This window comes from Pseudophryne corroboree, chromosome 8, assembly GCF_028390025.1.
Source record: "Pseudophryne corroboree isolate aPseCor3 chromosome 8, aPseCor3.hap2, whole genome shotgun sequence".
Lineage (NCBI taxonomy): Eukaryota > Metazoa > Chordata > Amphibia > Anura > Myobatrachidae > Pseudophryne > Pseudophryne corroboree.
In genome coordinates this window covers 250,216,825-250,288,913 of record NC_086451.1, presented here as the reverse complement: position 1 = coordinate 250,288,913, position 72,089 = coordinate 250,216,825, and the positions used below count along the sequence as shown (strand labels likewise).

General features: G+C 41.5%; 2 protein-coding genes across 2 annotated transcripts; one reads left to right on the top strand and one right to left on the bottom strand.

Annotated features, from left to right (window-relative positions):
* The first annotated feature begins 18,120 nt into the window (after nt 1–18,120).
* On the top strand, nt 18,121–66,791 carry FGF16 (fibroblast growth factor 16). The gene is made up of 3 exons (XM_063937175.1): nt 18,121–18,724; nt 57,299–57,402; nt 64,194–66,791. Exons 1-3 carry the CDS (start codon nt 18,451–18,453, stop codon nt 64,419–64,421), a joined length of 606 nt encoding a protein of 201 aa, XP_063793245.1. The 5' UTR covers nt 18,121–18,450; the 3' UTR covers nt 64,422–66,791.
* On the bottom strand, nt 29,179–30,690 carry LOC134947684 (uncharacterized). Its single transcript, XM_063935652.1, has 4 exons — nt 30,505–30,690; nt 30,201–30,359; nt 29,505–29,758; nt 29,179–29,375 (listed from the first exon to the last, which is right to left on the bottom strand). Exons 1-4 carry the CDS (start codon nt 30,687–30,689, stop codon nt 29,197–29,199), a joined length of 777 nt encoding a protein of 258 aa, XP_063791722.1. The 5' UTR covers nt 30,690; the 3' UTR covers nt 29,179–29,196.
* Nucleotides 66,792–72,089: the final 5,298 nt, after the last annotated feature.

The following is a 72,089-nucleotide window of genomic DNA, read 5'->3' as shown; positions in this document are numbered from 1 at the left end:
TGGGTGCTGGTAGGTGATTATTGAAGGGGTGAAGTGCTAGGAGAGGTATACCCATTTTCAAGGACTCCACCCCATTCGCCACCATTTGGGGTCCTTGCAAGGGCAGCAAGGCTCTTTGGACCTAATTGGATGTTGCTCTTTTGTTGCTGGTTGCGAAGGAACCCCCACAACAGTTCAAGCTTCAGGGTCCCAAAATGTAGGTCCGCCACTGCTAATAGCTACCCAATTGAAGTAACCATAGCATTGACATAAAGACTTCAGAGATATCTCCTGCATTGGGCATACTAATGTTGCAGACTGCAGTTCCCACATTTTTCAATGGATAATGCATACTGGTCCATTACCTAAAATCATCTTCTGGTAACATTAGCCTTTGTAGCCTATAGGTTAAAGAATCACTGTAGAGGGATCTCTGGATAATACTCACCTCCCACAATTATATAGCACACAGGTGATGAGGTGGCCCGGTGGCATAATGCTGTGCTCTCTCCCTGTCCTGATGTGTTGCATGACGCAGATCCGCATTCTGCTGCTGTAGGCAAGGGGGAAGTGCTATACCACTGGTGAATACACCGGACAGTTTTTTTTCCCCATACCAGTGGTGGTATATTAATTAGCATTTTTTTTTAAATGGTAATAATGTTTTAGCAGTAAGGGGCATATGTATCACAAATTCACATTATAAGGGAGCTTGCATTTTAAAGTGTAGCTTGGATTTTTAAGTGTATGTGAGTTGGAATCAGCAGGTGAGTTCTGATTATTCTCTGTCTATCCATATAGGGATAGTAATATTGTGGGAAATCTGATTGTTTGTATCTGTACTGTGTTTTGTTTTGGGTTTTTTTAAAGGTGTGAGGAGAAAGCCAGGGGGAGGGGGTTGTATCAGGTGTGAGTAATCAGGAGGAGGAGGGGCTGATTAAAGCAGCTGGCTGAGAGCCTATATAATCAGTGATCAGACTCATTTGAGCTTGCTCATTGTAAGGGAACTTGCATTTTAAAGTATAGCTTGGATTTTTAAGTGTATGTGAGTTGGAATCAGCAGAAGGTGAGTTCTGATTATTCTCTGTCTATCCATATAGGGATAGTAATATTGTGGGAAATCTGATTGTTTGTATCTGTACTGTGTTTGTTTGTTTGTTTGTTTGTTTGTTTGTTTTTAAAAAGGTGTGAGGAGAAAGCCAGGGGGAGGGGGTTGTATCAGGTGTGAGTAATCAGGAGGAGGAGGGGCTGATTAAAGCAGCTGGCTGAGAGCCTATATAATCAGTGATCAGACTCATTTGAGCTTGCTCATTGTAAGGGAGCTTGCATTTTAAAGTGTAGCTTGGATTTTTAAGTGTATGTGAGTTGGAATCAGCAGAAGGTGAGTTAGAATACAGAAAAAGGTGAGTTTTATAATACGCAGTCAGGAACACACATATTTGCAATACCATTAAACTTCTGGTGAGGCTGCAAGGGGCTGACCTTGTGAGTGAGTGAGAGGGTCTCTTACGTGGAGTAGCAGAGGGGCTGTGATTGTGCGTGTGTGAGGGGCATTTTTTTTTTTTAAGCAGGAGCCGGAAGCCGAGTGAAAAGGAGATGCAGTGAGCTGGAACAACTGCAACTGCTAGGTGGAGTATCAGTGCCGCAGGAGAGGTCCCACTCAGATAAGTATTGATTACTTACTTATTGTGTATTGATTGTATTGGTTAGTTGTTTTTTATTCTCTCACTCAGTGCGTGTCGTGCAAGATGTATGCGCACCTGGAGCAGCCGACCCAGGGCGAATACATATGCAGAAGATGTGAGCTAACGGTTGCCCTGGAAGCCCAGGTAACTGATCTAGAGCAGACCGTTACGCAACTGAGGGATATTTACAATCTCGATCGAAGTTTAGATAGAATGGTGGAGGAGTTGCATCAGGACTCACTGGCAGATGAGGAAAATCAGGTAGGCAGTTGGATCACTGTTAGAAGGGAGAAAAAGAGGGGGAGGCACGACATCTCGGATCTATCAAACCCGAACAAATTTGCCCGATTGGGCGAAGATTCAGTGGATGATAGCGACGAAATGACGGAGCTGGAGGAGACTGCTCACTCTAGCAACTGGAGGAGTGGTCCCTCTGGCTCAGATGGGATGAAAGCTAGAGAGGCGCCCAGGCAGATGGTGGTGGTAGGGGACTCTATCATTAGGAAGGCAGATAGGGCAATCTGCTACCGGGACCGTGATCGCCGTACGGTCTGTTGTCTCCCGGGTGCTCGGGTACGGCACATCACGGACCGGGTAGATAGATTGTTGGGAGGGGCTGGGAAAGACCCGGCTGTCTTGGTGCACGTTGGCACCAATGACAAAGTTAGTGGTAGGTGGGATGTCCTTAAGAAAGATTATAGGGACTTAGGCCAGAAACTAAAAAAAAAAGGACATATAAGGTAATTTTCTCCGAAATATTACCAGGGCCACGCGCTAGCCCAGGAAGACAGAGGGACATTAGGGAGATAAATGTGTGGCTCAGAGACTGGTGTAGGAAAGAGGGGTTTGTGTTCTTGGAACACTGTGCGGACTTCTCAGTCAGGCGCCATCTTTTTTCTCGTGATGGATTGCCCCTGAACGAGGAAGGGGCTGCGGTGCTGGGGGGTAGGATGCTTAGTAGGTTGGAGGAGCTTTTAAACTAGGAGCCTGGGGGGAGGGTTTAGCTAGAAACTATGGGTCATGCAGCGAGTATAGTAGGGATGGTGGTAGTGAGATAAATGGGGGTGGAGAAGGGGGGAGGGAAAGTGCAGCCGGTATGGGTATTTACATGGGTTCTATTAAGGGTGTTAAGAAAGGTATTGCTAAAGCATTAAATAATAACAATTATGTGTCATCATTACAGACTATAGAAAATGTTGTACGGGACTTAAGGGAAAATACTTATGTCAGGGCGATGCATTTAGACGGGAACATTGGGTTGACCAAAGAGAAAAGTAAGGTGGGCAAAACTAAGTACGGTGGGGTTGGAGAGGGAGTGAGAAGGACAGTCTGTATCAGTAACTCTATGGGTGCACTAGTTAACCAGGATGGGAAATCTTTAGGAAAACAAACAAATAAAGGAACCGATAAACTAAAATGTATGCTTGCAAACGCAAGAAGTCTAGCAGGTAAAATAGGGGAATTGGAATTGTTAGCATCAAAGGCTGAGTATGACATTATGGGTATTACGGAAACATGGTGGGACGACGCTCACGACTGGGTTGCTAACTTGGAGGGGTATTCTCTTTTTAGGAGGGACAGGGCTAACAAAAGAGGAGGAGGTGTATGTCTCTATGTTAAACCATCACTTAAACCATACCTAAAGTAGGTTATCTATGAGGAGACTGGCGATAATGTGGAGTCACTATGGGTAGAAATCTCAAGTGGGGGAATTGATGCAAAAAAACTGGTCATAGGCATGTGCAACAAACAGCCGGATATTAGCATACATGAGGAAGAACAACTATTGCAGCAAATCAAAACGGCTGCGGGATTGGGGGATATCCTTGTCATTGGGGATTTTAATTACCCGAATATAAACTGGAGTAACAATTCATGTGCTAAAGCGAGGGGCAGCAGGTTCTTAAATATGTTTAGGGATCACTACTTGTCTCAATTAGTCGAGGACCCAACTAGGGGTAAAACTACCCTGGATCAAGGAATTACTAATAATGTGGACATTATATCAAACACTAAAGTTGGAGAGACTTTGGGTAACAGTGATCACTATATGATCACATTCGACATTAGTTTCAGGAAACATAGCTACAGGGGTTCCACCAAAACTTCTAACTTTAGGAAGGCTAATTTGAGTATGCTTAGATGTGCACTTAACGACATAGAGTGGGAGGTTCTGCTTAATAACAAGAACACTTCGGAAATGTGGGATGTTTTAAAAGGGTTGCAGGAGTATTAAACTCAAACCGATGTGGCTTAACAAGAAGTTTAAGGCAGAAATGGATTAAAAAAGCGAGCTTTGAAAGCATTTAAATCTAATGGAAAGGAGGAGTCTTTCAAGTATTACAAGAAGTGTAATAAGAAATGCAAAAAAGCAATAAGAGCAGCTAAAATGGAAAATTAAAAGCAAATCGCTATAAAGAGTAAAACCAATCCTAAAAAGTTTTTTAAATACATAAACGGTAAAAGGTTATAAAAGGAGAATATAGGTCCATTAAAAGATGAATTAAGAGAATTGATAAATGATGACGAAATAAAAGCGGAAATACTGAACAAATTCTTTTCATCAGTATTCACCAGTAAAGAACTGATGGTGGGAGTAGAGCATAACAATTGTGACAGTAATGATTCATGGTTAGATACTTGTTTAAGCGAAGAAGTAGTCCGGGAGAGACTAAGCAAAATTAAGATTAATAAATCACCTGGTCCTGATGGACTTCACCCGAGGGTTCTTATGGAGCTTAGTTCACAACTAGCATGACCCATATACTTGATTTTCAATAGTTCAATTAGATCAGGCATGGTACCGAAGGATTGGCGTATAGCTGAGGTAGTGCCATTATTTAAAAAGGATCCAAAAATCTTCCGGGAAACTACAGACCAGTTAGTTTAACATCTATAGTGGGGAAAATATTGGAAGGAATTCTAAGGGACGTCATACAGGAGTATCTAAAGTCCACTAGGATTATTAGCAAGAACCAGCATGGGTTTGTGAGGGACAGGTCATGTCAGACTAACTTAATTAGCTTCTACGAGGAAGTGAGCCATAATCTTGATCAAGGAAAAGCAGTGGATGTGGTCTTCCTAGATTTTGCAAAAGCCTTTGATACAGTTCCTCACAGGAGACTGATGATCAAATTAAGGAGATTGGCCTAGGAAAAACTATTTGCACTTAGATAAGCAGCTGGTTAGATAGCAGGGTACAGCGAGTAGTGGTCAACGGGAAGTCCTCAACCTGGTCCCCAGTAATCAGTGGAATACCACAAGGGACTGTACTTGGACCACTACTGTTCAACATATTTACCAATGACCTAGAAATAGGCCTGGAAAGCACAGTGTCAATATTTGCAGATGATACTAAACTGTGTAAGGTAATTAATTCAGAATTGGATGTGGAGTACTTGCAGAATGATCTATCTAAACTTGAACTCTGGGCGTCTAAATGGAAAATGAGGTTCAATATAGACAAATGCAAGGTTATGCATTTTGGGACTAAAAACAAACTTCCATCCTACATATTAAATGGGAAATGCCTAGGGGAAACAGAGTTGGAAAAAGATTTGGGGGTATTCATTGATAATAGGCTTAATAACCGTACACAATGTCAAAACGCAGTAAAGAAGGCAAGTAAGGTGCTAGCGTGCATAAAAAGTGGAATTGAGACAAGGGACTCGGATGTAATCATGCCGCTGTATAAGGCATTGGTGCGTCCGCACCTGGAATATTGTGTTCAGTTTTGGGCACCACTGTATAAAAAAGATATCAGTGAACTCGAAAGTGTTCAAAGGCGAGCTACTAAATTGATTAATGGCCTAGAAGGACTGGACTATAAGGAAAGACTTACTAGGCTGAATATGTATACACTAGTGATGAGCGGGTTCGGTTCCTCGGAATCCGAACCCCCCCGAACTTCACCCTTTTTACACGGGTCCGAGGCAGACTCGGATCCTCCCGCCTTGCTCGGTTAACCCGAGTGCGCCCGAACGTCATCATCCCGCTGTCGGATTCTCGCGAGATTCGGATTCTATATAAGGAGCAGCGCGTCGCCGCCATTTTTCACTCGTGCATTGGAAATGATAGTGAGAGGACGTGGCTGGCGTCCTCTCACTTTGTTTCAGGGGGCTGCAGTGCAAATATCTTTATTCTGGGGACCAGCAGTATTATAGGAGGAGTACAGTGCAGAGTTTTGCTGACCAGTGACCACCAGTATTATACGTTGTCTGCCTGAAAAACGCTCCATATCTGTGCTCAGTGTGCTGCATATATCTGTGCTCACACTGCTTTATTGTGGGGACTGGGGACCAGCAGTATTATATAGGAGGAGTACAGTGCAGAGTTTTGCTGACCAGTGACCACCAGTATACGTTGTCTGCCTGAAAAAAGCTCCATATCTGTGCTCAGTGTGCTGCATATATCTGTGCTCACACTGCTTTATTGTGGGGACTGGGGACCAGCAGTATTATATAGGAGGAGTACAGTGCAGAGTTTTGCTGACCAGTCACCACCAGTATACATTGTCTGCCTGAAAAACACTCCATATCTGTGCTCAGTGTGCTGCATATATCTGTGCTCACACTGCTTTATTGTGGGGACTGGGGACCAGCAGTATTATATAGGATGAGTACAGTGCAGAGTTTTGCTGACCAGTGACCACCAGTATTATACGTTCTCTGCCTGAAAAACGCTCCATACCTGTGCTCAGTGTGCTGCATATATCTGTGCTCACACTGCTTTATTGTGGGGACTGGGGACCAGCAGTATTATATAGGAGGAGTACAGTGCAGAGTTTTGCTGACCAGTGACCACCAATATTATACGTTCTCTGCCTGAAAAACGCTCCATATCTGTGTTCAGTGTGCTGCATATATCTGTGCTCACACTGCTTTATTGTGGGGACTGGGGACCAGCAGTATTATATAGGAGGAGTACAGTGCAGAGTTTTGCTGACCAGTGACCACCAGTATTATACGTTCTCTGCCTGAAAAACGCTCCATATCTGTGCTGCATTGTAGTATATAGTAGGAGTACAGTACATAATTTTGCTGACCACCAGTATATAATATATAGGAGTACGGTACAGAAGGCCACTGCTCTACCTACCTCTGTGTCGTCAAGTATACTATCCATCCATACCTGTGGTGCATTTCAGTTTTGCACAGTTTGCTGACCACCAGTATATAATATTTAGCAGTACGGTACAGTAGGCCACTGCTCTACCTACCTCTGTGTCGTCAAGTATACTATCCATCCATACCTGTGGTGCATTTCAGTTGTGCACAGTTTGCTGACCCCCAGTATATAATATATAGCAGTACGGTACAGAAGGCCACTGCTCTACCTACCTCTGTGTCGTCAAGTATACTATCCATCCATACCTGTGGTGCATTTCAGTTTTGCACAGTTTGCTGACCACCAGTATATAATATATAGCAGTACAGTACAGAAGGCCACTGCTCTACCTACCTCTGTGTCGTCAAGTATACTATCCATCCATACCTGTGGTGCATTTCAGTTTTGCACAGTTTGCTGACCACCAGTATATAATATATAGCAGTACGGTACAGTAGGCCACTGCTCTACCTACCTCTGTGTCGTCAAGTATACTATCCATCCATACCTGTGGTGCATTTCAGTTTTGCACAGTTTGCTGACCACCAGTATATAATATATAGCAGTACGGTACAGTAGGCCATTGCTCTACCTACCTCTGTGTCGTCAAGTATACTATCCATCCATACCTGTAGTGCATTTCAGTTGTGCGCAGTATATATAGTAGTAGGCCATTGCTATTGATACTGGCATATAATTCCACACATTAAAAAATGGAGAACAAAAATGTGGAAGGTAAAATAGGGAAAGATCAAGATCCACTTCCACCTCGTGCTGAAGCTGCTGCCACTAGTCATGGCCGAGACGATGAAATGCCATCAACGTCGTCTGCCAAGGCCGATGCCCAATGTCATAGTAGAGAGCATGTAAGATCCAAAACACAAAAGTTCAGTAAAATGACCCAAAAATCAAAATTAAAAGCGTCTGAGGAGAAGTGTAAACTTGCCAATATGCCATTTACGACACGGAGTGGCAAGGAACGGCTGAGGCCCTGGCCTATGTTCATGGCTAGTGGTTCAGCTTCACATGAGGATGGAAGCACTCATCGTCTCGCTAGAAAAATGAAAAGACTTAAGCTGGCAAAAGCACAGCAAAGAACTGTGCGTTCTTCGAAATCACAAATCCCCAAGGAGAGTCCAATTGTGTCGGGTGCGATGCCTGACCTTCCCAACACTGGACGGGAAGAGGTGGCGCCTTCCACCATTTGTACGCCCCCTGCAAGTGCTGGAAGGAGCACCCGCAGTCCAGTTCCTGATAGTCAAATTGAAGATGTCACTGTTGAAGTACACCAGGATGAGGATATGGGTGTTGCTGGCGCTGAGGAGGAAATTGACAAGGAGGATTCTGATGGTGAGGTGGTTTGTTTAAGTCAGGCACCCGGGGAGACACCTGTTGTCCGTGGGACGAATATGGCCATTGACATGCCTGGTCAAATTACAAAAAAAAATCACCTCTTCGGTGAGGAATTATTTTGACACAAATGCGGACAACAGGTGTCAAGCCGTGTGTTGCCTTTGTCAAGCTGTAATAAGTAGGGGTAAGGACGTTAACCACCTTGGAACATCTTCCCTTATACGTCACCTGCAGCGCATTCATCATAAGTCAGTGACAAGTTCAAAAACTTTGGATGACAGCGGAAGCAGTCCACTGACCACTAAATCCCTTCCTCTTGTAACCAAGCTCCTGCAAACCACACCACCAACTCCCTCAGTGTCAATTTCCTCCTTACACAGGAAAGCCAATAGTCCTGCAGGCCATGTCACTGTCAAGTCTGACGAGTCCTCTCCTGCCTGGGATTCCTCCGATGCATCCTTGAGTGTAACGCCTCCTGCTGCTGGCGCTGCTGTTGTTGCTGCTGGGAGTCGATCGTCATCCCAGAGGGGAAGTCGGAAGACCACTTGTACTACTTCCAGTAAGCAATTGACTGTCCAACAGTCCTTTGCGAGGAAGATGAAATATCACAGCAGTCATCCTGCTGCAAAGCGGATAACTCAGGCCTTGGCAGCCTGGGCGGTGAGAAACGTGTTTCCGTTATCCACCGTTAATTCACAGGCAACTACAGACGTGATTGAGGTACTGTGTCCCCGGTACCAAATACCATCTAGGTTCCATTTCTCTAGGCAGGCGATACCGAAAATGTACACAGACCTCAGAAAAAGAGTCACCAGTGTCCTAAAAAATGCAGTTGTACCCAATGTCCACTTAACCACGGACATGTGGACAAGTGGAGCAGGGCAGACTCAGGACTATATGACTGTGACAGCCCACTGGGTAGATGTATTGCCTCCCGCAGCAAGAACAGCAGCGGCGGCATCTCGCAAACGCCAACTCGTTCCTAGGCAGGCTACGCTTTGTATCACCGCTTTCCAGAAGAGGCACACAGCTGACAACCTCTTACGGAAACTGAGGAACATCATCGCAGAATGGCTTACCCCAAATGGACTCTCCAGGGGATTTGTGACATCGGACAACGCCAGCAATATTGTGCGTGCATTACATCTGGGCAAATTCCAGCACGTCCCATGTTTTGCACATACATTGAATTTGGTGGTGCAGAATTATTTAAAAAACGACAGGGGTGTGCAAGAGATGCTGTCGGTGGCCCGAAGAATTGCGGGCCACTTTCGGCATTCAGCCACCGCGTGCCGAAGACTGGAGCACCAGCAAACAGTCCCGAACCTGCCCTGTCATCATCTGAAACAAGAGGTGGTAACGAGGTGGAATTCAACCCTCTATATGCTTCAGAGGATGGAGGAGCAGCAAAAGGCCATTCCAGCCTATACATCTGCCTACGATATAGGCAAAGGAGGGGGAATGCACCTGACTCAAGCGCAGTGGAGAATGATTTCAACGTTGTGCAAGGTTCTGCAACCCTTTGAACTTGCCAAACGTGAAGTCAGTTCAGACACTGCCAGCCTGAGTCAGGTCATTCCCCTCATCAGGCTTTTGCAGAAGAAGCTGGAGACATTGAAGGAGGAGCTAAAACAGAGCAATTCCACTAGGCATGTGGGACTTGTGGATGGAGCCCTTAATTCGCTTAACCAGGATTCACGGGTGGTCAATCTGTTGAAATCAGAGCACTACATTTTGGCCACCGTGCTCGATCCTAGATTTAAAACCTACGTTGGATCTCTCTTTCCGGCAGACACAAGTCTGCAGAGGTTCAAAGACCTGCTGGTGAGAAAATTGTCAAGTCAAGCGGAACGTGACCCGTCAATAGCTCCTCCTTCACATTCTCCCGCAACTGGGGGAGCGAGGAAAAGGCTAAGAATTCCGAGCCCACCCGCTGGCGGTGATGCAGGGCAGTCTGGAGTGAGTTCTGACATCTGGTCCGGACTGAAGGACCTGCCAACGATTACTGACATGTCGTCTACTGTCACTGCATATGATTCTCTCACCATTGAAAGAATGGTGGAGGATTATATGAGTGACCGCATCCAAGTAGGCACGTCAGACAGTCCGTACGTATACTGGCAGGAAAAAGAAGCAATTTGGAGGCCCTTGCAGAAACTGGCTTTATTTTACCTAAGTTGCCCACCCTCCAGTGTGTACTCCGAAAGAGTGTTTAGTGCAGCCGCTCACCTTGTCAGCAATCAGCGTACAAGGTAACTTCCAGATAATGTGGAGAATATGATGTTCATCAAAATGAATTATAATCAATTCCTCCGTGGAGACATTCACCAGCAATTGCCTCCAGAAAGTACACAGGGACCTAAGATGGTGGATTCCAGTGGGGACGAATTAATAATCTGTGAGGAGGGGGATGTACACAGTGAAAGGGGTGAGGAATCGGACGATGAGGAGGAGGTGGACATCTTGCCTCTGTAGAGCCAGTTTGTGCAAGGAGAGATTGATTGCTTCTTTTTTGGTGGGGGCCCAAACAAACCAGTCATTTCAGTCACAGTTGTGTGGCAGACCCTGTCGCTGAAATGATGGGTTTGTTAAAGTGTGCATGTCCTGTTTATACAACATAAGGGTGGGTGGGAGTGCCCAAGGACAATTCCATCTTGCACCTCTTTTTTCTTTCATTTTTCTTTGCATCATGTGCTGTTTGGGGACTATTTTTTTGAAGTGCCATCCTGCCTGACACTGCAGTGCCACTCCTAGATGGGCCAGGTGTTTGTGTCGGCCACTTGTGTCGCTTAGCTTAGCCATAGAGCGACCTTGTTGCACCTCTTTTTTTCTTTGCATTATGTGCTGTTTGGGGACTATTTTTTTGAAGTGCCATCCTGTCTGACACTGCAGTGCCACTCCTAGATGGGCCAGGTGTTTGTGTCTGCCACTTGGGTCGCTTAGCTTAGTCATCCAGCGACCTCGGTGCAAATTTTAGGACTAAAAATAATATTGTGAGGTGTGAGGTGTTCAGAATAGACTGAAAATGAGTGGAAATTATGGTTATTGAGGTTAATAATACTATGGGATCAAAATGACCCCCAAATTCTATGATTTAAGCTGTTTTTGAGGGTTTTTTGTAAAAAAAACACCTGAATCCAAAACACACCCAAATCCGACAAAAAATTTTCAGGGAGGTTTTGCCAAAACGCGTCCGAATCCAAAACACGGGCGCGGAACCGAATCCAAAACCAAAACACAAAACCCGAAAAATGTCCGGTGCACATCACTAGTATACACTAGAAAAGAGGTGCCTAAGAGGAGATATTATTAATATCTTCAAATATGTAAAGGGACATCACAAAGAGTTATCAGAGGAATTATTTATTAAAAGAACACAGTTTAGGACACGTGGGCACTCGCTGCGACTGGAGGAGAGAAAGTTCCGAACGCAACGGAGGAAAGGGTTCTTCACTGTTAGGGCAATCAGGATGTGGAATTCCCTGCCAGGGAAGGTGGTAATGGCGGACTCTGTAATTGGATTTAAAAAAGGAATGGATAAATTTCTGAATGAAAAAGCTATCCAAGGTTATAATACTTAAAATATCAACGTGGTTAATCCGGGGGTAACATGAGTTATAGTAGCTAACTAGTCATAAAACATTATTTAGCAAGTATGTAGAATCATCACAACTTAAAACAGGTTGAACACTATGGGCAATTTGCCTCTATTCAACCTCAAATACTATGTTACTATGAATGCGGATGTGATAACTATTATTCATGTAATTTGCAAAGTATAAATAAATATTTTCTTGCAAATTTACCAATGTTCTCTTGCAAGGAGACTGGGTCCAATAAGAGGCTGTCCTGGAGAAGAGCTGGAAGCTGCTCCCTGGTTCAGGTGTGTACCCACCAATAGCATGCACAGCTGCTGTCGGAAATGGTGGTAACGCAGCAGATTACTCTGATATCATATGCTGATATCATATGCTGATATCATATTTACATGCGCCCGCACAGGTGAGCCGTCAATTACCGGCAGCCTCTGCAGTATGTGTACAGACGGTCAGCTGACCGCCCATACACACACTGCGATGCACCAATATATCTAAAGATATATTGGCCATCATGTGTGCAGCTGGGCGGACGTGTAAACTATCTGGAACTTGAGTAAGACCCAGTGAGGCCCCAGGCAGCGTTCTGGTTTGGGCTCCTACTCTGTCAGAGAAAACTCACATGCAATAGGTTTTGGTAATCTAGGCCATTCAGTGCCCATGGGGACCTAGGTTACATGATGGGTAATTTGGCACTGAAGTTATCTGTTTCCGGTATTTTATTCACATTCATACATTTGCTATTGTGTCAGTAGCATTATTATACAGGTTGAATATCCCTTATCCAAAATGCTTGGGACCAGAGGTATTTTGGATATGGGATTTTTCCGTATTTTGGAATGATTGCATACCATAATGAGATATCATGGTGATGGGACCCAAGTCTAAGCACAGAATGCATTTATGTTACATATACACCTTATACACACAGCTTAAAGGTAATTTTAGCCAATATTTTTTATAACTTTGTGCATTAGACAAAGTGTGTCTACATTCACACAATTCATTTATGTTTCATATACACCTTATACACACAGCCTGAAGGTCATTTAATACAATATTTTTAATAACTTTGTGTGTTAAACAAAGTTTGTGTACATTGAGCCATCAAAAAACAAAGGTTTCACTATCTCACTCTCACTCAAAAAAGTCTGTATTTCGGAATATTCCGTATTTCGGAATATTTGGATATGGGATACTCAACCTGTACAATTTATCCACACCAGCCTGTTGCTGTGGATACAGAGGTTAAAATAATATTTAATAACTCCTCATTGTCTTTATAAACAAATTACTAATTTATAACAAAAAGGTTATCAATTTGCTTAGTTCTTGTCTTTTTACCATTTTTGTGTGTGAAAAATCTTTTTTTTATTGTTTTCATAATAATATTAATACAAATAAATAATAATAATAATAATTAAAAAAAAACAGAAATATGAGATACATAACAAGTATAATCATAGTAGCAGAAAGTAGCAGTAGGTAATTAGCGTATATGGTCACATTGCCCACAGAGTAAAGGGGGGTACACAGGGAGCGATTTTTGCTTACTTTCTAAGCAAGCTGACTAGACTCCTTAGAAAAGAAGCACACATTTCTCCATGTGTATAGGGCCCCATACACTACAACGATATGTCTGAGGCTGAAGTCGAATGCAGTTCCCCTTGAACTCTCCCGGGACCTTCCCGGGAGTGATTCCATACGATTTTGTACTTTTGTGCTATTTTTGCATATTGCATGCGATTGATGAAGCCGCTATACATCGCACGCAATATATCGTACGGCATAGAATTGTACCATAAGATATATCTGATAGGCTGGATAGAGGGACACGGGGGCTGGGAGTGTCCTGAGAATGCCAGTCAAACTTCCCTGTGATACATCGCATGCGATACATCACATGCACAAAAAACACACTTTTTTCATCTGATTCCATCCAATTCAGATATATCATTAGTGCAGCACCAACGACCTAGGGGATCCTATCCGACAGCCACGGGCACACGCATCAGATTGGATACGATTCAAAACACATACGATTGTACACAATTTCATACAATATATCAGACGGATATATCGGGATTGTATGAAATCGTGTAAAATCGTCCTAGTGTATGGGGCCCTTATGCCCCATAGAGATAGCGATACGCGGCCCCACGCGTCACTATAGCTGACACTAGATTGGCCTGCAAGCTTTTCTTGCCACAGGTTATATTCCCACACGGATGGTGGTGTGGCCCAACCACCCAAGTGGGAATACCGGGCGGCGGCGGCATGATCACCAGGATCCTGACAGGCAGTATATTAACCACATCCCCTCTATTATGATCTATATCATTAAATGCCCTTTCCTTTGCATTAAATTCTTATTACATTTATGGTTTTCTGTATTTTTTATTTTTTTTTGTTATATCCAAACCTTTGTACTATATTCATGATCTCTTTAAAGTGACTTCAGTCCTTTGGAGAAAAGCGCAATATAAATAAAATTCTTCTTATTTTTTATCTCACGTGGAAGTGAAACAAAGCTCAGTATAGGAAACTTGGTTTCTCTTTCCTATAATAAGAATTGAATGCATTTTTAATTCAACAGTCCACTGCTATAAATCGTGTAACGGATAGGTTCTTGAACAGATCTGAAGGCAGCGCAGAACTTTGATATGCATGGCGTGTGATATTTCCTATTTGCTACTTTGCAACCATATCGGCTTATTGAGGTTTTTCTGTCTGCAGACACATTCTCACAGACCCTGCCTTCTAGACTGACAGATTATTATATTTGTTTCTACTTGCAGGGGGAGGGGGCCCAGACAGTTGCTTTCCCAAACTGAGATGCGTTTACAGCTGTTACATTACTGCTGATGGATCCAGGCTAAAACTGTATACATTTTATGTACTCCTTGACTTTCAAAGCAAGTTCTCCAGAAGTATGAAATACTGTGTTATATTGACTTTACATTAAAAGCTGAGCCTTTGAGGGGCTTTATTACAACAAAAAACTCCAATGTGAACAATGCTACACAATCTGGCAGATTATACAAAGTTAGTTTTACACTGCACTAATATACTAATACGCGTCTAAATGTATTTATATATCCACATTATGGGGCTGATGCAGAATTGAGCACAAAGAGGGCACAGCTATGATATAATAAAAATGTGCATATTTTAAGCACAAACGTGCTCTGTGGCAATAATTATTAGAGGTGAACACAACAAAATACAAACCACTGTCAGCTGCTCTGCTTTTGGTCTCGTAGGTGTATACCATCCCCAGATGGCGCAAAACTCTTTAAATAATGAAAGGTTAGTGGCTGGCACTTAATGTGATGGAGGACTTTGGGCTAAATTTATTAGCCTGCGAGTTGCTGGAGGTGCATGACCAATCTGGTTTTGCCTTGTAAATTATTTTCCACGTTAAAAATTTGGGCAGACTCTGCACCTCCGGCAGCTCCCAGGCTATTACATAAAGCTCTTTACCTTAGTTTGCAGCCAAGGAGAAAAATAGGGACTATCCAACAACCCCATTGAATTTATGTAGTAATAGGTTATTTCTCCGGTGCTAACTTGGGTGTTTTAAAACCACTAATATAGCATTACAGTATTGTGGGGCAACAGAAGTACTCTAAATCTAAATTAGTATATTTAAAATGGGATGTAATCATGTTACCGGTGGTCGGGATCCCGTCGGTCAGTATACCTACGCCAGAATCCAGGCTGCTGACATGCTGACTAACAGGGACTATTCCCTCTCGTGGGTGTCCACGACACCCATTGAGTGGGAATATAATCCGTGGAAAGCACAGCGAGCCACTGAGCCCACTGCGTGGCATGCAGCAAGCCCGCAAAGGTCTTCATTGCGCTCACCCCCCATGGCAATCTGGCGGCCGGGATCCCAGTGTCAGCATGCTAACCGGTTACCCGATCCTAACCCTTTGAAACACCCTAGTTAGCATCAGAGAAATAACTTATAGTATTACCACTGTACCACAAACTGCGTTAAGCATATGGAGGCTTACTTGCAGGAGAGAGATCTTAAAATTCCTGTCCCACAACCTCCGACTGGCTCCTGAATCTGATACAGTGCGCATGTGCAGTGTCAGTTTCCTGGGAGGAGTTTTTCACAAATGTGAAAGATTTCACCAATATGCTGGGGAAGTAACTCGTACAGACAGCAGTTATCACTACCGCTGTTCCTGCAAGTTAACTTTAGTACATGGGGGGTAATTCAGACCTGATCGTAGCAGCAAATTTGTTAGCTGTTGGGCAAAACCATGTGCACTACAGGTGTGGCAGAGAAAGTTAGATTTGGGTGGGTTATGTTGTTTCTGTGCAGGGTAAATACTGGCTGCTTTATTTTTACACTGCAGTTTGGATTTCAGTTTGAACACACCCCACCCAAATCTAACTCTCTCTGCACGTGTTATATCTGCCCTCCACCCCATCCCTGCAGTGAACATGGTTTTGCCCAGCTGCTAACAAATTTGCTGACACGATCAGGTATGAATTACCCCCATAGTCGGGATATTTTCACTCAAAGTGAAAATTATCCATTTGTATACAGACTGTTAATCATTGAAACAGAGATACAATTATTAATAATACATAGACCCCTTGTATTTACTCCATTAATATAGTCTAGACCTAAATGATAGATTTTCAGCATTGCTTTGCCTGAAATGTGTACTTTCATCAGTCACTAGTGTAATACACAAATAATGCAAATTCTTTATTTGACGTATTTATCAAAGCTTGGAGAGTGATAAAATTGAGAGAGATGAAGTACAAACCAATCAACTCCTTTCATTTTTCAAACAGCCTGTAAAATGTATAGCAGAAGCTGATTGGCTGGTACTGTATCTCACACTTTGACCTCTCTCGGAGCTTTGATAAATACCAACATTAAATTTAGTACAATATGACAGTGGAGATCATGCAAGAGATTGCTATGTGTAGGCCCTAGGCAGAACTGATACACCATATTATTTAGCTTAGCATGGTTATAGAGCTATGAACTGTCTCTTGAAAAGACTTTTAATGAAAGCATAAGCTGAATAGAAGTTTTCCTATGTATGAAGTGTTCTATAACTCCTCCCCAGAGATCATAGTGCCAGCCCTACACTCTTGAGTTTTGCATATGGGCTGACACCCGATTGCAACAAGACCCTAGGAGTTCCCAAAATCTGTAATGAGGGTGAGAGCTATCCTCCTCCGCCGGAGCTCAGCAGCAGCACGTCTGCGAACGGCATATCTTACAGGATAACTGCAGGTGGAGAGAGCAGACAAGTTGGTCCAACAAATGGTCCAACAGGGCCTTCTAGTGGACACATCTGGATCTCGCCATTAGAAGCTATCACTGGTAAGGTTAAACTACTACAGCATTTCAATGTTACATTCTTGGACAATACAAAGCCAGACTGACGGACCGTCATTGCAGTTGCTGAGCGCACGTTTAAGTACAAGGCGAGATGGCTGCATGCTGAATGCATTATATTTGTACAGCGCAACGGAATATTCCGGCGCTATACAAGTAATAATGATGATGTACCCTATACTGCACATCTTTAGCTCGCCCCCACCCATCCCACAGAAACACATAACAAACACGTTGGATGGAGCAGATGAAAGAGTTGGTAGGGGACACGCACTGTTGTACAGAGGTTGAACTATAAACGACCTGTTTTCATTTATTTCTTATACTGTCATTTAACTGGATTTTTTTTAAACCAGCTCAGACTTATCAGTCTGTCTCTGGTGATACTGGGGATCCGTCGCTCACATTGTCTGTCTCGGTTTCCCCCAAACAGCTGCTGTTCCAGCCGCGGAATCACAGGGCACAAATGATCTGGGGGAAACACCTGTTCTCAACATGAAAAAGGTGGACATATAATATAACCCCCTCTCCAGTGGCTTGTAAAATCAAGCCATAAACTATGCAGTATCATTTTCCCAAAGATCACTTTCCCTGGCATGCAGTGAGCTGCTCCCTGCCCTGTTCAGCTTCTTTCTCCCGTACTTTGCGAACTCCAGTTGCTCATCCGCTCCCAGCAGTGCACAATTGCGCAGCCCTAAGCTGGTCTGTCTCCCGTGCGCAGTAACTTGGGAGTGTTTGGTCAGACACCTTAGACAGCCAGAGATGTGGAGTATCTGAGTGCAGCCGTGCAGCGTGATTTGTGTACATCAGTAAGGTCACACACATGATTTCATCAGTGCTTTTTACAGGGACTTTGCCAAAAACTGTTCTGCCTCACTGCCATGTGCAGATTTTTCCTTTTTTATAATAAAAGAGGGAGTGCAACATTTTTTTTTTCTCCAAAAAAAGAACTAAATGGATCAGAGGGGGGGGGAAAGCTTTAGCCAGAGGGAATAATAATGAGGTGTGGCTTGTATTTAAATATCCAGTAACTCAATGTTAAGGGGAGTGTGTTATGTATATAAAGTGGAGTTTTCATCTCTTAGCTAGACAGACCCAGCTATGAAAAGCAAGAGGAGATTAATGAAGAGGGACAAGTTTGCAATTCCCTACTGGAACAAGGTCACTCGTGGACACGGACGACACAGAGGGACTACTGGAACCAAGAGGCACTGACAAGTTGATAGATATCAACAGCAAACGTATTATTATCTAATTGCTTCACACAGTTGACAAACTCCAGTTTTTCTTTTTCCTGTAAGATCCGAGGTTCCTGCCACTACCACACTGTGCTCATCCCTGCTAGTCTCTTGCCATGGCTGAAGTTGGTGGGTTTCTAGCCTCTCTGGATATAGATTTGCATGGATTTTCTTCATCTCTTGGGAATGTGCCTTTAGCTGACTCTCCTGGCTTTTTGAATGAGAGACTGGGTCAAATAGAAGGAAGATTACAGCGAGGCTCTCCCACTGACTTTGCCCACCTGAAGGGCATCCTGAGGAGGAGGCAACTCTATTGCAGGACAGGATTTCATCTAGAAATCTTACCCAATGGCACTGTTCATGGCACAAGACAGGACCACAGCAGATTTGGTAATGATACATCATGCTTTCTATAACATAACAGTATTATATTTTCTGTGCTACTGTGTACCTTATATAGAAAGTTATGTTGCCACTGATAATCCAGGTTTATTGCATTTTGTAATTATTTGATTGGTTATCAAACATTTGACTGTGTTCTGTATTGCAGTTGAATTTACTCAAAAATGTATTTCTTTTAGAAAGGTGCATTTTGCTAATAGAGTTTATAAGATTTTTCATTGTGTTCTGTTTTATTTTTTTCATGAGAATTTTTGATTTTAGCGCAGATTTTTGGTTTCTTTTAAAACCCTAAACACAACCAGTGTCATCACTTTACAGAGAAGCTGTGATGTTAATCTTCTCAAATAATGGTGTAGTGTACAGTAAATCCGTACAATATACATTACTTGTAGCTGGTGTGTAAGGACACCCTCCAGATTACCATTAAAGTTGTGTTTGTCATTATACTACCTATAAGTAAAGAGTAATATCAGTTGTATAGGTCAATCCAGTTAGTCAGAGAATGTTCTCAAATTCTTGTATTATAAACCACTGAAAAAGGTTTTTATATATGTTAACAGGGACAAAACCACTTCCTGTAATAAACAAAGCAACACAAGTAAAAATATTTGTTACATCTAAAAATGCATTGATGTGTCAAAGTAATTGTGTGTAGTAGCAATTACCTTTGTTTGCTCTGTTAGATTGTTAGCTCTTGGGATTATGCCTCCTGTTTATACAGTTAAAGTTACTCTCTTTGCATTTTAAACTTAACTGCATATTTTACTAAAGAAAATGAGCTTGGCAGTGGAGGGATGCATTCATCATGGACTATATACATTTTGTAGTTACACAATTAATATAAAGTGAAATGCAGGTGCAAACTAAACACCAGCATCCTAAACTGCAAGGTACTATGAGCCCAGGTTCTAGATTAAAAGCATGGTGTGTTGTTGAAGTTCTCATCCTTAACCTCAGTTTACATAAAATACATAAACTACCACCTTCTGACTGTTTATAATGTGTACCAAAGTTAAATAAGCAATTACTTAGCAACTAGTGATAATTTTGTTTTGTGGGCATCATGGCTTGGTTCACACACAGGGCATGGTATTCTTAAACATTCCATTAATGAAATAAAAAGCCTGTAAGACAGAAATATCTGCACTAATACTGGTGGGGACACCTGGTGTATTCCAGGAAGCTGTTAATTCATGTCTGTTTCTTTTGTTGTACTTAATTAGCTGTCATAAAACGGATGGGGCAAATAAGGATGGAAAAGAGGTTCTATCCATTGCTCCTGCAGTATTGTCATGTCTGATTATTCTCTAGCATGCACCTGCAACGTTTATTTTTCCCACTGGTAAATGATACAAAAGAGTCACCATATTTTTGCATGTTTATTTCATATGCCTTTCTATGAGGATTTAAGCTCTACTCTACCAAATATTGTAGGACTAAGAAGTGTTCGGTGTCACAGTTTTTAGAAGGATGTAGACAGAATAGCTGGTAAATGGGCTTAATGTCCGAAAATTGTGTACTGTATGTTACCGGTGGACTAGGAATAAAAATGCGCTTCTAAACCAGAAAACTTACATTTTGAACAAAAAGCAACTTATTTGCTATCAAAATATCTTACGTTTCTATCATAAGTAGGGCTTCTGATGCAGATTGCCCAGGCTGAGAAATTGTATCTAAATTTTCATGACAGTTATTCCACATAAGACCTGTGGTTTGACATGAATCTGGTGCTTTCTCAGTAATGAAAGAGTTAATCCTAAATGTAAGGTGTGCCCCTATTTCAGAGAATGTGCAGTGACCCTCTCCCATGCTCCCTTGGTCTGAGACCCACCCTAGAGGAAACAGGTGTCCTTCCTCTAGATGTCTGTTCTCCCCTCATCACCGTCCTGCGATGCCTTGCGGGCCCGGTCTGGCAGCTGAAGGGTTAACCCCTTCCCTGCCAACCTGCATACCGACCCAGAAACACCGCCCGCCAGTGCCACATACAAAACTAATTACACGATTAATATAAATCATCTCTCCTTTCCAGTTTCCGCTTGGGTAGAATTGAAATGCTAAACAAATGTGCTCAGTTTCAAGAAATGTAAGCTACTTTTTTTTTTCAGACTTCCTTTTTTGTGCAGGTGCACAAAAAGTATTTTTCAGGAATGTCTGGGATCAGTCAGCTCATCCCGGATCCTGCCCTCCCTAGATTCTTTTTCCAGAATCACAGTGCAGGGTCCAACCATTTACTCATAGTCCATGCAGTTATATGTGTTCCTCTCATACATTGATTTATTGATTCGTTAAATGTTTGACACTTGTTAGCAGATAGCCTCATCTGCTCTGTGGCTTTGATGAATGAGAAATGTAACTGAACAATTCATTCTGCTGGAGTACTGTGCAGAGAACTGTAATCCTTTACAACCCAGAGTCTTTTCTCAGCATCATTTCCATTCATATGATGAGTCTCAAATTCCCATAGGCTTCACATATTCAGGACTATTTAGCTTGATAAATAAAATAGTAAATTAGTACATTGCTGCAAACTGTCATTAATTTCCAGTGACGAGCTTTCAAATTTCCAGTGACAAGCTTTCTACCTTGAAATACCCTTTAGATTACTATTATCTGCACAGTACAACTTCTGTTATATAACAATTGTGACCATTTATTCTTGTGCTGTATGCTTAATAGAATTAGATTAAAATCTAGTCCATTTGGAAGGTATATGACCAGATGTGTGAAGCCTTGAGAGAAAGTACCAACCATTAAGCTTCTAATTGTCATTTTTCAAATACAACCTTTAACATAGCAGTTACTTTATCTCTCACCAAGACTTATTACTTTTCCCCCATAGTGAGCAATAGCTGTATAAAGTGTGCTGGGACTGTTTCATGTTATTGTCCAGTGGTGATGAGATTTGTGTAGATGTACAGTAGGGGTATATTTGCTAAAGTGCAGGTTTACAGAATTGTAGATGTTGCTGTCAGCAACCAATAAGATTCTACTTATCATTTATGTAGCACCTTCCCGAAGATAATAGCTAAATTCTGATTGGTTGGTATGGTCAACATTTCCATTTCTATAAACCCACACTTTAGTAAATATACCCTGTAGTGTCCAATGTCTGTCTGGAGAACATTATAATTGTCTTGTGGTCATACCATGTTTATATGGTGCTGTGGCTTATGTTTGTGTGGACTGTAATGAAGCCATGTCCAGCAGTCATGTCATATTCTGTAGGTGTTGCATGCTATGTCTGAATACAGTGTATTAGAATTGTATTATGAAGTCTAGTGGTCGCGCCATGTATATAGAGTGTAGTGTGCTGTGTTTGTATAGAGTGCAATGGAACTTTGTTTTGTTAATGTTCTATTGTCCTTTTATGCTGCATACATATATGTGTTCTATGCATATTTTGAATTAACATTATGAACAAGTCAAGTGGTTATTTAGGGTCTGTAGTCCTCCTATATATGACTAGACAGCATCACATATGATGCACTTAGATACATATAAACAGCAGCATGTCCTTATTATCTCTAAATATTAAAAATGCCTATGTATTATGCCGTAATTATTAACGATCAGTATCGCAATTAATATTTTAATTTTTAATGAAAATACCCCCCAAAAGTACTAAGTGTAATAGGGACAGTGGTAGCGATAACCGATGTCCCTGCGAGTTACATCTCCGGCTTATTTGTGAAAGACACCTCCAGGGATGCGCACAGTCTCAGTTTGCAGTGCTGATGGAAGGCTGTGGGAGAAGGATCATAAAATCCCTCTGAGGATGGCGTAAACCAGTGGTTCCCAAACTCGGTCCTCAAGGACACCCAACAGTTCACATTTTCCAGGTAACAGAATCACAAGTGAAATAATTAGCTCCACCTGTGGACGTTTTAAACATTTTCAGTGAGTAATGACTATACCTGTGCACCTCTGTGTGACCTGGAAAAGTGAACTGTTGGGGGTCCTTGAGGACTGATTTTGGGAAGCACTGTTTTGATATACAGTATAAGGGTCAGATTGTAGTCCAAATTGATAATAATGGGGACTGTGATTTGCAATGCTAGTAAGATTTTTGCAGTCGATTTCTGTGAAGTGTCATGTTTTAGGCTATTAGTACATACCTCTGATACATACAATTATGCAGATATTGTAGTTTCTGCATAATTTTATGAAAACTGCCTTGGCAAAAAGACCTATAAGGGGGTTATTTAGAGATAGAATTGTGAGAGACAAAGTACCAACCAGTCAGCTTCTGTAGTTTTTCAAATACAGCCTGTAAAATCTCTAGAAAGTGTATCTCTCTCCGAGCTTTGATCATTTCCCCACTGATTTTTGTGCTCATGACGGCAGCCACCACCTACAATAAGTCCTTTCAGCAGCAATGAATTTAAGTTGGACACATTCATCTCTGAGATTTGCAGTCTGATTTCTGCAGTGTTCCATGTGTCTCAGCTGTGACGCCATATCACAATGTCACCACCTCTCACAGCCAGTGCTTCTATTCAGTACTCTCTGGAAATTCTAGAGTTAAAAAAGGGGTTTGGTATAGATATTTTGCAGAACCCTCTTTTAATGTTCCCGTGGACATTGTAGCATGATACTCGTCGCCGCATGGCCGTTAGCATCATTCCCTTTTTCTCCTTTTTTTGGACATGACCGTCAGGCCTCCAAACTCCCTTTTGCTCTGGGAGAGAAATCGTCTCTGTTAAGGCTCTACTTCGCATGTCCTCCAGGTGGCCTCATTTCAAAAGGTCCTTGCTACATACAGACTCCTGAGGACACATGTATTCACATTTACACCTGGCTCCACTTTATTCTAGTTGTTCCGAGGCTCCTTTCACCCTCTGCTTGGTCTAATGCCCTGGGTGCTATTCTCTCTCATCCTCCGCTGGGTGGAAAGGCCATTTTGTTATTCTACAAACTACTCCACACTCCTGTACCCCATATGTCTATTAAGATAGGGTTGTCTGTTCAACTATAATGTTTTACTTACATTTCTTGGATACCGTCTTAAAGTCATTTGTCACACCGTATTTCTGTCATGCCTTCTAGAATTTATCAAGAGCTGTTTTACAATATTTTTCAAAGGACTATTTTTTCTTAACTATGGTAAATTTTATTGACACTTCATCATCCAATCTTAAATTATAGATACATACTTGTTTCAGGTGTACTAATTGGTATGAGACGTGGCTTCTCATTGAAGATCCTCCAGCTGTGATATTGGTCTTGGACTGGAAATTATTTGCTTCTTCTATTCAGTTTGTTTTTTGTAACATTTTACATGGATCGACTATGCCTGGCTATATGGGAACATTGTTATTATGTTGTATTGTTTTGTTTTGCATCTTTGATTTGCTCCATAATTTTTGGGCAAATCTGTTTTTCCTTACTCTACTATCATTGTTGCACTGTCTTCTTTGATGGTTGTAATATGTAAAAAAAAAAATCCAACAACAGGGCTTTGGTGTATTATGTCGATGGTGACCGTTATGTAATAATGTCAATAGACATGATGACATGTTCATCATGGCAGCAACCAGCATGTCGACATTAAGCATGTCAATATGGTCATAATGCCGTTAATAGATTTCTCAAGTATCACTAACCCTTAATCCTAAACTACTGTAAACCCTTTTGCTAATAACCACATTTTCTACGTTGACATGTAATATGTCTATATTTTGTCCATGACGGCATTTCCCACCTGTTGACATGTTAGATGTCAACATTTTAACCATGTCAACATCATAACTGCCAACATTCTGTCTACATTAAGGGGTATATTTGCTAAGGTGTGAGTTTTTAAGAAGGGGAGATGTTGCCTATAGCAACCAATCAGATTCCACTTAACGTTTTTGATTAGCTGCTTCTAGAAGATAATAGCTAGAATCTGTTTGGTTGCTATGGGCAACATCACTTCTAAAAAAAACCTCACACCCCTATGAATGTGACATAGTGAACGTCAGTAATGTGACTGCATACCAAAAACAGAACTTAATACTGATAATCCATGTCATTGCATAACTATCAGGAGAAGGGTTTATTCTGACAAGCATATTTGGAGAATTTGCCCAGTCAATCTTTAAACAGAATGCAATGGAGCCAATACAGAAGTGGTTCTCAAACTTTGTACCGTGGCTCCCTGGGATGCCTTAGTACTCTTGCAGGGGTGCCTTGGTTTGGTGGTCCAGGACCAATTCAAATTATGTATTGTCAATGTAATAGGCAAAACCAGTGCTGGTGGCTGCCAATCATAACAAATGTGGACAAACAGAGGCAAACCTTGTCCCTCACCACATATTTGACCCAAAGGGTGACATATAAACACAATTTACTTCATTTAATATTTCTTTTTAAATTTATCAGTAAGAAACTTTTAGCCTAGGGATGCCGTGAAAAAAATTCTGATACGCTAGGATGCCGGGATTCAAAAAAGTTTGAGAACCACTGCAATACAGTGTTGAATGCAAGTCAGTTTTGCAGGTACAGATGTAGCCACCTTTATCTTGAGTGGCCGCGGCGGTTGTCCCGTTCGACCATACGCAGCGTACTGTGGCGTAGCGAGGCGCGCCTAGCCACAGAGAGGCTATCTAATCGCACGGAGACAGACATTTGACGTTTGGCGTTACCTTTACGTGTAATACCTGCGATCAGCCACCAGATGTCGCTTTTTACAATCACCACTGCGCATGCGTGTGGTCTCCCGTAAAATACAATACTGACATACATAATAAGGACTACTTTACTAAGGCGTCTCATTACGCTGCATACAGCAAATACTGTACTCATTACGCTGCATTATTTAATACAGTACTGTACAGTATATACAGTACGACACCGACGCAAATACAGTAGTACAGCATACAGTATATGATCCATCTACAATACTTTATGAATACTGTATGTGAGCGTGCAAGTCCCGCAGACAAAACACAGTACTGTAAAACCAGTAGTGTACACTGTCGCAAATGGATGTGTGTTACAAGTTCACTATTGCCTCTCAAGATTAGGAATTTTCTACAGTGTTATCGTCCTAATCCCGTAGCCATTACAGCATAATCAAAACCAACGGATTTATACATTTGTCTGCGGCGAAGTGGTGAAGTGTTTCGCTTCCTATACTCAGAGTCCAGGGTTCGATTCCTTAAGTACTGTACGAATGCATGTTACTGTAGTTTTTTTCAGACACTTTATTATTTTTTTTATTCACATACTGCAAACCAGGGCATACAGTAGCTGCATGAGCGGTTCTATGCGATCGAGTCCGGTGTACCATAATCTGCAGGTTCTATGCAGGTTAAGGTACTATGCTCCGTACACAGTACACATACAATTCTGTAGCTGGGCAGACTGAATAGAAATGGCTACCACCTATGACTCCTTGCCCCACAGAGGCCCTAGGCTACGGAGCAAGTAATAGTCCAGATTGTACAGACTATGGGGCAATGCTGAATGAGCGTCACAATCCCCTAGCTAAAATACACAGTATGCATATTATGGTACACCGGACTCGATGACATACTGTAGCACACTGGCAAAATGGCCGCCGCCCCTGAACCCTTGTGCAGGTTATGGGGCAATGCTGAAGGAGCGTCACAATCCCCTAGCCAAAATACACAGGGGAGGGATAAGCTACTGTAGGATTGCATACAGTATTACGGTACACCGGACTCAATCGCATAGCACACTGTCAAAACGACCACTACCCATGAACCCCCACCTCCTGAACCCCCACCTCGTGGCAGGCAGCAGTTGGGTATGGAATGAGAAATGGCATAAGCTGTGCAGGCTACGGGGCGATGCTGAAGGAGCGTCACAATCCCCTAGCCAAAATACACAGAGATACTGTAAGCGAGGTCTATGCACATTACAGTACTGTACAGTACGTTACACCGGGCTCGGTCGCATAGCAAACTGACAAAACACAAGTTTTACAGTACATACAGTAAAGCAGGCCAAAGCTGCAGGAGAGTTTCTACTGTAAAGGTTCTATGCACCGTACGGTAATGTACACATACCTGTACAATTCTATAGCAGGGCAGACTCAATTGAAATGGCTACCGCCTGTGACTCCTACAGTAGCTCCTAGGAGGCACTCAGCTATGGAGCAAATAACAGCACAGATTTTGCAGGCTACGGGGCAATGCTGAAGGAGCGTCACAATCCCCTAGCTACAATACACAGGGGTGATAGAGATAATCGAGTGGCTGGAGGGGGGTCCCCTTGATTTAAGGGGCCCCCACTCCTCCAGGGTACTCCGGCCAGGTGTGACTAGTTGGGTATTTAATTCCATGGCCGCAGGGACCTGTATAAAAGTCTCCCCCGGCTGTGCATTATCTGTCCAGCTAGTGGAGCCCAGTGCTGATTCAAAAAATATGGGGAACCCCTACGCTTTTTTTGTCCCCCTTATTTTTTGCACCAGGACCAGGCGCAGAGCCCGGTGCTGGTTCTAAAAAGATGGGGGATCCCGTGTCCATTTTTTCCGTATTCCTTCCGGAATTCGACTGCAATTGCATATACAGTACTGTACCCCTTAATGTCACTGCTTACAGTATACAGTATTTAGACATGAGCTTGTGTACAGTATCTGTCATGAGGTGCTTTTTTCACTGACACTATAACTTTTTTCTATTGTGATATACTGTACAGAGGCGGCAAACTAGCCAAACGGGAATAATCAGCTTCTGCAGAATAAAATGAGATGCTACAGTACATGCCTATATTCTGTGAGTGACTGCGGCTCTATGAAATTAAATCAGAAAATTTAAATATGAAATGCATTACTAATGTGTGGCATTACTGTACTGTATGTGTATAAGGTGTACTACAATATTTTCTGGTGTAACATAAGGAAAGGGCACTACTGCATGGTCTAATGCAGTGGTTCTCAAACTTGGTCCTCAGGACCCCACACAGTGCATGTTTTGCAGGTAAACCAGCAAGTGCACAGATGTATTCATTACTAACTGACACATTTTAGAAGGTCCATACAGTAGGTGGAGCTAATTTTTTCACTTGTGATTCTGTGAGACCTGCAAAACCTGCACTGTGTGGGGTCCTGAGGACTGAGTTTGAGAACCTGTGGTCTAATGTAAATAAAGATGAATGTGGTGGGGTGTAATGTGAATAAGGGGCATTACTGTTAGGAGTAATGTGGTACTATGATATGATGTCATGAGAATAAGAGACACCACTGCATGATATAATGTGAATAAAGTTGCAGTACTGTGTTGTGTCATTTCATCTTCGGGTATTATTGTGTTACCATGCCCCTTCCCAGCAAGAACATACTGTACACTGTTTTGGGCTGGCACTAAATGTGCACATTGTTCTTATTTAGATTATAGGGGGTAGGAGCGCCAAAATGGGTGATGGTGCTGGGAAAGGGGTGCAGGGTTAGAGGCGGAACTACGTAGCATCTGTGCAAGAGGGCATCAGCCAAAATCTAGCCTAGGGCATCATGTTGGTCAGGTTTGGCTCTGATAATACTGTATACTGTACTCTTACTGTACTTTGCATTCAATACAGATACTGTTTGCACACAGGTTTTACATGAATCATTGGCAATGCTGCAGGAGTGTCTCATTAGGCAATCTAAAATATACCACGACTATGGGTGGGGATACAGTAGGGAAGTTCTGTCACCATAAGCTGTCTGCTGTGTATAGCATATTTCCATCTGAGATGCATTTGTGTGTTTGTAATAAGAAAAAAACATTTTACTGTACATTTAGTGGATACAGTATTTCTCCCCCATAATGACGTACTGTATCATACTGTACAGGTACCCTCATGTACTGTACCGTACCATACTGTAAAATTGAATATTTATTGGAAAAACATCAATATTAATGTAAAAATAAAGTATTACAACATCCGATTCCATGTACTGCACTGATCAAAATGTACAGTACTCTTATTCAGGACTTATAAAACTGAAAATAACTGTTCATACAGTACACATCAATAACATTACTACTGTATAATATTCTACATTAGTTTATGCAATAATCAGACAAAGGCAATTTTATCATTTTTTTTAATAATGCACCAATTTAAAATTTTAAACAGAAAATACAGAACTACATATTTGTGGCTTGACCATTTCTTTCAACTACAACAGGTAATACTTTATACAGGTGATTTATATAATTATTACAATGTTCAGGTGTGAGTACTTCTAGCCAAAATTTCTTTATCCCATCCACCAGTTGCTGTTTTGTTGTTGGCTTTGCAACACTCCTAACGTACCTCTTCAATTGAGCCCACACTAATTCGATTGGGTTCATGTCTGGTGATCTAATTAAAAAAAAAAAAAAGCGTATAGAAAAAATTAATTACAGTACATTACAGTAAATAGAGAAAATTAAACATACAATATTGTACTGTTTATTAAACAAAAATTTTTTTTACAGTACTAGAGTGCTATCCAAAATTTTACTTGTACACTGTTGAAAGAATACTCACTCTGGTGGTGTGCGTTCCCAATTCATACCTTTCTCTTCCATAAATTTGGCTGAGGCGGAGTGTTTAGGATCATTGTCTTGGAATATCCTATGGTGAGTTGGGTAATATTTATTCACAAATGGCACCATACATTTCTCTACTATTGTTTCTTGGAAATATTTCTTATCCATGATTCCTACAGAAATCAAAAAATGTTGTTCATTAATAAGCAACTCCTTTTATTGTGCAGTTACACGTACTCTACAGTACAACATGTATTTTTACAGAACACAGGCACAGAATAAAGTATAGTACTGTACTGTACCTTCGAAAAATAATAGGGGACCAGCTCCTAATCGTGATATGCCTCCCCATACATGGATTTTCAATGGATGCTTTGGGCGTGGTTTTAAAGAGATATGGTTACGTTTCCTGAATGACATTCTGGAGAACCGCTCAAGGGCAACAGACGATTCATCTGTGAAAATGACATCATCAAATGTTTCACCACTCTCAATCCATCGCCGTGCCTGTTCCACTCTCTTTTCTTTATTCACATCTCTTATCATTGGAGATATCCTGTGAAGAGCCAAAAATAATGAAATCAGATACAGTTATGAAATTACAGATTTACAGATTACTGTATATACAGTAGACTGTATGTGCAGTATACTGTATTATATACCTACTGTATACATTAAACTGTACATACAGTACATTAAGTTACATACAGAGTAATATATATATACATACTGTACATACACACAAACACACACACACAGTATACAGTATGTAATCATCACAATAAGCCGGCAATGCTTCATTGCTGTCTCTGAGTGCCTATACAGTAGGTATCTCTTTTGGGATAGAATACTGTATATACAGTATATACACACACACATACTGTATATAGTATAAAGTACACACTCTGTATAATGATTTATGGCATTATTATATCACGTATCAAGGGATTATTAACAGTGCATTTACTGTATGGTTTATACTGCTTTCAGTATTTTACCTTGTTGCGCCAAAGGTCCATCCCATTTTCCGTCGCATCCTTCTGATGCTGGTGGCCGATATGTCCAGGTCATACTTGGAATGGAGAATTCGTTTTATTTGCAGAGCAGTACGCTCATCATCCTCACGAGTTAGTTCCTCCACAATTTGTTGCACTCTCCTACAGTACAATACAGTATGAAAAATATGAATTCATGAACAGCACAATCACAGTTACAATTGATGAAGTTTTTATTTTATTTCAAAAAAATTGTTTATGGTATAAAGCAAGTCATTTAAACATTACAGTAGTGTACAGTACGTACCATGTGCATTTTGTAGGAAATACAAATCTGGGCGTTGTTCTCTCGAATGCATGATAGCGCACCGTTTCTAAAGTGACTATAATGCCACTTTCCTTGAGCCATGCATGGATCTCTTTGATGGTTTTATTTTCTTTTTTCATGTTGGCGATTATCTTGCTCATCGTTTTGTTGATAGTTACTGGCATGTTGTCCAACTATAATTCCTGTATGGAGAGAAAACATTTGTGAATACTGTAGTCTAAAATTTACACATCTGAAAATGCATAAGAGTTTTATGATAGAAGTTAATACTGTACATGTTTACTATCCAGTACCTGATGTTCAAATTTAAGTATTGTATACTGTACAGTACTGAAAATACAACTTCAGTGTTATGGACTGCAATTAGTTTCCTGTATGAAACAGATACAGTACAGTAACTAACCCTCCTTGGAAGTGCATGGGCCCTGTGAGACTTACAGTAGTGTACAGCATAAGGGTCGACTGACATGATGTACAAGCATTACATACAGTACATGTCAGTACTGTATGTAAATTCTTCAATTATTGCCTAACAACAATGCTGCTTACTGTATATTAAATACACATACACTATGTATTACACTCACTGCACAATACCATATTCTGAATGTACACTGCATGACACGCTGCAATTACGCAGCACGATACACTGTGATACATTGCATATACTGTACACTGCATGATACTGTACACTGCACAATCGTAGACCACCTGGATTGTAAAGAACTACTGTATATACACAAGTTTAAAAAAATAACAATTGTTTTTGTAAAACGCATGTCGATCTTTTTCCATGTCAACTTAACGACCATGTCAACCTACAGTAACTGGTGTCAACCAATTTCAAAAGCCGCACCATCTAGGTCGACGCAAAAAAACAAATTGACCTTTTGACCCGGGTTAACGTTTGGTCCTTGTTTAACCATTTGTTTACCACAAATACTGTACAGTGCTGTATAGACCGGATACCTGCTGCTACAGCAGCCCCTGCTATAATGTACTGTACCTGTAACTACAGTAACTTAAAGTACAGTAATCTACAGTAATGTACTGTACTTACAATCCCTTATGGCCTGCAGGCGTCGTGGAGTCCGCCTCACGAGGTCACTCCACCTCCTCTGGAGAGACCTCACCGTTCTCCTCCGGTTGTAGGTCCGGAGGATATCCCTGCTGGCCCTCCTATATGCCCTTACTTTCTCCTCGTTGCTGGCGAGAGTTCTGTCCCGCCAGCGAACGAGGAGACGCAGCTCACCCATAGCATAGGGACGGTCACGTACAGGTACTACAGGTACAGCAGCCATGCTTATGCTCAATGAGCGATCCAGACGTCGTGCGTCTCAGACGTCGTGCGTCTCAGGCGTCGTGCGTCTCAGGCGTCGTGCGTTCCAGGCATTCAACGTACAGTACTGTAGTTACTGTACTTTGTGACAGTTTCCCTTAGTTTTACATACAGTATGCCCTTTCTTTGACCACAGTATTTTCCACTGTCTTGCCCTACGCCCTTCCCTCCTGGGAGCCTTCACAGGTCTTATGCTATACACAAATACCGAAGATGCACAGTCCGTCAGAATACACTCATTTCATTCACGCTGTTTGGGTGCATTTAGCGTAAAGAATCGCTCCTGCAGATGTACTTTGATTTATGTGAAACCTGTGTGCATCCTTCCATTGACTGTCTTACAATGGAAATAAAATAATACAGTGCATTATTACAGAAAAAAAAAAAAAAAAAAAGAAAGAAAGCACATCATGTCTCGAACCCTGGACCCCCAGCGAGGGAGGTGGGAGCCTTCACCCCTAGCCCACGACGCCTCATGAGAGATTTCTAATTTCATGTGTGAAAGTACTGCAAACAGCGCCCGGCCCTCGCCCCATTGCTGTTGGTTTATGCCTTAGAGGACTCGGACGCTCGCATTTGTAAAGCACGGTGTTTTCCTCCGCCTCCTGCTAGCCTGTTGCCCTTCCCCCATGGGAGCCTGCACAGATCATGCAGTAGACAGGGAGGGAATGCAGGTCATGTGCAATACACAAACGCCCACTGTAGTACTATTTTGCTCACTTACAGTACCGTACTGTACTGTAGGTTGCATTTAGCGTAAAGAATCGCTCCTGCAGATGTACTTTGATTTATGTGAAACCTGTGTGCATCCTTCCATTGGATGTACTGTATTGGAGAGAAAAAAAAAATGTTAAAGTGAATGTCACGGGAACACATTAAAAATAAGGTTGGCACTTCCTTCCCATTGGTGTTGGTTTACAGTATGCCGTAGTGTACTCGGACGCTCATGTAATTGCATTTCAAAGGCACAGTATTTTCCATCGTCTCCCCCCTACCCCCATCGCCCTTCCCCCCTGGGGGCCTGCACAGGGAGGAAATTCAGGTCCTGTGCAATGCACAAACGCTGAAGATCTACAGTACTGTTTTGCTTAGTTGGTAGCGCCAGAATACACTCATTTCATTCACGCTGTTTGGGTGCATTTAGCGTAAAGAATCGCTCCTGCAGATGTACTTTGATTTATGTGAAACCTGTGTGCATCCTTCCATTGACTGTCTTACAATGGAAATAAAATAATACAGTGCATTATTACAGAAAAAAAAAAAAAAAAAAAGAAAGAAAGCACATCATGTCTCGAACCCTGGACCCCCAGCGAGGGAGGTGGGAGCCTTCACCCCTAGCCCACGACGCCTCATGAGAGATTTCTAATTTCATGTGTGAAAGTACTGCAAACAGCGCCCGGCCCTCGCCCCATTGCTGTTGGTTTATGCCTTAGAGGACTCGGACGCTCGCATTTGTAAAGCACGGTGTTTTCCTCCGCCTCCTGCTAGCCTGTTGCCCTTCCCCCATGGGAGCCTGCACAGATCATGCAGTAGACAGGGAGGGAATGCAGGTCATGTGCAATACACAAACGCCCACTGTAGTACTATTTTGCTCACTTACAGTACCGTACTGTACTGTAGGTTGCATTTAGCGTAAAGAATCGCTCCTGCAGATGTACTTTGATTTATGTGAAACCTGTGTGCATCCTTCCATTGGATGTACTGTATTGGAGAGAAAAAAAAAATGTTAAAGTGAATGTCACGGGAACACATTAAAAATAAGGTTGGCACTTCCTTCCCATTGGTGTTGGTTTACAGTATGCCGTAGTGTACTCGGACGCTCATGTAATTGCATTTCAAAGGCACAGTATTTTCCATCGTCTCCCCCCTACCCCCATCGCCCTTCCCCCCTGGGGGCCTGCACAGGGAGGAAATTCAGGTCCTGTGCAATGCACAAACGCTGAAGATCTACAGTACTGTTTTGCTTAGTTGGTAGCGCCAGAATACACTCATTTCATTCACGCTGTTTGGGTGCATTTAGCGTAAAGAATCGCTCCTGCAGATGTACTTTGATTTATGTGAAACCTGTGTGCATCCTTCCATTGACTGTCTTACAATGGAAATAAAATAATACAGTGCATTATTACAGAAAAAAAAAAAAAAAAAAGAAAGAAAGCACATCATGTCTCGAACCCTGGACCCCCAGCGAGGGAGGTGGGAGCCTTCACCCCTAGCCCACGACGCCTCATGAGAGATTTCTAATTTCATGTGTGAAAGTACTGCAAACAGCGCCCGGCCCTCGCCCCATTGCTGTTGGTTTATGCCTTAGAGGACTCGGACGCTCGCATTTGTAAAGCACGGTGTTTTCCTCCGCCTCCTGCTAGCCTGTTGCCCTTCCCCCATGGGAGCCTGCACAGATCATGCAGTAGACAGGGAGGGAATGCAGGTCATGTGCAATACACAAACGCCCACTGTAGTACTATTTTGCTCACTTACAGTACCGTACTGTACTGTAGGTTGCATTTAGCGTAAAGAATCGCTCCTGCAGATGTACTTTGATTTATGTGAAACCTGTGTGCATCCTTCCATTGGATGTACTGTATTGGAGAGAAAAAAAAAAATGTTAAAGTGAATGTCACGGGAACACATTAAAAATAAGGTTGGCACTTCCTTCCCATTGGTGTTGGTTTACAGTATGCCGTAGTGTACTCGGACGCTCATGTAATTGCATTTCAAAGGCACAGTATTTTCCATCGTCTCCCCCCTACCCCCATCGCCCTTCCCCCCTGGGGGCCTGCACAGGGAGGAAATTCAGGTCCTGTGCAATGCACAAACGCTGAAGATCTACAGTACTGTTTTGCTTAGTTGGTAGCGCCAGAATACACTCATTTCATTCACGCTGTTTGGGTGCATTTAGCGTAAAGAATCGCTCCTGCAGATGTACTTTGATTTATGTGAAACCTGTGTGCATCCTTCCATTGACTGTCTTACAATGGAAATAAAATAATACAGTGCATTATTACAGAAAAAAAAAAAAAAAAAAAGAAAGAAAGCACATCATGTCTCGAACCCTGGACCCCCAGCGAGGGAGGTGGGAGCCTTCACCCCTAGCCCACGACGCCTCATGAGAGATTTCTAATTTCATGTGTGAAAGTACTGCAAACAGCGCCCGGCCCTCGCCCCATTGCTGTTGGTTTATGCCTTAGAGGACTCGGACGCTCGCATTTGTAAAGCACGGTGTTTTCCTCCGCCTCCTGCTAGTCCTCCATTCCCATTATGCATTAGCGAACTCAGACGCTCATACAGTATATTTCATATTTTAAAAAGCACGGTGTTTATACATTGTACTGTACATTATTCCTTTTACACAATTACAATTACTGTAGTTGCGTCTCCATACACATACAGTACTGTACTCCATACTTTTTCCACCGCTTCCCGTTACGCCTACAGTATTGCCAGAGCTGTAGATCAATCCGCCGCTATACTGTACGATCGAAAGTACTGGATTAGTGGAGCATTAGCCACACAGTGGTGGAGATGTGTAATGCATGATGAGTATCTAGATCGTCTCAACGCGCCTGCCTGTGATTAAACTCAGCTATCGCCTTAGCGTGGCTAAACGCCCGTCTCGGCGGAGAAACAGTCAAGATAAAGTTGGCTACATCTGTATACTGTACCTTGTAGTTTGTGCATTGTAAATGATCAGTCTGCACTCTTTCCAGAGTTGTCTCTCATTGTGTTCCATTTGGAAATTCTGTGAAAATGTTTGTCTGAACAAGCCCTACATTTTGAACTCTTAAGTTCCGGAGCAAGCAGCTTAGTGGGAGCAGTGATCATATTATGCAATCAAACACAGACAAAAAAAGCACTGAACTATTAAATTGCGGAGGATGATTTCTGTAATGAAAGAGGTAATTATCCAGGTATCAGTGGTAGTGATGCTCGTTTAAGATCACCTGGGTCATTAAGATTCTGCTTTTTTCCCAGTGTGGACTCACAATTAAATATTTTGCAAACACATGGAACATATGAAAATGGGTGGAAAGGCGAGAATATTTAGGAAAGAAATGTATCACGAATTGTGCAAGTAGTTTTTGTATACCTTGTCTCTAAAAGGATGATTCATAGGTGCCAGAAAAAAAAAAAAACACTTTGTGCGGCTTGCAGAGCTGGATTTATGTGAGGCTGCATCCACCTCTGCAAGATTATAATAAGCATCAGTTTTATGTCAGAAGAACAGCAGTATATCATACCTCCCAACTTCTGATGTGCCCAAGGAGGGAGAGTAACGCATGCCGAAGTCCAAATTTGGCCTTGCAAGTAAGGGCCGTGGCCTCTGGTAGGGGCGTGGCCTCGTGGCAAATGCCACGATCGCAAACCATACCCCCCGTTTTTGTCAGTGTGGCGGCATGGACAGCGCTCAGTGAGCTGCTGGCCATGCCCCCTATCCCTCTCTGGCAGGGAATAGACGCTGTGCGCATGCTCAGAGCAGCGAGTGACAGGGTGGGAATCTCCCAACTGCCCCCCACCCGTAGGACACTGCGACCCGCGGGTGGGACAGCGGGACAGACCGTGAAAAACGGGACTGTCCTGCCAAAATCGGGACAGTTGTGAGGTATGGTATATGCACATCTCCCAACAGTCCCAGCATAAAGGGCTCCATCCCTGATCATAGGTAAACGCAGGGGGGGTCCCGGTTGCCCAGAAACCCCCCTCCTCTTGGTAAATGGCAAATTATGACAACAATACCAATGGTATATAGTACGATTACTAGAGCTGCCGCACATGCCCAATGGTAGCAGCTTTTTCGGTATCCGGACTCCAGGTCGACAGCACAAAGGTCGACACACCTTAGGTCGACGTCAATTGGTCGACACACCTTAGGTCGACATGGACAAAAGGTCGACAGGAACAAGGTCGACATGGAAAAAGGTCGACATGAGTTTTTCACGATTTTTTTCTTTTTTTTTTAACCTTTTCATACTTAACGATCCACGTGGACTACGATTGGAACGGTAAAGTGTGCCGAGCGAAGCGGTAGCAGAGCGAAGGCACCATGCCCGAAGCATGGCGAGCGAAGCGAGCCATGCGAGGGGACGCGGTGCACTAATTGGGGTTCCCGGTCACTCTACGAAGAAAACAACACCAAAAAAACATAAAAAACTCATGTCGACCTTTTTCCATGTCGACCTTGTTCCTGTCGACCTTTTGTCCATGTCGACCTAAGGTGTGTCGACCAATTGGCGTCGACCTAAGGTGTGTCGACCTTTGTGCTGTCGACCCTCAGTCCCAGACCTGCTTTTTCTATCAAGTTTGCTGTGTGTGTTGTTCTGAACCCCCATTCAGTGCACTGAACCAAAGAGTAGCTACCAGAAAGAAGAGACCATGGAGGTGGGAGAATGTGTGCTTAGAAAGTCCAGTACTTGTTCTATTTTGTTTGTGCATTTATTTATTATAGTATGGTTTTTTTATTCTTTTCCTGACCATTTATTTTATTTATATTATTTAAATATGTTTGATACAGCCTACTATAGATCATCTATACTGTATTCCATGTTCTGCAGAGCGGGATATTTGCAGATTGTATTTGGAAACCCCCCTCTAGAAATCCTGCGTTTGCCATTGCTGATTGGGCCAGAAGGTTTGGAGGGCTATCCTGCTGACTGCCAGAAAAGAAACAGTAACATATGCACCTGTATTTACTGTATGAGGTTTGACATTATGTGTGCTGATACCGCTTCTCCCCATGTATGACTGCGGCGATGCGTGGTGTAAGATAGCACGCCAATGTGGAGGGCAGTGTTTGAACAGTCAGTTGCACTGCCCATTCCGACACCTGCAGTAATCAATTTTGACAGCTGCAGGTATCGTTGCCCTATCTCCAGAGCAGGGACAGCTCCGTCCTTGGCTGCAGTGGCTGCCGGCTGTGGGGTCGTCGCATGTGAGATCTTGCAATAATAGCGAGATCTCGCACATGCCCAGAGGAGGCGGCCCAAGGTGTTTATACATCTTATCGGTGTAGCTTCCTGCTTTGCCTCAGTAATGAGGTGATCCGTGCTGCTATAATACGTCTACCTTTCTGTCTGTGTGTCTTTATTGAATAAGTTGCATTTACTATGCTCTGGTAAGTAGCGCACTACCCACAGCCTCCGAAGGACACTGCGGGTGATTTTGCAGTAACGATATTGACTGGGGGCTTATGCATAATGGTGAGGGTATCTCTTTGTATTATATGGTGCTCATAAACAGAAAGGTGCTACCTGGAGCTGGAGAGACAGAAGGAGGCTCGAGAGATGGAAGGGGGCTGGGTGGTGAGAAGGGGGGCCAAAAGGTCTACAGTGGTTAAGGTTGACTGGTATAAAAGGTCGACAGAAACAAAAGGTCGACATGACAATGGGCAACACATGTGTTTTTGGGTTTTTTTTTTGCCACATCTTGTATATTTCACGTTCTGTGATCACCATCAGAACAAACGTAGACTCTCACAGGCTCACTTTGCTCACCACGCTTAGGGCAAGGTGTCTTGAGTCGTACTCCACGTGGATAGTAAATCATGCAAATGTTGGGAAAACATGTGAAAACCCCCAAAAACGTGTCGACCATTTGTGTGAAGACCATTGTCATGTTAACTTTTTGAACCTGTCGACCTTTTGTACAGTACCTGTTGACCTTAAGCACTGTCGACCTTTCATCTGTCGATCTTTTGTACCTGTTGATCTAAACAGATGTTGTCAACCTATTGACTGTCTTACTAGAAAGTGTAGATCTCTTATCCGGATACAAATTCATAAAGAACTATATGAAATATTATCAAAAAACTATTATATAAATGTATGTGATTGTGTCGGCTACTGGCTTATGAGAATTGTTACATATCTCCCTAATCTTAGAAATCACTATTATATGTACGGTACAACATTAGTTGGAGCACTTAGGGAACATTGCGATTGTGAGTCTGAAAAGCATGCAGAAACCTGAGTAACAAGCATCAAGGCGGTAAATGTTCTGTGAACTAGGAATTTTTTTCAGTGACAGACATTTAAAAAAATATTTTTACAATTTTTTTTAATAAAAATTCACTTTTGTACCGTGGAACTGAAAGCCCGATTCTGCCTGCTGTCTAGGTAACCTCCAACTTAGTTATCCCTTACCACTCTGGCCAATATAGGTTTCACTGATAAATTATGGTGATAACTTTTTTTTTCGGTGGTAGGGGGGAGGGGGGGATGTATCGCCAGCATTGCCATATATTCTTAAATAGGGCACGCTGATTTGTGAATATACTGAAATGAATAAAATAAGTCACTGTTAGAAATATGTAGTTGAAAAGTTGTTTTTTAAATTGGTTCTACGCATGTTTGCTGCTCTGAATGAATGTCCCCCTTACTTGATTGCTCTCCAAGGTGATTACTCTTAAAGCTGTTAGTCAACATTTAACTGCACGCACATACATAATTCTTAGTGGGAGAATTACTGTAGCCTATTATTTACATCAGTGGTTGTCAACCTCAAGCTGCAAGTGTCCCCAACAGGTCTTGGTTTGAGGATTTCTGTCTGAAGAAACACTGTAATTACTGGCCCAGCATAATTAAAGGAATCCACAAAACATGACCTGTTGAGGACTTGAGTTGAGAACCCCTGATTTAAAGATTATTTAGCCAATGAGCGTGGCACTGTGCTATCTTCTTTATCTATGGGTGAACTTTCACTGTAACATACCTTCCAACTGTCCCGAATACAGCGGGACAGTCCCGCTAATTGAACACTGTCCCACATTCCTTCTTGCAGGTCGCAGTGTGCTGTGGGGGCAGATTGGGAGAGCCTGTGATCACTGCTGCTCTGTTCTGCAAAGCAGGCGGTGATCACTGATTAGATGCCGTGCGCATAAGCATCTGTCAGTGCAGGTAGGGTTAGCCGGGGGCTGCCCAGCTGCTCAGGGAGAGCTAGGCACGCCCTCAAAATTATGAAAACGGGGGTCGCGGAGCTAGGACTCACCCCTCAACTCGAGGTCACGTCCCCTTTTCGGCCACAGTCGCACCTCCAGCACGGCAGGTCCCGTGACAGCAGCATCAAAAGTTGGGAGGTATGCTGTAATGTGGCAGAGCAAGAATATATAGTATATATTAAGCCTAATTATTATAATGTGGTCTACATATCTCCAAATACAGAAGTACAAAAAATGTACATGCAAGAACACCTGCTTTTAGCAATAGTAGTTTTGGAAAATGATCAAGCTAACAGGTGTTAAGGAAATATATACTAACGCAGTATACCTCAAAGAAATCATACACCAGGCAAACGATTCATACAACTATGCCACTAGGGCTGGGCTAATGTACAAGATAAGATACTGTCCTACCCTGATAGCTTAGTATTAGTGTGCAGGTTCCAGCTGTTGCTGAAAGTTCCACCTAGTCCTTGTCCCAATCGCTCTGGCTTTGTAGTCTCTGTAAAATAAATGTTTCATTCCCCATTATCCGTGTGAGTGAACGTGTCTAGACATCCAATCTAAGACATTCTGGGTTTGTACATTACAGAGCTCCCCAAGGCAGTGTTAAATGAATATTTGTGTGCTGGATTTGAAAGAGAAGCCCAATAGTATTTATTGGAAACCTGTGTCTGTACATAAAGCGGAGCTGAATCATGCACCACAAGCCTATAATATTATGTACATGGTACATTAATTTGCTATTAACTCTTCAGCTGACAGAGGAATGTGCTGCTCATTATAAAGAAATACATGGCTTACTCAGCTACTTTGTCCTTTGTGGAAGACCATTTCGTCATAGTCACAAATATAGTGTGACATTCACCATAATTTGACAAAACATAATAGTAACGGAAATAGTAGAAGCAGTTTTCTGGAGCTAAGTAAGCTACTGTATAAAAGTTGTTCTGATTGCAAAATGTAAAAGCAAAATGAGTTGTGTGCACCTATAAAATACCCACCCTGCAGTTGATCAGTATTAGCTGTCAGATGGCCAGTCTTAGGTATGTCTGTGTTTGTAATTCTCATACAGTTTAAAAGAAACCAGCAAAAATATACAAGCTGAACAAAAAAGTGCACTAAGTGTACCACTTGCGGACAGCAGGTAGAAGTGCAACAGAATGAAAGATGAATGTGTAGTATAATCTGTGCATGACGTGGGTGGTGTATAATACAGTAACTATACTGTGCATATAATGGGGCATATGCATCAACACTTGGAGAGATATAGGGGTGTATTCACAAAGCAGAGAAAAGCCCTGTTTTGCAGAAAATAGGGTTTTACTCTGCTTTAGGCTATTCACAGAGCAGGTTATCGTGGAGAAGTTCCTAACTTCTCCAGCGGTAGCCCCAGTGGCGCACCCAGGGGGGGTTTCCGAGTACCCAGAAACCCCCCTCCACTAAAAAAAAAATATTTTTTTTTTTTTAGCTGCATGAGTATTATTAATGACTGTCTAGCATCCTCTGCAGCCTGCTGTCTTCCTGGTGGCACTTGCAAGTGCAATAAAAGTTTACTTTATTTTAATTATAGTACATATATATCCATGTGCCTACATATATACACATGTATATACATACATACATACATACAAACACACACACACACACACACACATATGATATATATATATATACATGTGTATATATATATGTGTACTGTATGTGTGTGTATATATATATATATATATATATATATATATGTATGCATGTTTAATATGCTATGTATATGTGTATATGGGTTCACTACGATCTCCCGGCGGCCGGCCTCCCGGCGACCAGCATACCGGCGCCGGGAGGCCGGCCGCCGGCTTACCAACAGTGTGGTGAGCGCAAATGAGCCCCTTGCGGGCTCGCTGCGCTCGCCACGCTACGCGCGCCACACTATTCTATTCTCCCTCCAGGGGGGTCGTGGACCCCCACGAGGTAGAATAAGTGTCGGTATGCCGGCGGTCAGGCTCCCGGCGCCGGTATGCTGGTCGCCGGGAGCCCGACCGCCGGCATACTGAAGACCACCCGTGTATATGTATGTATGTGTGTATGTATATGTATATATATATATGTGTGTGTAGATATATGTATATATATATATATATATATATATGTGTAGATATATATATATACACACACACAGACACACTAGTTTTACGGACCCAGCATATACTGGGTCACCTCAGTCCCCACCCCCGTGATTGGCTCCGCCCAGTTCTGGAAACCCCCCCATGCAAATCCTGCGTTTGCCACTGAGCCCTGCTCCATGCCTGAATCGCATTACTATATGGTGAGTACGTTTCAGGAAAGGGCGGAAAGCTCAGCTTTCCACTTCTCCATGGAGTTCAAATTCACCATCCCAGGATGGCGCAATCTGAACTTCAGTGCGGAAACAGCAGGAAAGCTCAATGCTTCCCTGTTCTCTGCCCGGCACTAGCTCCGCCCCCTGACCTTCCAGCAGCCTATGCAGCCTCCCAGGACCGCAGCCATCAGTGCATGCGCAGAAGGGATATGCCGGCTTCACAGATGAGACCGCAGGAGAAGACACAGTTGGGACCCTTGATACCGGACCGCATCGTTGGAGAGATGAGTATACATGAATTGTTACTTATGAAAGCTATATATCGTATTGAGCTGATGCGATGTATAGTGATAAGTAACAATTAACTTTTTTATTTCTATATGAATAGACCCCATAGTGGAGAAAGATAAAGTGTCAACCAATCAGCTATTGTCATTTTTCTAACATAGCCTGTAACATGGTAGTAGGAGCTGATTGATTGATACTTTACCCCTCTCCACTTTATCTCCAAGTGTTGATGTATATGCCCCATTATGAGTAACATTTGGCAATATTTGTTTATTAAAGGGTAATTCCACCTACTTAAAAATTTTCATTGCTCAATCTAGCAGAACCTCAGGTCTCCAAGTTGATTGTGAATAGAACGAGAGCTTAACAGCAGTATGTGTCAGTCTCTTAACTAGTACCAGGAAATCCCAGGGATGTCAGCTTTCCCATCCCAAGTCATTACAAATAGATCCATGATGACATTTGTTGTAGTTATTGATAGAATTTGTATTACTAATAGATCCACTGTTCATTGTATCTATTAGTACATTTCAAAGTCATTTTCTAGGGTGGTTCTTAATATGAATAAGCAACCATCAGAGAAAAAATATATATAGCAAAGGAGGACATTTTATTATGATGGATTTGTATCAGGATCCCTGTGCTTGGAATGCCGGCGGTCAGAATACCGATAGCGGCATCTCAACTCGCAGGATCCTGACACCTGTACGGTAAGTATACTAACCCTAAAGCCCTACCCCATGATCCCATTAGGATTTCTGTATCATTCTTAATGGATGTAAAATACAAAATATATAATATATTCCTTTCAATATAAATTTTAACATCTTGCTAGAAAAAAAGAAAGAAAGAAAAAACAATATAAAATTTGCTTGGTTACAGTGGGAAATCAAAAAGCAAGTCCTTGTACAACACTATGAAATCTGCCTGCTCACAGAGATTTTGACCTTCTGTAGTCTTGAAGGAGTTAATGAGGAACTCCGGTCATTAAAATGTTGCTTGCCATAGACCTCTGTACTGTGAGCACACAACCCTGAGATTAATATGAACAGTAAGGTTACACACGCATATGCCTCACTTACGGTACAGTAGCTGCCAACTTGCTGATTTTTGTCCTCAGCCCAATAGGACTGCGTATGAAAGTCGGCAATTCCATTGTGGTATGAGGTGCCATTGCCGTTGTTTCAATACCATTGCACTTCGTCCCACTTGCGGCTAATTAAATTGGCCACAAAGTTAAGGTACAAATTAATTTCTAATTTTCTATATTTGTATTTTTTTCTGGTAACTCCAGTGGTTGCTGTTCAACATCTCAAGACCCAGAAAATTAAACAGTAAATATAGCTGATCAGGCAGATTTTGTTGCATTGGTTCAATACTCATCGTGCAATAATCCCGGCCTCTACATGACCTGCTGCTATTATGCTAATCACTTACTGGTACTGCTCTGACTTGAGGTTTACTCCCAAATTCAGGAACTAGAAGAGAAAACAAACTGTATGATGGCAGAAAATTACAGGCTCCACTTGCTCACACACTTTTCTAGTAAATTAAGTGTGAAGTCCCTGTATGGCGCATACTAAAAGATTGGTGTTATTGCTCACTGCTGTCTCATTTTGTAAAGGGTGGTGATGGGCCCAGTTAATTCTAATATTCAATGAAATAACACAGGAAGCATCACTAGCATTACATTACTTGTCAAAGAGTTTTTAGTGAGGCGTGGCATATCTTATACCCATGATGTTAGATCTGACATATTTTTAATGTGTTAATTGTATGTGTCTACACCAACATTATACTTGTAATAGAATAGCTTGTTACTGTAGTATTTAGAATATTATGGGAACTGCATGTGTTCAGGATACACCGGTCTGGTATATAGTATTTCTAAGACTGCATAAATTAAGGCCATTGGCAATGCAGAAAGATCCTTTCCTTTCTTTGGTATTACAGAGTGCTTCACATGTGGTTTGAAGACACACGTTCTACGCTATTGGCCACCTCATCAGCAAAACTAAACATATACATTTAGGATGATTAGTTTTATTATTTGCTAAATATCTTTCTTTTTTAAATATACATGATTAATGTGACTGTATAAAACAGTAGTTAGTGCACACATGAAGAGCGCTTTAAACTGCATTTCCAGAACGGTTCAGAAATATTCTAACTTCCTTTAGTTCACTTGGCCTGTGCAGACATGTTATTAATTCCCATCACTGCGACCTCAGAATGTTAAAGTTACCAGAATATAATCTGTAGAACACTGGGTAGCCAGCAAGAATCTTACTTGATTTATAGATTTAAAAGTTTAACTCCATACGGGTGATCAACATTTTCGGGGAGATGTACTAAGCAGTGATAAAAGTGGAGAAGTGAGCCAGTGGAGAAATTGCCCATGGCAACCATGGGCAATCTATACTTTGATAGTTTGCAAATTATAAATGTTACGTAAATGCTGATTAGTTGCCATGGGCAATTTCTCCACTGGCTCACTTCTCCACTTTTATCACTGCTTAGTACATGTCCCCCTTTATCTCCTGTGATTTTAAGTTCCTCACTGTGCAAGTGTTAGATTGATACATTCTCTGATACAGTTCATTTGACACCTACAGTATTTATTGGTTCTATTCTGAGGCTGTCATGAGTCTAAAACGTGTCTAATCAGACAGCGCTAACACATATGGATAGAAATATACTATAGGAATAATAGTAATGTGTGATTTTCCCTTGGTATAACAGGTAATTTTGTATGTACCAGGGAATTTAAAAATGGCATCTAATATGCTTATTAGATTCCCTTCTTTTAGAGAAACAGCTTACACTAGGAAACAGATATGTCCTGTATTTTATTGTTAGCAAACTTCCATCCTTCCATCTTCCTTGATAGAACTAAGTTTCTAGGTTTCTGTTGACGATCGTCTCCAGCTGAAGGCACCTGGAGATGTCACGGAAGGCCCTGTAGGTCCTGGTTGAGGTTCACAATGTAAAGAGTCCACTACGCTTCAGAAGCTGTATGAGAAAATGGGCTTATGCTACCCATGCTGTCTTGTGATTTTAGTGTCCATCACTGTGGATCTGGTCACATATATTCCAGCTGTCATGACATCACATCTTCTACAATTCCATAGTGGTTAATAAAGATCTATTTTCAAAGACTCATCACATTGGATAGGTGTCACCACATTGGTGCTTCCTCTTGTTCTTCCTCTTTTTCAACCAATAGGAGACTGATGTGTTGACATCTCCTTACCAATCAGACAAAGCTGTCTCATTATTATAATGCAATAGTTACATGGCTCCAGCATGTTTTATGCAGCTGTACAATGTAAGGAAATTTTTTTCCAGGCTAGCATCAAATACGTATTAAACAGCTATGTTTGTAGTTTTCCCATGATATTGGGTACACAGCAGTGCATGGCAATATTTGTTAATGTTTTCAAAATGTAAAAAGATAAAGTACAGTAGGGTGTATTTTTCTCTATAATTAATTACATACATGATTAGTAAAAGTTATGGGAATAAGTCATTCTGCATAGACGGTCTCATTCCACTACTTATTTCCATTTATTAGTTTGAGCAAAACCTGTCAAACATCTTTATGAGAAGCCAATAAACTAACAAGAATTAACTGCAATAGAACAGTTCCTCCTAGACGATTGGAGCTCATTTAAGAAAAACTGATGATGTTCAGAAATTAAGAATAGCGAAAAAATATTATTCTACATCCGCATGAATTCTTATGTATTATGTATATTTGTCGGTCACTCAGCCCCAGACTACTGCATTTGTCTAACTGTGTTATCTGCATGAAGTTTGCACATTTTATATTCCTAGTCATTGGCCTGAAGCTATATCTATGGACCAAACACTTACATTAGCACACAATTTAGGATGGGTCCCATTCTGCCAGATTTTGTAAACTTACTGTATACTACCAAATAATAAAGTACATTAATAACTTTAAATGTTACTTTGTACAGGCCTAATATTGTCTATTCATTATTTTTAACAATAACATAATTAAAAGGCATCAATTATAACAATTAAGATCCTCTGACTTCTATAAACAATAAAATACAATGTGTAAATGTCTGTATCACATAAATATAATGCAATGTTTCTGATGTTACCTAATGTCAAACATGTTAGATGGACTTTGGGGTCGATTCAATTCAGCAACAGTTGAATAGCGCCGGGAATTAGCTCCCGACGCTATTCAATTCAGCTAAAGTTAAGTCGAAGAATGGCCATTCTCGCCGACGTAACTGGTTGTTTTGTCAGGAGAACGAGCATTCTCCGACTTAACTACCCGCGGCGATGCTGATTCCCAGCAGAATCAGCCTTGCGCCGGCTTCGCGGCAGCACTTTTGTCGGATTTCTTCTCTCATCCCCTGGGGGTGAGAGAAGAATTCCCAACAATTGAGGGTCACTTGTCGCTGTATTGAATAGCGTCAGGAGCTAATTCCCGGCGCTATTCAACCGTCAGTGAATTGAATCGACCCCTTTGTGTTTGGGACACAAACAAATCCTATGGAAAGTCAAACTAAAAGCAACTAATGTGACTTCTGGAGGAATTTTGACCAAAGACAGGAGAGCTGAGAGTTGTGCTTTAGTTACATTGCCCATGTCTATTGTTCTTCTCTGCAGACATGATGTTACTTATACTACCTATCCATTTATTTATACTTATGGACTCTAACTGAAACACAAGTAATGATGTATTTACTGTACCATAGAGAATAATTATGTATAGTCGCCATCCGACTTCTCAGTGGAAAATTTACAGAGGTCGAACCACAGGCATTTGAATATACTAGGCCAGGCATTAGGTAGCTTGCGCTAGTGTTGTGTTATTCTGCCCCCGTACTAACCATGGATGTGACAGAACAAAAATACTAATATACAGTGCCTTGCTAAAGTATTCACCCCCCCCCCCCCCCAACCTTTGCATTTTTCATGTTTTGTTGCCTCACAATCTGGAATTAAAATGGATTGTTTGAAGGTTTGCATCATTTAATTCACAGAGGTTTTTTTTTATATTGTCAAGCAAACACCAAATAGGACAAAATAACAGGAAACTTCAGCGTGCATAACTATTCACCACCCTAAAGTCAGTACTTTGTAGAACTGCCTTTTGCGGCAATTACAGCTGCAAGTCGCTTTGGATAAGTCTCTATGAGCTTGCCACTGGGATTTTTGCCTATTCCTCAAGGCAAAACTGCTCCAGCTCCTTCATGTTGGATGGTTTCCGCTTGTGAACAGCACTCTTTTGTCTGACCACAGATTCTCAATTGGATTGAGATCTGGGCTTTGAGTAGACCATTCCAACACATTTAAATGATTCCCCTTAAACCACTCGAGTGTTGCTTTAGCAGTATGCTTCGGGTCATTGTCCTGCTGGAAGGTGAACCTTCATCCCAGTCTCAAATCACAATCAGACTGAAACAGGTTTTGGTCAAGAATATCCCTGAATTTAGCACCATCCATCTTTCCTTCAACTCAAAACAGTTTCCCAGTCCCTGCTGCTGAAAAACATCCCCATAGCATGATGCTGCCATCACTATGTTTCACTGTGCGGATGGTGTTCTTGGGGTGATGGGATGTGTTGGGTCTGCGCCAGATATAGCATTTTCCTTGGTGGCCGAAATGTTCAATTTTAGTCACATCTGATCAGAGCACCATCCTCCATACATTTGGGGAGTCGTCCACATGCCTTTTGGCAAAATCAAAATGTGCCTTCTTATTTTAAACACTAAGTAATGGCTTTTTTCTGGCCACTCTTCCATAAAGCCCAACTCTATGGAGTGTACAGCTTATTGTGGTCACATGCGCAGATACACCAGTCTCTGCTGTGGAACTCTGCACAGCTCCTTTAGGGTTACCTTTGGTCTCTGTGCTGCCTCTTTGATTAATGCTCTCCTTGCACAGTCTGTGAGCTTTGGTGGCCAGCCCTCTCTTGGCAGGTTTGTTGTGGTACCATGTTCTTTCCATTTGAAGATGATGGATTTGATGGTGCTCCAGTGGATCATCAAAGATTTGGATATTTTTTTATAACCCAACCCTGACTTGTACTTTTCAACAACTTTGTCCCTGACTTGTTTGGAGAGCTCCTTGGTCTTCATGGTGTGATGCCTTTTGCTTAGTGGTGTTGCAGCCTCCGAGGCCTTTCAGAAAAGGTGTGTTTATACTAACATCATAAGACCCTTAGATTGCACACAGGTGGACTTCATTTCACTAATTATGTGATTTCTGAAGGTAATTGGTTGCACCAGAACTTTTGAGGGGCTTCATAGCAAAGGAGGTGAATACATATGCACATGCCAATTTTAAAATTTTTATTTATAGAAATGATTTTTTGTATACATTTTTCTCATTTCACTTCACCAATTTAGACTATTTTGTGCATATCCATAACATAAAATTCAGATTAAAAAATAAATAAATTACAGGTTGTAATGTAACAAAACAGGTAAAAAGCCAAGGGGTGAATACTTTAGCAAGGCACTGTACCTAGTAATAATATACCATTTCATGTTTTAGCACCTTTGTATGGATTAGAAGTTGTATTTGCTTTAGAGGAACCAGTACACAGGCAAATAGGGGTAGCTTGTACTTATTAACCCCATCATGTCATGTCTTGCTTATTAATTATCCTAAAATCTATTGTAAATTTTATTTTTCATAAGCCAAATTATGGGATAAAAACACTACCTTCTATCATATGCAGCACATGTAATATATGTGTGATAAGATGAGGATGGTAACACATTTATGGGGTATCCTTAGTTCCTAGTGGCTCTCATCACAGTCACTCTGTCAGCATTAAATCCTTATGTCCCCCTTGAATAGGAATATCCTGAAGGCTGGCCTCAGACAGCTGGGATCCATACATCCAGTTCCGGGGTTTGTGCTTGAGTTAAGGGCTGGAGACACATTATCATCCAAACTTCTGCCTAATTGCTGCATCTGGTGAATACATGTATACAGGGGCATGCCCGGGACGTCACATACTGTGTTTTGACTGAAATTGCTACCAATAAACAGCTTCCATATGGAGCCAGTGACTCCCTGTGCTTTCCTGTATAGCAAGGAGCATAGTTCTCCTTTGGGTAACCACTGAAGTCTGTCCCAGTAATGAGTCATGTTACTTTCAGCAAGCCTGGTGCTTGGGAAACTGTACCTCCATGTAGGATGTCCTCATTGTAATGAAATAGGTTTCAATTGATCTATGTCAACATGGATTTGCAAAGTTGTCTGACGTAAGATGTTATGCCTTTTAAAGGTTTGGGAAAGGTAGCATCCATTTCTCTCCATTTCATTTAATAAATATATAGCATTGTGTACACTTGGAAAACTAAAGAAGTCCAAATTAGGATCAAAGTACAGTAGGCTCCACTTCTGTCCATTAGACAACAATTTCCCTGCCAAGTACACAAGACTCATTAAGAAGCCTTTGATATTTAAAGGTGCATAATGAAAATGAGTCTGTAAGCTACAATGGCAGCTTTTATTTGGTGAATCGCATCATCACAGCACAAACTGTTCTTCATCTATTAAAATCTAAATGTGAGCTCCCTGCTGCTGCATCTAGTAATACACTATAATGATTATATTGTGTGCACAACTCACTATTCCTGTTATCTAACTGTGCTGGAGCTTTGAGTCATTGTGTTTTGTAGTTGGGCTCAAGATGTACTCTGCAGAATCATTTTCTCATCTTATTACTCCCTACCCAAGTTACCACGCGTTAAGAAGTAGTTTCACTTGCCTTCGAAATAACAATATAAAAAAGCTTTTCAATAAAATTCAGACCTTTTCCATTGATGTTTTCATGAATGTTCCAACATCCCCAAAGTTGTTTATACTTACCAAATCAATTTCTAGGCTGTAAAGAGTTAAAATCCTGGCTTTAGGGAACATTGCCTAAATCAGTAAAAATGCTTGTAGCCTTTCACTAGACTACAGATAGGTTGTTTTCAAAGCTGTAACCTTAGGCATTAGGGTCAGTATGTAGTCATGAAGTCGACGGTCACTTTGTTAACATTCATAATGCCGTCAACAGGATATCGACAGTCATGATGTTGCGTGGTTAATATGACAACTTCATAGCGAAAATGTCAACATGGCCACAATGTTGACATATGACATGTCAACATAGGGAAAATATTGACATTAGTGTTAGGGTTAAGTTTGGGGATTAGAGATACTGCACAATTTTTATATTGTCGACATTCTGACATGGTAAAAGTCAAAATACTCGCGTCGCCATTATGAACGCTGACATGGTCATTATCGACAATTATGATTCTATGGCAAAATATGACTCTGCCCACCGTTTATATTGTACATACAATGAGTGTATATGAGGGTATATATAGTTTTATTTGTTCCCACCTACTGTAGAACAGCCACTTATGAGGTTGGCCTACATACAGTAGCGTACACTAATACCTCTCTTTAATTGTGCCCTAGTCCAGATGGAGCCATCTTTATGTTGGCCTTTAATAGGATTAATTGAGCCAGGGTAGTCGGACTTAATCCCCTGATGTATTGTTCTCTCTGTATTATATTGCAGCTGAGAATAATAGATGATGGTCTTATGCTAATAAACCATGGTGTGCCTAGGCACAGCAGAGAGGCCAAGATGAGCCTGGCTCCATCTGTATGTATTATTGAAGGCTAAACTGCTTTTAGGGGGAGGTTGAACTAGCTGCAGATTCCGTGCCCTGTGCTCACATGCAAACATGCACATTTTGTGGGATATTTTCATGAATGCATTTCCATGGCAAATCAGGGTGGTGTGCATTAGTTCTGCATTGTGCACCCTACTCTATGTAAAGTACATGAAAGAATGGGAAAAATAAATCCCAGGTTGATGCAGGTTCATGTGCATAATCCCGGGATTTAGCTACATGTCTGAAAGCCGCTTGAAAGGGGTATAAGGGGTACATGACAGCGTAGAAGGTTGTTAGTTGCCGTAAGCAATAAATTGGATGCAGTTAAATGGTGTCAAAAAGTAGTTTTTTGGAACTTTTATAAATGAATAAAAAATTATAACCAGCTAGTATATTTCAGGAAATACAAATGTTTAGAGATTTTTGGGGCACTTTCATATATATTTATAGTGATTTATTTATATACAACTGTGCATCTGCAAGTACAACAACTTAGCATACATGTGCTACACTATTTATTTATTTAATCAATGTAATGGCTTTTTAGATAAAATTACTTGTCCATATTGCCCATATTTCCTTAATTAAAAACCTATATTATTTATTGGGAGAGGTGTCCCAGGGGTACTGCAATTTTTTCAGTAAAATAATGATTGTCCTTTACTTTTCACACAGTCTGGAGCTGCAAACTAAAATCCACATCAACACCCATTGAGACCTGCATTAACACAGATTTTAAATGTATAGTAAAAAGTCATGGCCGCTTACAGAACAAACCTTGCCGCTGGTTTTAACTCACATTAAGCAATTTTCTCTCAACTAGCGGCCAACTGAATCTTCCCCACAAAGTGTGGAGGCAGAGTAGCAGTCATATTATTGCATGTGTAAGAAACAGTTAGTTTAGTTTAATATTTGACAAAAGTTTTTATATGTTTTCTACCTTAATGCAACATTTTTTGCAGAAATAGTGGCTCAGTGGTTATAGACACTGACATGCTGGAAAATTGAGTTCAAATACCAGTACCTTCCACCATCCATATCTACCAATATGATGGGCAGCAAAATACTATAGGTTAAGGCCATAGGCATGTGCAGGGGGGGTGCCTGGTGCGCACAGGCACCCCCTAATGTCCGACAATCCAATCTCACATGCCTGATGCAGCGATCGCCGAGCAGGCTGATTACTGTCCCCTCTGTGTTGCACCCTGTCAGGACTGCATTACTGACTGGACGCCTGGGTTAATCAAGGGTGCCACTGCCACCGGATTTCAAACTACCGGCTCCACCTCCATGTAGAAAAACTGCGTGATGTGACGTGATGACATCATGCTGCTCACACGCCCACCCATCACACGTCCACCTCTTTCCTTCTATTCTATCCAACGCCAGCCACTGATGAGGAGCAGCATGCAGCCAGTATTCCTCTTAGGAGGACAAATTCAATACTGGCAGGTGGTCGGCAGCAGCATTGACACGTAACACATTTTTCCAGCAGTAGCAGTAACTAGTATGTGTCTGTCAGTGTCAGTGAGTGACTGCAGCTTGCAGGAAAAAGAGAGGGGGGGCCAGACCAGGCTGAGGAGGAGCAGTGTAATTGCAGTGAGTGCCATCAGGAGTGTTTGTTTGGTGCACACCACAACATCTGACAATGTTACTGCTTTATTAGGATTGGTACAAGGGTGGATATTTTATATTACGCTGACCGTCAATAGATGGTGCTAGACACGCCCAAAAGGCGGTGCTAGACACACCCCTCCAACAGTGCACCCCCTAATAAAATGTGCTGCGCACGCCTATGGTTAAGGCTCAATGAGCAAGGAAACTGAATAATTTTGATTGCAGAATACTTTGTAAAGTTGTATTTGTTATAAAAATTAATAGCAAATAGTGATTTAGCTTTTAAATTAAAATCTGCCCTCATTAAACAATAATGAATACTCACATGACATCTGTTTGCTTGGGATGCAGTCAATTTACCATGCAGTCAATTTAACTACAATCAAAACCCCCACGGTCAAAATACCGACAACCATTGACCCTTGGTCAAAATACCGACAAGGTCAAAACACCGACATGGTCAAAATACCGACATTTAAAATACCGACAAGGTCAAAACACTGACATTTAAAATGTTGACAGGTCAAAAAGTCGACATGACTTTTTCATTGAAACCGACTTGTTCATACTTTACCATCCCAGTGCCCGAAGCATGGCGAGTGCAGCGAGCCATGCGAGGGGACACGATACACTTATACGGTATCCATACCGACATATGTCGACATACACAACAAAAACTTTAGGACATGTCGACATTTTAAATGTCAGTATTTTGACCATGTCGGTATTTTAAATGTCGGTGTTTTGACCATGTCGGTGTTTTGACCGTCAGTCAATTGTTGTCGGTATTTTGACTGTCGGGGTTTTAATTGTATTTCATACTGATCCAGTTTGCTTATGTAAGCTCATTTTTAAGTGTAGCACAAAGAGGAAATCAGCAGCCTCTAATGTATGTACTGATATTTGTTTTTTATTTCTTTCTATAAAGCAAAATAGTATAATAATAATACTTACAAAACATATGCTATTTACATAACAGTGTAGCAATAATTTCCCTTTTAATATAATTTTGAAATCTTTACCAGAGGCGAACAAGATACATATCTTCTGTTTATTGATTACCAAAAACAGATGTGCTGGTACAGATCTCCCAGCATAGGACATAGTGTACTGCAGGCCTTATTCTCTGCAAAGATTAAAAGTTTAAGTTAAGCAGCTCTTGCACTATTGTATTGGCTATAATGTGAGCTAACAAGATATAACTGGCAGAGCACAATAGCTGCCCATCTCATACTTCCAATTCATTCCTTTGCACAGTTATTGAGTCATTTTTATAAGTTAGGTGTGGTTAACATTTATTTGTCCTCAGAATCATATATTCATCATCATTTAACATGGAGACATATTTAAAAAAAGAACCTCTTTTTGGAGCTATCTATTCATACACATGAAAGTGAGCTGGTTCTTTTTTAGTGACTTACGTTACGATCTCAAATTTTGCTCAGTTGCATCTGTTATAATAACCTCATTTAAAAAGGATGTTATTGTGTTGTATGTACCGAAATAATGTAGGATGGACTATCAGAGAAATATGACAGCATATAGTGTGCAACTTCTTAGTAGTTAGTTATCAGTGTAAAAAAAAGAAATCAAAAGAAAGTCTCCCAGCGCTATTGTTATTAGGTATAAAATGGTTAATTAATGGTAATATTAACACAAAGAATAAAAATATTCATAAAATCAATGTTAGTTAAAAAATAGTATTTTTATTTACACAAGAAAAAAACACTTTTCCAAAGATTTTCTTATTCCCTAAACGTGATCCTAATACCGGTATACACGGGACAATCACATACAACATTAAACATATAAACGTATAGATATACCAGTGATACGCTAAAATAGCGATTTATTCACTAGGTAGGAGTTTTGTTTTCCTCAGGTAAACGCAGGTATATACATGTGGTAATTATATCACAGTCCCTTATTGTTTAGGAATTTGTCCAAGGAGTCTTGGTTAATACCAGCTGTTTGTTATAATTTCTTTTCCAGAATTGGAATTGGCGCATGCGGACAAGAATCCTCAAAACCTTACTAGGAAATGTCCAAAGTTTATCCAAAGACACTTACTTCAGGGTCGCAGGATGGTTACTGGAACAGGTGTCTGCCGGCAGACATGTCAGATAGCTCCGCAATCTACTAGTTTCGCCTGACACCGCAGGCTTCCTCAGGATGGCCGAGCTGTTCCAAAACCCCGTTCTTATATCCCATCCAGTGTGTCCGTTGTCAAGGGAACTAATTCCCCTCTCTTTGCGCATGTGTCCATTACCCGGAGCTCCGTCTGCGTCCTCCGTCTATTTGTTTCTTGTTACTGTAGAAACCGGACGTGCTGGCGTGTGACGCTCCGTCTGCTTTCGCTTCCGCCCTGCCTCCTCAGTCTGTTTTGTTAAATTACCAGGCTTCATGCAGCAGCAGCAGCTCCTCGTGTAGTGACTACACGAGGAGCTGCTGCTGCTGCATGAAGCCTGGTAATTTAACAAAACAGACTGAGGAGGCAGGGCGGAAGCGAAAGCAAGAAACAAGAAACAAATAGACGGAGGACGCAGACGGAGCTCCGGGTAATGGACACATGCGCAAAGAGAGGGGAATTAGTTCCCTTGACAACGGACACACTGGATGGGATATAAGAACGGGGTTTTGGAACAGCTCGGCCATCCTGAGGAAGCCTGCGGTGTCAGGCGAAACTAGTAGATTGCGGAGCTATCTGACATGTCTGCCGGCAGACACCTGTTCCAGTAACCATCCTGCGACCCTGAAGTAAGTGTCTTTGGATAAACTTTGGACATTTCCTAGTAAGGTTTTGAGGATTCTTGTCCGCATGCGCCAATTCCAATTCTGGAAAAGAAATTATAACAAACAGCTGGTATTAACCAAGACTCCTTGGACAAATTCCTAAACAATAAGGGACTGTGATATAATTACCACATGTATATACCTGCGTTTACCTGAGGAAAACAAAACTCCTACCTAGTGAATAAATCGCTATTTTAGCGTATCACTGGTATATCTATACGTTTATATGTTTAATGTTGTATGTGATTGTCCCGTGTATACCGGTATTAGGATCACGTTTAGGGAATAAGAAAATCTTTGGAAAAGTGTTTTTTTCTTGTGTAAATAAAAATACTATTTTTTAACTAACATTGATTTTATGAATATTTTTATTCTTTGTGTTAATATTACCATTAATTAACCATTTTATACCTAATAACAATAGCGCTGGGAGACTTTCTTTTGATTTCTTCTTTTTACCAATATTTGGTGGGGATAGTGGATATCCTCATTTACACTCCCTAGCTGCTTTAGTTGATTAGGAATAGCTTACGAGCGCAGTCCCCTACTCTTGCTTCTTTGATCAGTGTAAAAAAACCTGGCTCCGTTAACATTTACATAACATTATGGTAATATAGAATACCATTATAAACAGTATATTATAATATCTTCTAACAATAATTGTATTAAAGTGACTTATGTAATTAAGTGACACACAGGGCAATATTCAATTGTTTATCACTCACAATCTCGAATCTAAAGTGACGGCAGATCAGGAGGGGGTGGGGATTCAATTCAATTGTGCTTATTATCGCGCTTGTCGCACCTAGAGAGGTCAGGTTTATCCGAGTAAACCAGCTAAACCCGACCAAACAAATGCTTGCGTCATGAAAAGTCCCATTTGAGCACTCAAACGGGTTACTTTTCAGTCAGTTCAGCTGCCACCCCTGGCGCTAACAATTGAATATCACCCATGGTTTATTAAAATACATCAAAATAGATTATATTCTCTGACTGCTTATAGCAGTGATAGCATGTCACCTACTGCCACAAATTACCATTAATATTGTGTCCCTCAGTGGCCTCTGCATTACTTGCCTGAAATGGTGGTATCTTACCACTTCTCCAGCCAGTTGGAAGGGATATGTGCAGGCCACTTATGCAGAATCGGTGTAACTAACAGCCCAGACTGTGGCTCTCAATTCCAAAAGATTGGGACAGTACGCATGCCGCCACAATTCTTAATAAATTAAATTTTCCATGCTTTCATGGGGCAAGCTATTGCCAGCTGGACCCAGCAAATCTTACTGCTGACAGGGATTGACCTCTTGATATATAAGAGTTCCCTGAACAGAGAGGGACATTAATGTAAAACTAGGAATTAGACTGCATACCTCATGCCATATAAAAAAAATATATATATTTAATTGTTTTCTCTGGGGACATCTGGAATTGCTGGAAGGGGCATAGACCACAAGAAGATGCTACATGGGATATATTCTTGTGGTCAACACTCCTGAAGGTGCACATCCCCAAGAGGAAATTCAGTTTATTAGACATGAGATATGAGCTACATACAGGAAATGGCAGTCTGAGTAGGCAGTGTAGAGAGGAACACGCTAGATTGATAAGTGTTTTTCATTTGTGACATCATGGTATTCATCATATATCACCCATTATTGTAATAAAATATATCCCCAATAATGATAAGACAAGAAGAATTCAGACATGTATTACAAGTTTGCCTGTAAGATTGCCACATGATTTTTTTTTTATTTCTGACATATAAGGTTCATAGTATACATGTGTTTATCTCTTAGGAATATTGGAGTTCATTAGCTTGGCTGTTGGTCTTGTCAGCATCCGTGGTGTGGACTCTGGATTGTACCTGGGAATGAATGAAAGAGGAGAACTGTATGGGTCGGTAAGTTTGAATTTTTCATGACTTTTCATTACTTTTTCATGACTTTCTTAGATTACAAACAGTAACCACAATTGCAGCACAAACCGGCATTGCACTAATTTATAGTATACTGTAGTATGCACTTGTTAAGGTCCATAAATGACATGAGAGGTCTATAGACTACAGGAATTATGTTGACTGGTTTGGTCACATCATATCTACATGTAATTTCTATGGCCAATCAGTTGATCATTACACCTCATCAGAATCTCATCAAAATAAATATAAAGAATGAATAAATCCAGTCGACCAATAATCCGCAATGGAACATATATATGGCATCAGTGACCAACTGGAACAAGATTTTTCTCCCGTGAAGTCAACTTTGCAGATGCTTCTGGGATGTTGTTTTGCCTTTCTCTGGAAAACACATCTATAATTTCAAAAAGGTTGACCTTAATGAATTTTTCTTTTTTAGCATCTCTCTTTAAACTCTTGATGTGACAATGGGCGGTATCCAAAAAGCCACGGTAATTTACCACGGCTAATTGGTTCACCGGGGGCTATCCTATTATCCTTGATAGCCGGTGATTATCTTCCATTGCCAGCACGTAACAGGAAAGAAGGTGAAGCCAAATCCCCAAAATGTGACTATTTTTTACGCGATAAGTCCAGCGAAAATATATACTGTAGGTCTGCGGCTCACGGATCCTATGTATTTTTGAAAGAAAAATGTGTGTTTTTCTTGCGAATGAATTAGATAGGGGAGATAAAAAGTCAGTGATAAAATGATAGTCTCTAATTGGATACCACAATGTCTGATCCAGGCATTTGGGCAGATTGCCAAAAGAGCAGAATATGTGGTAGATCAGGCCAATTTATAAAAAGGAGCTCTGGTATAGTGTACACTAAAAGGCAATATTTCAGCAATGATACCATGGCCTGCTTAACTACTTTTAATTATTGAACACTACAGTCATAGCCAACATCACTGTGCATTATGTAAGTGTTACAAGAGAGTGTGTTGATCTCATCTGTATTCACCAAAAAAGACTCCAGAGAGCTTAATTTGGTAGTATACAATATAGTACACTGATCAGCCATAACATTAAAACCACTGGCAGGTGAAGTGAATAACATTGATTATCTTGTTACAATGGCACCTGTCAAGCGATGGGATATATTAGGCAGCAATTGAGCAGTCAGTTCTTGAAGTTGATTTTTGGAAGCAGAAAATATGGGCAAGCATAAGGATCTGAGCAACTTTGACAAGGGCCAAATTGTGATTGCTAGACGTATGGGTCAGAGCATCTCCAAAATGCAGTGCTTAGTACCTACCAAAAGTGGTCCAAGGATGGACAATCTGTGAACTGGTGATAGGGTCATGGGTGCCCAAGGCTCATTGTGCATATGGGAAGTGAAGGTAACCCGTGTGGTCCTATCCCACAGAACAGCTATTGTAACACAAATAGCAGAAAAAGTTCATGTTGGCTATGATAGAAAGCTGTCAAGTTCATGTTGGCTATGATAGAAAGCTGTCAGACGCAAAGTGCACTGCGTATAGGGTGGTGTAGCTCCAGACCAGCCAGAGTGCCCATGCTGACCCCTGTCCAATGCCGAAAGCACCTACAATGATCATGTGGGTGTCAGAACTGTACCATGGAGCAATAGAAGCAGGAGGCCTGGTCTGATGAATCACGCATGAGTTCAAGGTGTTGACTTGCCCTCCAAATTCTCCAGATTTTGATCAAATCGAGCATCTGTGGTATGTGTTGGAAACACAAGTCTGAGCTACGCAGTCCCCACCTCGTAACTTACAGAACTTAAAAATCTGCTACTAAGGTCTTTGCACCAGATACCACAGGACACTATCAGAAGTTCAGAAGTCTTATGGAGTCCATGCCTCGATGGGTCAAAGCTGTTTTGGCGGCACAAGAGGAACCTACACAGTATTAGGCAGATGGATTTAATGTTATGGTGGATCAGTGTAGAACCCTATGCTGATGATTCCCATAACTAACTTGAACAGGTCAAATTAGCTTATTCAGCAGGGCAACTTCTTTATATGAGAGCTAGAAGCAGCACTGAATGCAACAGTAAAATCCTGGGAGGTGCTTTTAGTTGGGTATTGCAATCTACATGATAGGGTCACTTCACTCATTGGGGTCCAGTGTATCTGCTTGATAAAACAGAAGTTCAGTTGCAATCAGTTGGTCACAGTGACTGTGTTAAAAAACCCTACAGATGATAGCATGGTATCCTAGGCACCAATATAAATGTTAAATTCCTTATTAGAAATAGATAAATCAGTAAAGTTATTAAAGTACATCAAAGAACAGTCAGAAAAACACTATGCCTCTTGTGCTACACTTTCAACAGAGCCTCACCCAGTTTTCACTTCATCAAGCTGTGCTCACTTGTGATAATCACATTCTTTAATTTGAATACCATCTTGATCATGTAAGCTGATAAAACATTAGAAATTAGGTTACGCACAGAAGCCACACCTCTTGTGTGCCCAAGGGCCTAACTAAATAAGAGCGTTTGTAGGCATTTGGAAATTGGATGACATGTACCTTATTTTGCAGCTGGTTAAACATATACTCAGTTATTTAACCCATACAGTGATATGGGGCTGGGGGTGACCTCTTCAGTTAAACGCATTGTCGCATGCCTACTCTTTAAAGAGAAAATATAGACAATTTGTATGTGGGGTTATTTTTCACTTTATTTATAAATAATTAGGAAGTCATGCTGATTATTTTATGCAGATTTGGATTAATTAATAAAAACATCCATCCAGTTACAGCAGGGGTTCAGAACCACGGTTTTCAAGGCACACTGACATTCCAGGTTTTAAGGATAGCCATACTTCAGCACAGGTGACTTAATTAGTACCTCAGTTATTTTGATGTAACAATCTCTTGTCAAGCATGGATATCATGAAAACCTGGACTGTTACTATGCTTTGAGGACCGAAGTTAGGAAACATTGAACTACAACCTAAATATTATTGTATTACATAATATTTATAAGGGGGAATTCAATTGTTTTTCTCGCGGCCGCCACTAGATGGTGTCCGATGGCAGCAATTCAATTGTTCTGCCGTTAGGGCGCCCAGCAGCCATGGAGGACACATTTTTCTTGCAGCCTCTGGAGGTGCAAGAAAATATGTGGGCAAAGTCGCCACTTTGGGCGTTCAAACACAAAGCGGTAGTTTAGATGGGTTTAGCCGTTCTTACGCAGATAAAACCCTGTATGTTTGGGTGCTACATGTGCGCCTAAACTGAATAGTGACATTTGTTTGGGCATCGAAAAGGTCCCATTTAGACTGGAAAATTAGACACCCAGAACAATTGAATTCCCCCCATAGAAGACATTGGATTAGTACTCCCACTGGTAGGAATTAATAAGTAAAATAATTTAATACTGGAAGTTTAGCATTTTCGCAACATGAGGTACATCAGACAGATTCAAAAGTGCTGCCACATATAAACTTTAGTTAAGTACTTTAGGAATGAACAAAACATTTAAAATAAATTTACATTTATAGATTTGGTAAACATTTATACACACTGGGTTTACTTGGTATACATTTACACTGTTTAGAGTGTGCATGGTTTACATTTTCAAATGATATGCTGGACTATTTATTAAGATTTGGCGATAAGGCTTATTTAATTTTCCAGTAAAATATTGCCCACTGTCCAGAATGTTAACAGTTAACTTGCCGTATCACCAGGGTAGTATGAAAAGATATGCACATGTATGACACAGCTAGGAGTATATACACATGAGCTCTGGATGTTTTTATCTTTTAGTTCCACTTAGTTTAAAAAAAATAACAAATAACAAAAATTGCGCCAAAAAAAATTCAAGAAAAATGTAAAAAATTGATTTTGTTCTGTTACCACCATCCTGAGATGGGGATAACAGTACAAGCATTGCAACAGTACTCGTACTTATATGAATACAAAGCGTGTTATGGGTGTATAGAGCTTCCACTGGTCTCAGGTTACAGCAGTCAGTCCTAGTCCTGGGTTTATTCGTCTGAATATTTTAGATGAATAGTACTTTTAAGGAAGACAGCTCCAATATGCAGGAACCTATCTTGTATAGTACACATAATCACCTAATATACTGTCACTGCTAGCTGAGTCCTTTTAAATGATTGTTATCTAGGCTGCATTCTCCATTAAAGAGTAACAAAATCAAATATATACTTTTGCACACATGACATCTTATTTGTCATTTTGTGATTAATGTGGTTATATATTGTAGGTAAATCTAATGCCTATAACTAAAAATGTTATTCTGAGTGCTCAGGACTGTTATAAAAATGTACAGCAAAGGGCAGCCGTAGTTTACATATGCAACAACATAATGCATCGGAGTCAGAACCCATTTAATCGAATGGGCTAATTAATTGCAACTACAGTATTTCTTCTGCAAGATGCTGATGTTGGGTTTGGTGCACTGCCTGTGATGGACGTGCTTGGCTGCCAGATTGCTGCTCATCTTGAATGTCTGTCCCGCCGTTATCAAAGGAAGTGTACCAAACCCAAACCTGTTTCCATGACATGATGACATTATCACCGTACATCTTGACAAGTTGGCAATAAATTTCAGCTGCTGATGAACCCTTTAGATGCAGAAATCTGATCACACTATGCACCTCAATGTTTCAGCATGTTTCCACCAGCCCCGTCATCTTATACCTGATGTTGGGACAGTATGACTGATATGAGACGCAGTCTAATGGCTGTGAGGGGAAGCAGTGGTCTACCTGCTCTAGCCTGGTGGGGAGTTAGACTGACAGAGAGCACATTACACAAACATATCAGAGGTCTTGTTACCTTACTTATTGAGCCACCCTCTAATATATGTGAGTGTGTGTGTGTGTGTGTGTGTGTGTGTGTGTGTGTGTGTGTGTGTGTGTGTGTGTGTGTGTGTGTGTGTGTTTATATATATATATATATATATATATACACACACAAAACAAAAGGTTGAGAAATACCATTTTTAGGCTGTTTGTGAATACTCAGTCAGCATTGTACTATGCGGAAAGAATATTCTGTAAAAGGAAAAAGGTCCATTTTTTTCTGCTGCGAAGTCTCGCTTTTCAGAAACATATATACATATGGTAGTCATTTCATGATTAAAAATGTGTTTCTACAATAGCTTGCTCTCTTCCCTCTGCGGATTTGAGCTGGCCCTGCAATGTGTCACTTGCAAGCCAGCTTCTTTTATGTCAAAGCTGTAAAATTCATGTTGAAAACATATACTGTCTGTGCCAAGGCATAAGGGAACAATCTTCAAAAAATCTATGTACAGGTGGAGATTTTCCTATTAAAATGATCAAAGACACAATTAGCAACGCTAAAAGAAAAACATTCTTGGTCCAAAGGAAAAAGTCAAGGTTTTTTTTTTCTTACCAGAGCTCCAGCTGGAAGAACACAAGCAAAAATCATACTTGTTTAACTCTTAGCGTGCCAGATTGGTATCTGGTACATGACGGTTATGGGCACCAACATAGCGGTATCCGAAATGCATAGATTTCCTGGTTCTTTCTCTATAAACTGTTGGATTGCTCTTTAAAGCTTCCCATAATTCACCATACTCCTTTGTCTACATTCTTTGACTCCTTTCCATTCTGTGATAGTGGAAAACAGTGCAATGTTTGATTTATACATTATTTTTAAGGATAAAACCCATAGAATATATTTAAAGCGGAATTGAAAAGTGTTAGATCATTTTATTTTATTTTTTATGTTAAGTTAATAAATACCGTGATAGCTTCAGTCAGTTGTAAAGTGTGATCAATTCTATTCTGCAAACTGACTAATACTAATCTATACCTTTGAATTTATGCTCAAAGTGAATATTGAAAATTCTAAAAGTAGACAATTAAATATTTAATCAAAGTTCAGGTAATTTGTTGATGGGGTCTAGAGTACAGTACTTTGAGGGGATTCAGTATGATATCCCGATGGACGGGATGCCAGTGGTCAGAATCCCGACAGCCCCTCCAAAAGTACCCTAACCCTCCCCTGTTTCCTACCCTAACTCTCCCTTGTGGGTGCCTAACCCTCCCCAGTGGTACCTAATCCTCCCTGGTGGTGCCTAACCCTAACCCCCCCTTCCCCGCTGCCTAAACCTAACCCTCCCCACTTGGTGCCTAACCCTAACCTCCATTTCCAAGTGTCTAACCCTAACCCCCCCTTGTACTGACTAAACCTAAACTCCCCACCCCCATGGCAGTATGCAAGTGCGTCCTGCTGGAAGATCGATCGGGATTCCGGGTGTCGGTATTTTGACGCCGGGATCCCAAACTCCGGCGGGATTTTTACAACGGCTTTATGTCGGCTTTCGGGATTCCGTTGTCGGTATTTTGACCGCCGGTTTCTCGTCCGGCGGCATTTTAACTACCTCCCCTTTGAGGGACCATGTAGAAACATATATAGGAGACAGCAGCATCTGCGCAGCAGTAGAATACTGCCACACAGTGGCCAGATTGTCTTGAAAAATGATGCAACATATTTACTGTATGTAGCATGGGCAAAATCTATAAGATATATAGATCCCCTTGTGTTGCTGAGAGAGTAATTGAATAAAACATGACCACTAAAAATTTATAAAATTATTTTTTTTAAATCAGGAATTATCAATATTAATTTGTTTCCTATTCATTGTTTAGAATGTGTGTAGTACTGCTAATGAATATGTCTGTCATATGACTTCTGTATCTGCTGATTATGTGGTTATCACGTTGCGAGCTGTACCTCACCAGTCTGTTTCTTTCTATTTGACAGAAGAAGCTGAACAGGGAGTGTGTTTTTCGGGAGCAATTTGAAGAAAATTGGTACAATACTTACGCATCCACCTTATATAAACAATTCTATGTGGCCCTGAACAAAGATGGTTCTCCGAGAGATGGATACAGGACTAAAAGACATCAGAAGTTCACACATTTCCTCCCAAGGCCTGTGGAAGCTTCTAAAATACCAGTCATGTACAGAGACCTCTTTCACTATAGGTGATGTTCCACAGGTTACTGATGCTAATGTACATAACAGAGACTTACTGTGGCTGGAGCGCTGTTTAAAGCTATTACTTACCTGAACACACAATCCTTTTAAACCGTTGTGAGAGGACATGTTTAAAAGGTTTGTGACCTAGGAGGGAGAGAGATGGCCTTCAGAATATAGACCACTTTTCCTTTTTATATTAAAGAGATGCTTACTTTTGTAAATAATAAGACAATGGGTACTTTGTACCATTCTCTACCAACAAACCTATACCACTGGTTACCAGTCTCTGGAACCCAATATAAATATCCATTCCTGATATTGGTTGAGTTAAAGCCTTCAGTAGACAAGAGGCAAGGCATAATGGCCCTTAATGCACCTTTATTTACTAAAGGCTTTGAACTGAGAGTAATGGTACTGTGCTTGAATGTAAGAGAACATTATCATTGTAAGGGGATCACTTATTTGTTCCTTCTTTTCTTATAATGAAACTACAAAAAAAGAAATACACCAAACAATCCTAAAGCGGGATTCTTTCTGGAATCTTTGACAAGGTGAAATAAGAAGCATGTGTCATTAAAGGCACACTGGTGCAGTGGTTTAACAAATAAATAGATCATTTAATGGACCATCAGCTTATGTTAGAAATCCACATGTACAATTCTAAACGACTGTGAACTATCACTGAATCCATTCACAAGCACAGCGTGACTAGAAGCTGTGGGGAGCTGCTAGTTTGTGGTGTTTGACTTTAGTTAAATGAGTCAAAAAAACAAACAACACCTCATTTTTGCTATATTTTGGCAATTAACCCCAATATTGGTTGGTGGTTGATAGATGGAAGTTAAAAGGTCAACAGTCAATAAATCGGCACCATAGGGTGACAGCCAATAGGTCAACAGTCAAAAGGTCAAAATTAACAGGTTAACAGGTACATTAGGTCAACAGGTTCAAAATGTTGACATGAAAATAGTCGACACGCATATGGTCGACGCGTGTTTTTAAGGATTTTTTTCCATGTTTTTACAAATTTTACTGCATTTACTGTCTGTGTCACAAACTATTACCTTTAGTAACCTTACAGTGAGTGAAACGGAAGTGAGCCACCATGCCCGAAGTGTGGCGAGCAAAGCAAGCCCGCCAGGAGACGCATTTCTACAAATTTGGATCAAATATGTTTAAGAACACAAAATAACACCAACAAAAAGAAATGTCAACCTTTTTCATCTCAACCTTTGAACCCTGTTGACCTTTTGTACCTGTCAACCTTTTCTACTGTCGACCTTTTATATATCAACCTTTTGACCCTGTCAACCTTTTGACTCTGTCGACCTATTGACTGTCGACCCTATGGTGTGTTGACCTATTGACTATAGACCTTTTAAATGTCACTCTATTAATCCGCACCCCCAATATTACACCGTTATTCTCACTAGTAGCTTTCCTCAGCTTCACATAATCCTTTTCTAACCACATACATACATACGTGTGTGTGTGTGTGTGTGTGTGTGTGTGTGTGTGTGTGTGTGTGTGTGTGTGTGTGTGTGCGTGCGTACATACACACACACACACACACATACACACACATATCTAATGTGCATATTTACGCATTGATGAGGTACATACCTCTTAGACAGATGGTTCAGCCTGGAAACTCTTAGAGCACAGCCTGCCATGTAACACGCAATGTCCTGCACCATCTATTGTATTTCTTAGGTTGCAGGAATTAGGTGTAAACAGTGCAATCAACAATCCATACAGCAGGCGCTCATCACACCGTTTGCCTAAGAGACAAGTACTCCATTTTTTTTGAGGCTGTGCGTATTCTATACTACAGTAAATTGAATTTAACAGACCCACTAATCATTCACATATGTATGTGTATTTAATGTAGGCACTTAAGATAAGGCCAAAAATATTGTTCTGAATGTTTAAAAAAAATTGTTTATTGCAACGTTGGATATACAGTATATGTCAACATAGTACCTGTAAATGACAGGATGGACGATTGGTCATCACCATTGCCATCCCATCGCAGAGAATCTACAACATAACAAAACCAAGGAACTGACCATCCTTTTGTATCCAATGGTGACCTGCACATCATGCGGGCAATGTTCTCCTGAAGATACAGCTATGAGGAACCTAAACCCCTGAACTCACGATGCTCCTGTTTTCAAGGAACGTTATATAGATGCAAGCATAGATACTGTGCATAAGGATGAAAAGTATTTATAAAATGTATATGATATTTATTTTATATATTTATTTATTTCAAATAATTTTATTTTTAATGAGAGATGCCTATGACCAGATTTTTCATCAGGAGGAGAAAACGGTCCTACTGACACATTAAAGAAATTAAGAATAATTTTGAGTCTTTCAGAGCTTATTGGCAATAAAATTGTCTTTATATTGTAAGTTGGTTTGTTTTTAATTGTTGTAGTAGTGGGCTTTTTCCCAGAATGGAAAAATGTTTAATATTACTGTGAATGGAGTTGGATTTGCACTGTCCGTACCTCTAGCAAAGCGTCATCATCTTCCCCAACCAGCCTTCCAACAGAAAAATGTGTTACAGATTAATTGAATGATCATATACGCAAATCTTATATAGTAAAATACAAATGTGTGATATTAGAAACATATACATTTACATAGTTATAAATTGGCACATTACGTGCAGGACTCGTATAACTGGGGGAACATTTTCCTGTTGGCATATATCTTATACAGTATACTCTAGGTAAAATAGAGTATATTTGTAAATATATAGGGTAATTTTTTTTATTTTTAGATTTTATCTATTTATGCCCACGGTTACAAGATCAGATATGTAAACCCAGTCACATATTAAATACACATACTTTTTAGTGCCTCTTTTAATCTAACACTTAGGGGCAGATGTACTAAACCTCGGAGAGTGATAAAGTGGAGAGAGAAAATGACCAGCCAATCAGCTCCTAACTGCCATGTGACAGGCTGTGTTTGGAAAATGACGGTTAGGAGCTGATTGTTTGGTCATTTATCTCTCTCCATCTAATCACGCTCCAAGGCTTAGTATATCTGCCCTTTGGTGACAACAGAGAACAGCAGCTTTCGCCCCGCTGCGCAATGCATTTAAATACAATGACAAACATGTCAAGTTTTAGTAAGGCTATTCTACTGGCACCTAAGGGGTAGCAGAGAGTCACTGCTCCTCGTACGTAATGCGCCTAGGGTGCTCCATAGAGCCATTTTCATTGGTTAAGTACACAGCTGAAAATCAGGGATGAGTGACATTATGGAAGTTTTATTGAGCATGAGGGCTAATGGAGAAGTAACAATTGCCAGCACTGTGGCTTCTCATTGGTCCTCAAGTTCTTATCCACTCCTACAGCCATTTGAAAGAGGAAAGCAAAAATGTACATGGCTATAAGTGCAGTTTGAGGTATGGAAACTTCCACAAACAAACACACTTTGTCAAAGTTTCCGTATGTTTTCACAAGTTGGAACTACTTGAGTGATGCCACTCTGCGAGTGAGAACTTATATGTCACAGGTGATGGAAACATGACAGCAAATAATTGAGAAAGTATTACCATTGTAATTGTCATTTGTCCCTATTTTCCATGATAGTCCCGTTATTCAAAGATATATTCCTGAAATTTCACTTTTTTTCACAACTGACCAAGTGAGGAGTACAATTACTCTCTGTATACTAAATGTTACTATCCATATGCATTTGCTGAGGTCTGTAAGGTCATATTTATTCATTATGAATATTTATGATGGAAAATGTTGCATTATAAAAAAGGTCCACCTGGTTGGTTTCATGCTTGAAGAACTGTACATATCAGCGAGATGTCCCTAAAAATAAGTGCAAAATGTTAGTAAATATATTACACTTATTGTAGTCTTAGACTGGATATAAAAGTTACAAGTGGAGAGTTATTATTATTATTATTATTATTATTATTTTATGTAGCGGCACCAATTTTCACAGTGCTATACACAGAATACTTGTCATTCACATCAATCCTTGACCCATTAGAGCAGGCTTGGCCAGCCTGTGGCTCTCCCAACATACTCAGCCGCCAATCAGCTGGTAAAGCATGCTGAGACTTATAGTTTCACAATAGCTGGAGAGCCATGGGATGCCAGGCCTGCATAAGAGCTTACAACCTAAATTCACTTAGCACACAAGCATGCATTGCACACACATACAAGGTTTTTTTAAATCTACCAGCAGCCAATTAACCTAAAGCTGGGTACACATTGGAGCGATGTGTACCCGGATGATACGGTGGTTGACGGGCCGACATATCGTATATATCAGAATAAAGGAAGAAATGGTCCCTCGTTCTGCCCTTCATTACATTGCATGGTGCCGCATGGGATAACATCTGGTTGGCTGTCAGCGGATATTGCCATGGGCAAGCAGGACTTTTATCCAGGGTGCCGCCTTCCGGAGGGCGCGGCACCACGGCAAGATCCGCTGCTGCTGTGCCCCCCGCTGCCGCTGCCCCGCTGTCCGCTGTGAAGGGAAACTAGATGCTACGCGTCTAGTTTCCCTCTCGTGGGCTGCCCGCTGTCAAGGGAAACTAGACGCTATGCGTCTAGTTTCCCTTCATGGAGAGGACCTTTTCTGTAATGATTTGCGGTGCGCGTTGACGTCATCGCGCACCGCACAGCAAAGGTCCTCTCCACGAAGGGAACTAGACGCGTAGCGTCTAGTTTTCCTTCGTGGAGAGGACCTTTGCTGTGCGGTGTGCGATGACGTCATCACGCACCACACATCATTTCAGCGGCGCTACTACTGTACAGGGGGCGTAACTGACCACGCCCCCTGTATGAAGCCATTCATTACATTTCGTTCTGCCCTTCATTACATTGCATGGCGCCCCATGGGATATTTTCTGGTTGGCTGTCAGTAGCGGATTTTGCCACGGGCAAGCAGGACTTTTGTCCAGGGTGCCGCCTTCCAGAGGGCGCCGCACCACGGCAAGATCCGCTGCTACTGTGCCCCCCGCTGCCGCTGCCCGCTGTGAAGGGAAACTAGATGCTACGCATCTAGTTTCCCTTCGTGGGCTGCCTGCTGTGAAGGGAAACTAGACGCTACGCATCTAGTTTCCCTTCGTGGAGAGGACCTTTTTTGTAATGATGTGCGGTGCGCGTTGACGTCATCGCGCACCGCACAGCAAAGGTCCTCTCCACGAAGGGAACTAGACGCGTAGCGTCTAGTTTTCCTTCGTGGAGAGGACCTTTGCTGTGCGGTGTGCGATGACGTCATCGCGCAACGCACATCATTTCAGCGGCGCTACTACTGTACAGGGGGCGTAACTGACCATGCCCCCTGTATGAAGCCACGCCCCCTATGGCTGCCCGGGGCGTAAAAAGCCCCTGAACCGGCCCTGTTGGCTGTGCAGTACAGCTGACTGGAAGATACAGTTGACAATTGCAGGAGGGTGCAGATTGACTGTACACACTGAATGGCCTGGCCGATATGTTGTTCCGAGAAATTACATCAGGCCGATATCACTTCAGTGTGTACCCAAAAATGAGGGGTGTGAGGTGAATTACTGTGCTGTAATGGATCTTTTAGCAGCCTGGAAGAATGCTGGAGTTCCCCAAGAAGGCTCCTAACAAGAACATAAATCAAACATAAAAAGTGGATTCTCCCTATAGGCGCTGATCCTTGCTAAAAAAAAAAAAGGTCATAAGGGTGTGATAAACCTTATCCATTAAAATTCACCAAATAGTGAGATACTCTTGTAAAATATTTAAAACAAATGTATTACACATAACATAAATAAAAAGTGTGGCAATGGAAATGAATCCTACCAGTGCAGGTAGAAGGAGCCGCAGGTATTATAATGCAGAGTACCCCGGGCAATACCCTGCATTGGCTCCCAGTGATAGTTTCCCAAAGCGATACAGCATCCACAGGTCCAGTGATCCGTGATGGCACAAACAGGATAATACCTACGCGTTTCGGGACTCCAGGTCCCTTTGTCAAGGCTGAATGAACCTAGCTTAAAAGTACAGTATGTTTTTGGAGTGTGGGAGGAAACCCTTGGGCTTAGATCTTGCCTCACACTTGTAAATCCAGCAGTGTCCCATATGGGGCAGCCATATCCAAGGTGCTGTAGATGTAGTGCCGTGATCTAATCATTGTGGCTTTGTCTGGGAGAGACCCCCAACATTTCTGATTCTTCCAGACATTCTGGGAGCGTGGGTAGGATTGGCTGTTACTGAGCAGCCAGATCACTTCCAGCATATTTGAAGCCTGTTGCAACAGGACAATCAGTGGCACCGAGAGGCGGGTGGTTACAAATTACCCAGGCCCAAGCTGCTAGTGGATTTTCCTGGTAATATCTTCGGGAAGATGGCGGCACACAAAGACTCTGGCACTGTGCTCTCTAATGGCCAGCATCATCTTCCCAAATATCACTGGGAAGATGGCGCTGGCTGGGGAGAGGGGACCACTCCCAGACCAAGTAGGGTGGGAAGCGGATGCCCTCCCCCACTACCCCCTGCACCCCCCATTCCCCTTCCCCCACCACATGTGTTAAAATGGCATCCTCCTTATGGAGCGTGCAAAAATATTTTATTTTAAAGGGCATAGTCACATCTACTTTATCAAGCCATGCCCCTACTTCACCGGATCCCGGTGTAGCTCTCTATGCCCTTGAGAACAATTACCACACACAGACCAGTAGCTGTCATCTTCAACCAGATTGATATACCTGATCATAATCATATTTGTTTTGAGCACTGAGAGAATTTTTGGGCCACACATTTAGCAATATCATCACAATTGTCAAATACTCCTACCAGTATGTTTGCAATTTGGAAGATTTAGGAAAAGTGAATTTATTAATCTTTGATTTCTCAAACCATCAACCAAATAGGTCTTTATTGTTAATTTTTGTGAATCTTAACTAAAATAATTATAATGGGATTAATTGGTAGGTTTCGTATACCTCAGTCTGGAATTGCATAACAGGTTTCAGGATTAATCAAAGGTACTACCTTAAATTAAACATAAAACATCAGCCAGGATCCAGTTAATGTTTTATTATGCACATACGTTAAATATTAAATTCCTAACATGTGCCCAGCACATCCCATTGCTCTGAGTCTTAGTGCAGCAGGATATAGCCTTATGTTGGGATGTAGTTATGTGACCAGCAGTCAGGATTGTGAGGAGGAGGGATATAGGGGGAGGTAATGTGACCAGCAGTCAGGAGACCGCCGGTCACATTACCTCCCCCTATATCCCGCCTCCTCACAATCCTGACGGTTGGCATGCCGACCAGCAGGGACTATTTCCACTTGTGGACACCCATGTCCTTATGTCCTGTGTAGTCAGTACTGAGCTATCACAGCTTCTACAGTAGTATCATTCAGTTCCAGGACACACAACCAGTTAAACACAAAACAAAAGTGCTTTTGGGTTGTTAGAGAAACCTGTGTCATTGTGATGTGTCCAGATAGCTCTAGATACCTATTACAATTGATCTTACTAGATGAGTTGCAGGGGACACCTGGATCAGATCTGTTTGCAGCATGCTGGGGAAAAAAGAATGTAAGAAGATGCTGGGAGAATGTGCATGGCTCCTCATCGCAAGGAGGATGATGGCAAGGACTGCGGCCAGAATAGCATGTTGCTCCGCCTCCTCTTCAGTCAGCCAGCGTCAAC

Excerpts from the sequence above, each read along its gene's own strand:
- FGF16 (XM_063937175.1), top strand. The coding sequence starts at position 18,451 with ATGGCTGAAGTTGGTGGGTTTCTAGCCTCTCTGGATATAGATTTGCAT. Across the intron at positions 18,725-57,298 it reads ACAGGACCACAGCAGATTTG|GAATATTGGAGTTCATTAGC; the intron begins GTAATGATACAT and ends TTTATCTCTTAG. Across the intron at positions 57,403-64,193 it reads GAGGAGAACTGTATGGGTCG|AAGAAGCTGAACAGGGAGTG; the intron begins GTAAGTTTGAAT and ends TCTATTTGACAG.
- LOC134947684 (XM_063935652.1), bottom strand. The coding sequence starts at position 30,689 with ATGCCAGTAACTATCAACAAAACGATGAGCAAGATAATCGCCAACATG. Across the intron at positions 30,360-30,504 it reads TTTCCTACAAAATGCACATG|GAGAGTGCAACAAATTGTGG; the intron begins GTACGTACTGTA and ends ATTGTACTGTAG. Across the intron at positions 29,376-29,504 it reads TCCCCTATTATTTTTCGAAG|GAATCATGGATAAGAAATAT; the intron begins GTACAGTACAGT and ends TGATTTCTGTAG.